This window comes from Notechis scutatus, chromosome Z (genome assembly GCF_049901735.1).
Source record: "Notechis scutatus isolate UNSWTSFEM ecotype Mainland chromosome Z, rNotScu1.2, whole genome shotgun sequence".
Classification (NCBI taxonomy): domain Eukaryota; kingdom Metazoa; phylum Chordata; class Lepidosauria; order Squamata; family Elapidae; genus Notechis; species Notechis scutatus.
In genome coordinates, this window is record NC_142025.1 from 53,725,254 (window position 1) to 53,797,342 (window position 72,089).

Genomic DNA, 72,089 nt, shown 5'->3' on the forward strand with positions numbered 1-72,089 from the left:
GTATATATATTGCCACATATAACAAACCAAACCATTACTGGACCTTTTGTGAGAAACTGAAATCAAAAGTTGATCTGGGCAGTGATGATTAGATATGAGATTATGGAAATAATGTAGAGAAATGTTAATCTTAGAGTAAGAGTTTGATATTTACCAAAGAAAGTTGGAAGTTGTTCTTTTTTGGTTTTCTTTCTTTTCCTCTTTCTTATACTTTCACTCTTTTTCTTTCCTGAGCCTTTTCTTTTTTCAAATCTGTTTTTTATTTGTTTATCCTTTAGCTTTGTTCTTTTTATGTATGAAGGCTCAAACACTCAGCCATTATAATTCTACATTTCTTATTTAAAGAAATCATATCAAAATTTAGAATGAAATCCACTGGGAGTCATCTCATATAACAGGGGTTGCCAACCTTTTAGACCTCAGGAACCACCAAACTCCTAATTTTAAATCCCAGGGACCATTAACATTAATTTGTGGGTGTGGCTTGGTGGTCATGAGATTGGCTGGGCATGGCTTGTATGTAAATATTATAAATATTTATTATAAATATTTATAAATATAAATTGGCTGGGCATGGCTTGTATGTAAATATTATAAATATTTATTATAAATATTTATAAATATATTTATAAATATTGTAAATATTGCATTTTTTATAAAAAAGAGCAACTTTTACCCAAAATCAGGCAAAGCAGGCAGGCAGATTGAGTTGCTCACAGAATCACAGATTCATTCAGATATCTATCTATCTGCCATCGGCTAGCTCAGTCTGTCACATAAAATTTGCTTGCAAGCAAACTCACAAAATTAACTCACAACACACCATGTATGTAAATATTGAGTTTTTATATAAAAAAGAGCAACTTTTACCCAAAATCAGGCAAAGCAAGGAGGCAGATTGAGTTGCTCACAAAATCATTCAGTGATCATCTATTTGCCATCAGCTAGCTCAGTCTGTCACATAAAATTTGCTTGCGTCAGTCTGCATTGCATAATAGAATCTTCAGTCCTAAGGGACGCTCGGCTGTGCTTAAAAGCAGAGCTGAAGATATAAAGACTAGCTAGAAAGCAAGAAATCTAACCATTTCCTGCTTCCGAGCTAATCTAAATCTCCTGGCACAGCAGAACAGATGATGGTCGGAAAAAGGAAAAATAGCAATTTAGCAGGCAAGTGGGTAAGGAGTGAATGGGCGGGGAGGGTTCCTGCGGGCCATATGGGCGGTGCAGCCTTGTGTTTTTGTGCAGCCTGGATTAATTGCTTTGGGGGAGTGCTCTGGGGGTGTGATTTCTCTGCGGCCCACCAAAGTTTTCTTGCAGCCCACCAGTGGGCCACTGCCCACCGGTTGGCGATCGCTGTCATATAAGGCAGGCTCTGAATCCCTCTAACCAAAAAGTGTTTATTGATAGAAGAGAATACTTGTAGCTCAGGGTTGAATTGTGAGTTCCTGGCACTCTCTGAACGATGGTTTTCTTGCAGATGTTTCATTACCAAACCAAATAACATCATCAGTACTAGAAGGGAGTGAAGTTTGCTCAGGGGTGGGGTCAGGGGTGGGATTCCAATTTTTTATCAACTGGTTCTGTGGGTGTGTCTTAGTTGGTGACGTGGCTTGGTGGTCATGTGACTGGGTGGACATGGCTTGGTGGTCATGTTATTGGCTGGGTGTGGCCAACTCAATATCACTCACATCGAGGCACGCAAATCCTCGCCTGGCCTCTCATGAATGTGGGGATGCTGCCACAGTCATAAGTGTGAAAAATGGTCATAAGTCACTTTTTTCAGTGCCATTGTAACTTTGAATGATCACTCCACACAAGCAAAGTACCAGCAACGGAGGGGAAAAAAACTCCAGAGAAGCTCCTGAGACAGGAAGTCTAGTCCTGCCAAGAATGTAATAAGGGTTAATGGAGAGGCAGTTTCTGTAAGCAACACCAGAATGTTTTCTTCCTGCCTTCCTTACAGGATTAGGCCAGTAATTTCTTCCAACAACTGGTTCTCCGAACTGCTTAGAATGTTAACAGCCGGTTCTAGAGAATAGGTGCGAACTGGTTGATCAAAAATCCCAGCAATCAGTTTGCTGCCCGATTGCTGGGTTGGCATAACCATGGTGGGTTGGCCTACTAGAAATTTCAAGAGAGCCCTTTTTCACTCTCCCAAGGGTCTGGAGGCCTCCCTTGGGCCTCTGGGAGGGCAAAAATGGCCTCCCCCAGGCTCTGGAGGCCTCTGGAAGCCAGAAACAGGCCTGTTTCCAGACTTCCAAATGGCCCATTTTCCCCCTCCCAGAGCTTCCATGCGGACTCTGCACTTACCTACATCACATGGAGACTCCTGGGAGGGGTGGGGTGGGGTGGGCAGGACCAACTGGTCAATTGAAATACTGGTTCGGCAAACCAGATGAAAACTTAACATCTGGTTTGCCCGAACTGGTCCGAACCGGTAGAATCCCACCTCTGAGTTTGTTCTTATTTTCATATATTAGTGGCTTACCCTATCAGTGTTGATCAGTTACTTCACAAACAATGTTTTGATTGGTGCCAGGTCTCTACAGCCTCAAGCAGAGAAGGGCTATTCTGCACCCCTCTCTCAAGTGTTCTTTAAAATACAGAGTTTCTCAGCATTCCTTTAGGAACCTCCAACATGCCAATTGTGGTTACTCATCCTAAAATGAATCCTCTTTACCTGGAGCTTCAAAATTTCCTGTTTGCTGGGGAGGTATGTAGCTAAAAGTCAGTCTACATTTAGTGTACATCTGACTTTGGGTTCCAACTTTAGGTGGCATTTATGGCTGCTTATTTTGTTGCTACTACTAGTAAAGAAATGAATGAGAAATCATTATTTTTATAATTATTCCTGAAGTGTTGTGTGTGTAAAAGGCAGCACTGATCACTGATCATAACAGCACAAGAACAGGCACTAAACACCAGATCCATAGAAGCAGGGATTTACCACACTAGATAGAACCCAAGGGGTAGATCGGTGTCTCTCAGCTGAAAGATGTTGGACTTTACCTCCCAGAATTCTCCAGCCAGCCATCAAGGAGTTTCCACAGAAGATTGTGGAGAATAATAGAGCTAAGAATCTGTGGACGTTCCAGATCCAGAAGGGCTGGCAGGATTAGATAATCAACGAGACACTGTAGTAGTTGTGCTGTCCCAGCCAGTCTATGGGAATTGGATAGTTACTTAGGAATTATGAGCTGTCCCCTTAAGGGAATGCATCATGGTAAATGTAGTTAAAGGTATCCTGGGAAATGTAGTTCATGTCATGTGACCACATCTGTAATCCTGATTGGTCACTAGTTTGACCCTCGAGGGATTGGGGGAAGTTTTCCTCATTCTTTGTCTGAACTCTCTTACTCATGGCACTTTCTTTCCATTGCTACGAGATGGGTTAGGAGATAACCATCTTTTACTTCAAGGCAGATATACAAAGGATTGGTCATAAAAGAAGAACTTCGTCACAAACATGAGTTATGAGAATACCTGATGAACCAATAAATGCTCTTTGTTATGGACATCTTGTTGAGTTATCTCTCTGCATCTGTACAGTTTATGAAATCCACCTCTCTACAAGATACAAAAAGTAAAAGATGAATTCTAACCCATCAGAATAAATTTGTTAATTTTGGATTTGTGATAAAGCAATGTAGTATTGAAGCCAGGAGTGAATACGCAATGTTAATCTAAACCTGCATTCCCATCATCTCTCTTTGTGAGCATCAGAACTCTTTACATGCTGTTTACATGGTGGGAGGGGTTGGAATTCCCCCACATGCTACAAACAAAGAGAACCAGTAACCCACCCACCCCCCTTCTCCATTTACGCAAGAGACTTTCAAACATCCTATTCTCTGACTTAATCTGTGTCTTCCCATTGTTGGCCAAAGTAATCTTACAGCCTGTTTGGAATTGAAGGAAGAGGCCAGGTATTCCCCATCTATGTCTATCTCCAGTTACAAACCCTTTTCAAACGCAAAGGAAAGTTTGAGAAATCTTGCATGTATTGCTAAAAGGAAAGACTTTGCATTCTTATGCTCTCGACTGCTTCAAGAGGTAATAAAGGAGGCCTCTCCAGCTATTTTACAACCACTCTGGCCAGTTTTATTGGGGCTATAAATAACAGCTCCAGCTAGTAAGCTATGTGAACAGAGAGCAATTTCCTTTCCCTCACAAAGCATAGAGTTTATCCATGTTATTTCTATGCCAAAAAAAATTTTTTTTAAGCATAACAAGGACTGCAAATAACCCTTTGAACTGTTGTACTTGTTTGATAAATTTCTCTTCCATCAAGTAGGATTAAATACCTTTGAGACCCAACCACCCCTCTCCTAACGGGCAACACCACATCTTGGTAAATCAGCCTACATCCCCATCTGGTGGTCAAGAAGAAATTTCCCAAACTTTGATTTTTTTTACACAGTTTCTCAAATATTGACCAGAATTTTTCTCCAATGATAACCCCCTTTGAAACTATTGTGGACAATTTATTCAATTTGAACAGAGTGATTATCCAATGACAATCCCCTTTTTGAAACTATTGTGCACCATTTAATCAACTTAATTCAAAAGGTCCCAAGAGTAACTGCAACCTAACATGGGCATAGCAACAGCGTCTTCCTGACCCTCTGCTGCCACCTTGTGAAGCAAGCGACTCTTATAGGCATATTTCTGCGTTCTGCCCTCAAGTCTTCAGACTACGCGACGCATATTTCTGCATCCAGCCCTCTAGTCTTCAGACTTCATGACGCAAGCTCTAGTGCCCCCTTCTGTCGCAAGCTCACAATGCACCCTAGAAGCAGCCATACTGTGTGCTGTGCTACCATCGCCCAGACTCTGCAGTGCCACCTGTGTGCTCAAGTATTAAATCCAGCAGCAATTCTACTTTCTGCTACCTGCTTGCAGCACCCCCAGTACAAAAAAAGGAATTGCACAAAAAAACCATTAAAATTTTCCAAAATTCTTCCTTTGCCAATTTGAAGCATGGCAACTTCCTCAGCCATGACAGATGTATCTGATGTACCAGATGACCCGAATCCTCCACCCACCTTTGTTGTAAACGTGGAGCCTGATTCCCAACAACTGCCTTTAGATGTCTAACCCTATGGAGAAACCGCGATATCTCCGAAAGCCTACGACCTCAGAAAGAGTAAGAAGCTTACCGAATCCATGGAAGAACACTTGAAGAACGATTGGCAGCAGCAATATCGCCACTACACAGACTCATGGGTGAAGCTTGAAAAGATCTGTGATGCCCCAATACATAAGCTGCCCCCTGAGAAACTCTGTACATTGCTAGATGATCTAGATGCTCTTTATGCACAGTGGAGATGTGTCAGCCTCAAGATCTCTTCTATACCTTTGATCCCTTCTACACCTTTTCTACTGCTATGCTCACTATTCTCTTTCGGCTGTCATTAGTAACGGGGGGAGGGGGGAACTGGAGGGGAAGAAAGCTGGAGGTGTTACATTCCTGTACTATGGGTGAAAAGGAGGAGGGGGAGTATAAATTCTTGTCTTTAACTTTCTGTTTCCTTGCTTAGCTTTCTTTCCTTTTGCGCAGCTGCGAAGTTTTATCAAAATATGTCAAGGTCAACGGACAGAGGCCTCATCACCACCTGAAGATGCCCACATGATCATATTCAGAACTTTTAATTGGAAGAGTCTTCTGGACTTTGCGGGGTGGGAACAATTCCATCCCTTTGTATATGTGATCTGCGCGCCAAATTCTTTAGATTCAGAATCTTCCCTGTAGCTTCCACTTTGAAATTTAGTAAAAGAAAAAACTTTGCTCTAACCACTGGAGTCTGAGTATTTCTTTCTTGGATTTCGAATGGAGCACAGACTGACATTATTCTGAATCTCCCCATCAACCCACCCAGAGAAAATATCAACTTTTCTTCCGAGGGGGTTTCACATGTGGGGGGGCAGTCGATGCTGCTACCGGAGGTGCCAGCTGCTGACCTGCTAGCCGACCTTACTCTGGAAGAAGTCCCAGCCGAGAGGCCCAGATGGTCGTTGGGTGTCGGATGGAGGGATCCCGAAACCACCCCCCCTCCTGGGATCACGGTAACCCGAAGACGTGCGAGGGAGCAGCTGTGGCAAGAAAAGGAAGAGATGGAAAGCACATTAGATCAAGTCAGACAGCTGCTCAAGGATGCCTTTGAGAAACCTCGCACAGCTCCAAGGTATGAGGGGGAAGGGGGAGCGAGTTCAGCCAGGGGAAGTCAGGCTGCCCCCACCCCCCTAGCCCAGCCTACGCCAGTGCAGCAGCCGGCTGCCACCCCGGGGCCCCCAGCGGGAGGTGTGATCCCTGGAAGACACGCAGCCCTCAACCTGCCTCCATTAGACGTGAAGTTTGGGGAAATCCCAAGGATTTGGGTTTCTTCCTGGCACAAGTCGGGAGCTATATGGAGGAATATGAGAGAGCATTCACTTCTGAAGCGGCCAAAGTGAGATGTGTTACCAGGGCCCTGGAGGGGATAGCGGCAGACTGAATGGTGACTTTGTATAATGACAACTCCCCCCAACTGCGGAATCTCAATGTCTTCATGACTGCATTGAGGAGAAGGTTTGAGGACCCTCTAGCGAAGAGAAAGGCTAGGATCAGAATGAAAACCATAAATCAAGGGGGGAGATCAGTTGCTGACTACACCCAAGAGTTCAGACAGCTGGCATGCCACATCTGAGGCTGGTCCCAGGGGGCCCTGATAGAGGCCTACAAAGATGGCCTGAATGAAGAGATATACCACATGTGCATCTCCAGAAGGGATCCATATGACCTGCAACTGTGGTACTTGCTAGCGGAATAGGTGGAAATAGATCTGACCCGAAGCAGATGCAGAGGAGGCCCTGTATGGAGCAAACCGCTCCCCCCGCGTCTCCGAGAGACCCCAAAGCCTCAGAAGGGAGGAGTGATTGCAAGACCCAAATCCACTGCCTGTTTTCGATGCGGGAAGGAGGGCCACTGGATTGCGGATTGCAGAGTCAAGCTGGATCCCAAGGGAGCGCAGAGGGCAGGGAGGAAGCCTGAAAACCCCCCAGCTAAGCCTCACGAAACCGGGTTAAAAACAGGGGAGATCGTAGTGGTCGGCCCTCTGGCAGGAGAGGAGCTGGGACCTCCGACCTTCCTTGAAGAGAGTGAAACTGACTCGGAAGATGACGTCCCGGTAAGTCCTAACAAGGGGCCCATGACCATCCCAATAAAATTAAGGGTGCTCACTTCAGGGACTGAAGGGGAGATGTTGGCCTTACTAGACTCTGGGTGCACGAGGTGCGTAATCAGCATGAAAGTAGTTAAGGAGATGGGCATCAGACTGAGAATTTTAAAAACGCCCATATCCTTTTGCCAACTGGATGGATCAGTATCGGGAGGTTGCCCTGCATGTTTTATAATGGAACCCCTAGAGATGACCATGGGAAACCACGGCGAGACCCTGTGCTTTATTGTGGCCCCTGGGATAGAACAGCCTTTAATATTGGGGCTGCCCTGGCTCCAGAAGTGGAATCCCCATGTGAATTGGAGGAAAGGGTGGATATGGATTCGCACCGATCGGCGGCCGGAAGGGGAGGAGCAATCCCATCCGACGTTTCAGAACCCGGTTGAGTCAGCTTCCGCAGGTGCCGAGAGCTTGGAGGGGGAGGAGAAAATCCTGAAGGAATATTGGGACCTAAGAGAGGTGTTTAGCGAAAAGGCTTCTGATGAGCTCCCCCCTCATCGGTCAACCGATTGTAGCATTGAATTTCTACCGGGGGTGACGCTCCCGAAACCAAAACTGTATTCGATGACGCCCCGGGAATTGGAGGAGTTGAGATCGTTTATCGATAAAAATTTGAAACATGGTTTCATCCAACCCGCTAGACCTCGAGTGGCGGCCCCAGTGTTGTTCCGTGAAAAGAAAGATGGCTCCAAACGCTTGGTGGTCGACTACCGAAATTTAAACGCAGTTTCCGTGGAGAACGTGTACCCCCTCCCCCTGATGAAGGACATGTTAGCCCACCTGGCCAAAGGAAGATTTTCATGAAGTTGGACCTGAGGGAGGCGATTACATCGAATCCGAATTAAAGAAGGAGACGAGTGGAAAACCGCGTTTAATTGCCCGATGGGTTGCTTCCAGTTCAATGTTCTCCCTTTTGGCCTACAGGGGGCTCCAGCCGTTTTCATGCAAATGATCAATCAAGTGCTCCACGAACATTTATACAAGGGGTTTTTGGTTTATCTTGATGATATCCTTATCTACACGGAGACTAGAAATGAACATGTGAAACTGGTACGCTTGGTGCTACACAAACTGCAAGCTGCCAAATTGTATGCCAAATTGTCTAAATGTGAATTCCATCAAGAGAAAATTGACTATCTGGGATATCGCATGAGGGCATCGAAATGGATCCAGAGAAGGTGCGAGCTGTGTTGGATTGGGCCCGCCGAGACCCGTAGCAGCTTCAAAGCTTCTTAGGGTTTGCCAATTTTTACCAGCAATTCATCCCGTCCTTTGCTGACATAGCAATGCCCATCACCAATCTCTTAAAGACAAAAGGGGGGACGAAACCAAAGCCCAGCAAACCATTGCAGTGGTCCATGGAATGCCAAGCAGCCTTTGAAAAACTAAAGCGACTGTTCGCTGCAGAGCTGGTACTGAAACACCCGGATATGGACGCCCCTTTCGTGATCCAAGCCGATGTGAGTGATGTGGCTGTTGGGGCGGTCTTACTTCAACTAAGTGAGAAAGGGACACTACAACCTTGCGCCTACACCTCCCGTAAGTTGACCGAAACTGAGAGGAGATGGGCTGTCTGGGAAAAGGAAGATTTTGCAGTTCGTTGGGCTCTACTAACTTGGAGGCACTTTTTGGAAGGAGCGAAACACCCATTTGAGGTATGGACTGACCACAAGAACTTAGAGGCCTTAGAAACCCCTCAAAAATTATCTCCCAAGCAGGTTAGGTGGGCCCAGTATTTCAAACGATTCAATTTCTCCTTGAAGTACATCCCAGGAGGAAAAATTTTTATGGCAGATGCTTTGTCTAGAATGCCCCAATATAACAGTGTCCGTCAAGAAGTAATAAGGCCGATCGTATTGACCACACAATTGGCTGCCCCGGTGGTCACCAGAGCGCAAAAGAAGAAGCAAGAAGCGGAGCTGCCCCATGAATTGACGGAGTGATTTACTCCGTTGAAGACAGATGAGTGGTTCCTGGCGAATGCGAATAACTGCACTGTTAGAGATGGCTTGGCCTGGATGGGAGCGAAATTGTATGTACCAGAGACATTGAGAAGCCAAGTGCTACAACAGACCCATGATTCCAAGGCGGCTGGTCACTTTGGTTTCGTGAAGACCTTACACCTGGTTAAGCGGCAGTTCTGGTGGCCCTCATTGAAAAAAGACATTGAGACTTATGTAGCTAGTTGTCCAGTTTGCGCCTCAGCCAAGAGGCCTCCTGGTAAGCCACCAGGTCTATTACAGAATGTAGCCAGGCTGACTGCTCCTTGGAAGGAAATCTCCATGGATTTTATAGTAGACTTACCCGAGAGTACTGGGCACACGGTCATCTGGATGGTAACCAATTTGTTCTCCAAACAGGCACATTTCATACCTTGCTCCAAGATTCCCTCAGCAAAATCATTGGCTAAACTTTTCATCATACATATCTATAGACTGCATGGCATCCCTGAGCGTATAGTTTCGGATCGAGGGGTCCAATTCACCTCAAACTTTTGGAGGGAATTTTTGAAATTAATAGGCTCCACCAAGGGCTTAAGCTCTGCCCACCATCCTCAAACTAATGGGTCCTGTGAGAGGACTAACGCAGTGTTAGAGCAATACCTCAGGTGTTACATAAACTATCAACAGGACAACTGGGCGGATCTGCTGCCTTTTGCGGAGGTGGCATACAACAATTCTGTCCACAGCAGTACTGGCTTTACCCCGTTCAAAGTGGCCACAAGGCAAGATTTTGTGCTCATACCTGAGCTTCCTCGTGAAAGACCCAATGTCCAGTCGTTGGACGAGTGGATATCTCAACTTCAACTCAATTGGCCAGTTGCTCGTAAAGCATTGGACGATGCACACCAGTCTCATAAGAAATTTGCCGACAGAAAGAGAGCTCCACAGAAGTCTTATCAAGTAGGCGATAAAGTTTTTCTCTCCACCAAATATTTACAGACCACCCAGAAATCAAAGAAATTGGGGCCTAAGTATGTGGGTCCTTTTCCAATTGAACGAATTGTGAATCCTGTGACAGTTCAATTGACATTGCCAAAAACTCTCTGTCGAATTCATCCGGTTTTTCATGTTAGTTTGTTGAAACCCAAGCATACCTCTACATTGAGGCCGACCCAGACTGATCCCCCTGTACCATTGCTGATTGAGGGTGAACAACATTTCGAGATTAAAGAGATTTTAGACTCTCAGAGATGGAGAGGTCGTCTCCAATATCTCGTAGCTTGGAAACATTTTCCTCCTTCTTATGCCGAGTGGGTAAATGAGAAAGATATTAGGGCTCCTGAACTGGTCAAAGACTTTTATACGAAGTATCCTGATAAACTATAGAAATGTATGAAATTGTTAACATGTATTTTATGTTGTTCTCTCTTACAGGGACACATGTCCTTTTTCTAGGGGGTCCGAATGTCAGCCTCAAGATCTCTTCTATACCTTTGATCCCTTCTACACCTTTTCTACTGCTATGCTCACTATTCTCTTTCGGCTGTCATTAGTAACGGGGGGAGGGGGAACTGGAGGGGAAGAAAGCTGGAGGTGTTACATTCCTGTACTATGGGTGAAAAGGAGGAGGGGGAGTATAAATTCTTGTCTTTAACTTTCTGTTTCCTTGCTTAGCTTTCTTTCCTTTTGCGCAGCTGCGAAGTTTTATCAAAATATGTCAAGGTCAACGGACAGAGGCCTCATCACCACCTGAAGATGCCCACATGATCATATTCAGAACTTTTAATTGGAAGAGTCTTCTGGACTTTGCGGGGTGGGAACAATTCCATCCCTTTGTATATGTGATCTGCGCGCCAAATTCTTTAGATTCAGAATCTTCCCTGTAGCTTCCACTTTGAAATTTAGTAAAAGAAAAAACTTTGCTCTAACCACTGGAGTCTGAGTATTTCTTTCTTGGATTTCGAATGGAGCACAGACTGACAAGATCATTTTTGTAAAAACAACCTCAGGTCCATCCAGTCAAGACTGGGTGACCCCAAACTCCTAACACACATCCAATATTTCGAGGAGTTTCACAAGGAACATGAAGACTGTGTCAAGGAAAGCAAGACAGCCCTCCAGGCAGCACTCCACAACACGCTTCGGCAGGAAGTAGTGTCAAGGGAGCAGGCCATATCCGACATAGCTCCTCGATCACATGTGTCTTCTTCCCACCATTCTAAGAAAGCCTCCTCCCTCCATCCCAAATCGGCTAGATCACAAGCAGGTTCTAGTGTCGCGCACCAATTCTCTGCTGCCAGCTCTCATCATCTTTCCAGAGCATCCTCCCATCATAGTGGAGCATCTCAGGCCTCCAAAGCAGCAAGTTATGCCGAACGGGCTGCAGAAGCAGAAGCAGAAGCTGCAGAAGCAGACACAGAGCTACGTGCCACAGAGGAGGTGACACAGCAGAAGGCAGATATAGCGGCTCAATAGGCAGAAATGACCAAAGCACAGGCCACTCAACAGGCAGAAATGGCCAAAGCCCAGGCTAGTTAACAGGCAGAAATAGCCAAAACTCAGGCCACAGCGCAGGCCAAATTGGAGTTGGCCGAATGGCCAATAGACTCAGCAACAAAGACGGCACGGACGGCAGCATGGTGGAAGATGGTCAACAACACTTCCCTCCAATTCAACCTTGAAGAGTTGGGAGAAGAGACCCCAGATGCACGGGTCAAGGCCTAAGTGGATAAGCAGCACTCGCTTCGAAACTAGCAGATGGAACCGCCTCAGTTGCCTAGCAGTCTCCCACAACCAGAGAAGCACAGGGAAGAATCTCAACTACAGACTCTACACGTCAGTTCCGCAACTGACGTTGCATGACCTAAAGTACAAGATTCACTTCCCTCCAACAGCAAACCTTACCCAACTGATGTATGTAATAAGGTCCGAGATTCTCTTCCCAGCACCAGCAACCTCACTCCATCGTCTCATGGCCTGCCAGGTGAGCAAATTAACCCACCAGTGCTCACAACAACTTCTCAACAAGTTGACCTGCAACCAATCACAAATGCCACACTCAATCCTCAGGCTAAAGAGTTCTCGCCACAATTGCTAAACAACTCTGATGCACAGCGTGGAACCTACACCCAACCTCAAAAGGTACTACCTACATATGTGGGGGTGGATACCGACCTCCTCATAAAGTACTCTCTGGCGAACCACATACTGTCCACAACACATGCCCTCGAGCCAGAACGCCACGCCTACGATGACGTCATACGAAGAGATGACTTGCCCTCACAGAGAAGTAACAGAGAACTGTCACTAAGGTGTGGCAGGTTAGACTTAGTAGCCAACAGTGTGTACAAATTCAACAACAAGCCAGGCAGAGAATACCTACTATGGAAGTCTATTTTCACGAGCACCGCCCAAAGCGAGCAGCTGCTTCCTGGTGAAGAACTTAAATTTCTGTTGGCATGGCTAGGACTACAGTCTAGCTACATGGTGAAAAACATTTACACAGGCTTACTTAATGACCCAGACACCGCTCTAAAACAAGCGTGGGATGCTTTCAACTGGAAATATGGTGAAGACACATTGATGGAATAGTCGCTCCTAGAATGACTTTACAGTTTCCTGTGTATCGCCATCCACAAAACCCGAAAACTAGAGGACATTTCCAACATCCTTATGGAGCTGCGAACAGCCAAAGAATGTTCTGACTTACCAGGACTGGCTTGCTTTGATCTCTTCATAACGCAAGAAGCAATCATCGCCAAACTCCCAAAAGAAATATTAGAACGATGGATTGTTTTGTCCGACGCCTTTCTGGCCGCAAACTGCAGACGAGACCCACCCTTTGCCTTTCTCCAAGAATTTGTCTTCCGGCAAACAGAGTCCTGCAACTGCTTCAGAAATCTTCACCTCAGTAGCAGAGTTTACCAACCTAAGAGATACCGCTATCGCAACTCTGGACCTCTCCAGCCTCTACTGCACATCTCTACAGATTATCACCAAACATCAACACATAATACTGAGATTGACTCCTCATCCACACACAGTTGGGGAGAGAACTCATCTGATACAACTCACTTTAGATCTCCGAACACAAGGAGAATAGAGTTTTGTCCTATGCACAACATTTGCTGAATAGCTGCACTGGGTTTGCAGTGAAATCACTGACCCAACGAAAAGAGTTACTAAGGGAGTACCAATACTGCTACAAGTGTTGCGAATCCAAATATTTGCCCAAATACTGCACAACCAAAATGCAATGTCACATCTGCAAAAGTGACCAGCACCCGACTGCGCTACATCCAGACACCGAGCCACCATGGCAGATATCTCGCAACCCTCCTTCGAACAAGGAGCCTTACCATATCACAGAAGCACACAGGGCTCCTCGGGAGGCTGCCAAACCCCTACCTAAACCAGTGATGACGGCACTGTGCGCCGACCCACCATGCCCTCGTTCGTATCTTCCCATCTGTTTAGCCAAAGTGTACCCTGAAGATGCCGTGAAAATGTACGTGCTGATAGACACCCAAAGCATGTGCACCCTGGCCAGATCCACATTCTTCGACCTCTTTGATGTGCAACAGGACGAACTTCACTTCACTGTATCAACGTGCCATGGACCAAGAAGCACAGTGGGGAGGAGAGCTACTGAGTGGATGGAAGTTCCCAGTTCCCACTACCGCCCATGTTTGAATGTGATGGGGTACCAAACAACCGCAGGCAGATCACAACACCTGAGGTCATAAGTAGCATGCCTCACCTACGGCACCTGGCGCATCACTTCCCCACTCTAGATCTGGAGGCTGAGATCCTACTCTTGCTGGGAAATAATGCCCCACACGCCTTTCTCTTCTCCGAGTCAGTCAGCGATGCTGTAGACGGCCTAGTGGCCATCAAATCTCCACTAGGTTGGGGATCATAGGAATTGTCAGTGATGCTCAGATGCAGGCTCCAACCCAGGCAATTGCCTTGGCACCATCAAAAACAAGAATGACATTCCAGACTAAAAGGCCGCCACTGATCAGTACACGTTCACTGGGACACCCTAAATGACTGCCAACAACCACCAGACATCCACTAAGATGCTCTACACGGGCATATACCTCCACAACACCCTTTCCAGCAGCTTCCCGATGCCCTTTGACACTGTGGAAGCAAGAGTACCATTCCAACCCTAAAAGGCCACCAGATGCAACCACCAGTCTTCCACCTTCGCCACCAAGAGTACCTGTACACCCTAAAAGGCCATCAGAGGTGACCAGCAGACTTTCACCTTTGCCACCAAGAGTACCTGTACACCCTAAAAGGCTGCCAGAGGTGACCAGCAGACTTGCACCAAGAGGCTGAACTTGAAGATTGAACCTCAAGCTTTGCATGCCTTGCTTTGTTTGATGCTTTATTAATGTTTACTGTTTTTCTCTTAGTTATATAGCTAACTGTTTTATCTTAGTTATATAGTTATATGCTATTCAGTTAGTATTACTGATTACTGCTTATCTTAGTTTATAGTTAATTTTTTTTTCTCTTAATAGTGAAATTTACAATTCCAGGTGGGGTGTTCCCAGCCAGTCTATGGGAATTGGATAATTACTTAGGAATTATGAGCTGTCCCCTTAAGGGAATGCATCATGGTAAATGTAGTCAAAGGTATCTTGGGAAATGTAGTTCATGTCATGTGACCACATCTGTAATCCTGATTGGTCACTAGTTTGACCCTCGAGGGGTTGGGGGAAGTTTTCCTCATTCTTTGTATAAACTCTCTTACTCATGGCACCTTCTTTCCATTGCTACGAGATGGGTTAGGAGATAACCATCTTTTACTCCAAGGCAGGTATACAAAGGATTGGTCATAAAAGAAGAACTTCATCACAAACATGAGTTATGAGGACACCTGATGAACCAATAAATTCTCTTTGTTATGGACGTCTTGTTATCTCTCTGCATCTGTACAGTTTATAAATCCACCTCTGTACAAGATACAGAAAAGTAGTAGACAAATTAATAGACAAAGACCAGAAGAGCTCAGGAGGCCAGGCAAGTGGATCAAGGCAAGGGCCTCTTGACGTGAGTGATGTGGAGTTGGCCACGCCCACAGAACCAGTAGTAAAAAAATTTGAATCCCACCACTGGTTACATACATATAGATATGAGAACGTGTGTTAGTTATTACTTATTTGGGTTTAGGGATTCTATTTCTTTCATTTATTAAGTTATTGAGGTGCATTTTGTGTTTGGTGGGGGCTGCACCAAGGGAGATTCATTCAATTTCATTGTACACATGTCGTGCATTGACAATAAAGGTTTGATTTGAAAATGAAATTCAGTGGTGAGAAAAGTAAGGTTTTACACTTTGTAATGCCTCGGTAAGACCAAAATTAGAATATTGCATCCAGTTTTGGTTGCCACAATATAAAAAAGATGTTGAGACCAGAAAGAAAGCCGAGAAAAGCAGCGAAGATGATTAGGGAGGACTGGAGGCTAAAACATATGAAGAATGGTGGCAGGAATTGAGTATGTCTAGTTTAATGGAAAGGACTAGGAGTGACATGATACCAATATTCCAATACCTAAGGGACTGCCACAAAGAAGAGGGGGACAACTTATTCTCCAAAGTACCTGAAGGCAGGACAAGAAGCAATGGATGGAAACTAATCAAAGAGAGAAGCAACCTAAAAGTAAGGAGAAATTTCCTGACAGAATCAGTGGAACAACTTGCCTCCAGAGGTTGTGAGTGCTCCAACACTGCAAGTTTTAAAGAAGAGATTGGAAACTATTATTATTACCTTTATTGTCAGAGTACAACATGTGTTCAATGAGATTGGCTGAGCCTCCCTATTTGTCTGAAACAAAGATCTCAGAGGTCCCTTCCAACTCTGTTATTCTGCTAAGATGTTTTGGGTCTCTCAAAATCCAATTCAGACTTTTCCCCTTAACTCCCCCCTTTCCTCTTTTGATGGCTGGACTCTCCATTTTGAATACAGATAGTGATGTTTGAGTCCAGCAAAAATCTACAGCATACGATTGAATCAGCCAAACTAGAAGCTGTGTCAATTCTCTCCAAAAATATTTGGCAATTCTGTAGTCCATTTTTACTTTGCCAAAAGTCATCAAGAGAAACTACTACCAGCACTTGCCTCACTGCTGCTCCTTCAGCTTCACATCCAGAGGTGGTATTCAGTAGGTTCTGCCCAGTTCTGGAGAACTGGTAGCAGAAATTTTGAGTAGTTCGGAGAACCGGCAAATCCCACCTCTGACTGGAAATATTACAGTAACCTTGCCCTGACACGCCCACCAAGCCACGCCCACAGAACCGGTAGTAAAAAAAATTGAATCCTACCACTGTCCACATCCCCTCTATCCTATGAAGATGAAACCTCTATCTTTCACTACTGCTCTGCCAGTTCCATTCTAGATGGGAATTCTTGGAATGGTAGTCACATCTGATCATTGTTTAATTCTTAGTGACCCAAATGGGAATTGCTGTGGTAGCCTTGTCTGAACAGTAGGAGGGAAATCAGCCATTAAAATGAAATAAAATAAAGTGCTTATTAGGAGGCTAGGAGCTTATGTGTATGTATCAAAACCAAACAAGCTGTGGGAGATGCAATACGCAGCTATTAAAAAGTAGTTTTCCCCAGATAAGCATCAAGTTATCAGGGCCAAACACTTCAGCGGTTAAAGGCTGACATTAATTTACTGGAAAGATACTTAACTATCTTATCACCATGGGAATATCTGAGTATGCATACAAACAGTAGCTAATATAAGGCAGCATCTGAAGACTCTGTTGGTTGCTCTTATTCATTTATTCAACAACAGGCCTGAATACTTTTTGATTTCCTGCTGAAAAATATTCCAAAAGAGCAACATTCAGAATTAGTCCAACCTCTTGTTATCTGTGGAGAAGGACAAAATGATCCTCCCACATTCCAGTAGATTGGCTGTTCCAACTTTGTTCAATTTCTGAGAAGGTACTAGAGCTGGTATTCAGCAGGTTCTGGCCAGTTCTGGAGAACTGGTAGTGGAAATTTTGAGTAGTTCAGAGAACTGGCAAATACCACCTCTGACTGGAAATTTTACAGTATCCTTTCCCTGCCACGCTCACCAAACCGTTAGTAAGAAAATTTGAATCCCACCACTAGAAGGTACAATATGTCTCATCACATTGGGAGGAGGCACTTAGTTTAGAAATATCTATGGGACAACTTAGGTGAAACGTTCACTTAAAGAGAGTTTTGAGAGTTTTTATTTTAACTTAAAAACACTGAGGAGAGAAAGATGAAATAGAAATAGCATAAGATATTTGGATTGATTACCCAGAGGCACTTCAGGGAACCCCCCTGGTTTTTAAGACTTTTATATCAATACCGTATGCCTGAGAGATTTATACAATGTTGCTGATAAGAATTGGCTCAGATTTTTAAAAACATCTTGTTGGCTAATTGTTCAATGTAATATCTGCCTACCAAAAGTAAGTTCAGTGGAATTTATATTTGGAATTTACTCCTATAGCTCTATAGTTTGAATTCTACATGAAGATTTCCGGCAAAATAAATAAGCTCCTCAGAGGGAGAAAGAGAGTACACGTATGTATATACACGTATGTATAACAATACACCATTGGTCAGAAAGAAAACTACAACCCCCAAGATGCAACGTGGCAGCCATGGCGGGACCGAGCATGAGCATAGGAGGGTCTTGCCTGGAAGCAGCGCCGGCCCAAGAGAAATGGTGATAAACAAGAGAGCGATTTAAACACTCGCTCTCGCGTAGGCAAAGGAGCAGCCGGAAGAATGACTCTCTTCCAGTGATTGCTGACTACCGCCGCTGCATCAAAGCTATGCGAGGCAAAGTTATGCGTCCCCAGTAGCGGGGCTGAGAGCCTATTGCTGCAACAGCAGGGCGAGAACTGCTGCAGTGTCCTAGAAAGCGTTGTAGGAGGTGAGGAGTGGCTGCTCTGTAGAGAGCCAGTTATTTTTGGGACGGGGACAGCAGCGGTGGTGAGAGAAAGAAGGGATTGAAGACAAACAGCACTTTTTCCCGACTGCAGAGTACGCTCTATGATTCATATTCAGATGTGCAAAGAAAGGCACCTTTTTAACTCCGCTCTTATTATTTTGATGGCATTCAAAATCAGAGGGTGAGTGAAAAGACTTGTCTTCTTTACGAGTCCTTTTAATTCTTCCTGGCCTTCTGTTCGTCCTAGGGGGACGTCCCCTCGGGATGAGCGAGTGCTTTCATGAAGTCTCCCAGTTATGTCCTTACATGGAGATTCGGGGTACTATAAGTTTAGGGATTGGAATTGATGTATGATAATGATATTTTGAATTTTCTTTATAAGCACAGCTTAGGGTAGGGTTGGGTTTAATTACAATCCCCTACCATATTTTTACATTTGGAAAATGCCAGCATTCAAAACAAAGCTTTTGAAAAGATAAATAAATCATGGGATAGTTCCTTGAGGTTTTCCTTGCTCCACTAAATCCAAAACACATCCACCAGCATATTCAAAAATTAGTAACCAACTCTTTCTTGAATGTATCACTCTACCCTTTCCCCAGGCGTTTCCAGATGTGTTGAACGGCAGCTTGTGTGCTTCCTAGATATGGGTGGGCAATGGGAGTTGCCCAACACCTTTGGAAAACATCAGATTGAAACTAGATTACCTGCAGTCAGTGTTGAGGTTCTGTAGTGCAGCGTTTTAAATATTAGACCTGATTTAAAATTTTACTATATTTGGATCCCATTGTATATTCACTTACACAGATTTCACGGTTGAGATTACCATATTAGATATCTTTAGAAACTATTTCTGATATTTACTAATTTCATATATCTGAAAAATTGGTTCCATAAATGAACCTTAAAACTGTTACACATTATGCCATATACTATGTTGTTGGATAAGATTTGTAAAAGATTTAACATAAGTAGTATGTTTATGTGCGAGATAACCAAATACGAAATGCAATGTACTAAAAAAAATGTATTAATAATTACCACATTAAAAACATGTGCTATGGCTGCACATTTTAAGCCATGCAGAAATAGTAGTTACTGATGCTGATAATATATTTGGCAGTATATCCTACTGAAAGTATATTTCAAAGTAAATATTGTCAACTGAGGCAAAACAAACTTAACTGCTATTCTCAGAGAGAAGATCTCTGAACTTCAGAATTTCCAGTTTAGAACTCAGTTCAATAGAAAATAGTGAATAAGCTGTAACCAAACTGTGATTTCTTAATTTTTGATTGACTTCAGTGCAGTAATAGAGGAGGTAGGGAAAGTCCAACATTCTTGTGTCTTTTTAAGAAAAAAAAAAAGCATGTACATTCCTTACATGTATATCTGTCAGAATGCATCCTCATTACTGTAACTGGTATTCAGTTGATTTTGTAACATATACACTATTAAATTCCACAGCCTACTTCAGGCCAGCGCAAACAACAGAAATTATAAGGTTTAAAACATGTTTTTTTTCCTCCCCATCATTGGATTTCTGGTTTGAAACTCTTAGGGATCTCTATTAAGGTAAAATTAAGTTTCCCCTGCCAGTCATGTTTGACTCTATAGGGCGGTGTTCATCTCCAATTTACAGCCAAAGAGCCAGCATCGTCTGAGGACACTTCGGTAGCCAGTATGATTATCACTGAAGGAACATGGAATGCTGTTACCTTCCCACTGAAATAGTATCTATTTATTAAGTTGCATTTTCATGCTTTCAAACTGCTAGGTTGGCAGGAACTGGGGCAAGAAACAGAAGCTCACTCTGTCACATGGTACTTAGGTCTCGAACTGCCATACTTCTGCTCGACAAGCCCAGTGTCCTTTGTTTGAATTAGCAATTTAAAAATACTAAATAAATTGTACAAGGTGGTGGGCTAAAGTGATCATTTATTCTATATGTGTGCATCTACTTCATTGCTTTGATTTAGCAGTAATATTTTAGCATAGTACAGTGTCTCAGAGGCTGAAAGTATTGCCCTTATGGGCCTCTTTGTGCATATGCATCCTTCTTTAGATATATAGCTCAATGCAAATGGGCTGCTTTAAAATAATATTAACATCACTTGTGCTTGCCTAAACAAAATATTTGATTTTATTGATCTCCTTTCCAGCAGCAAGTTAGGAAACCAGCAACAATAAAGGAAACAAACTGCCAAAATATATTTTTAAAAATTAATTATGTGGCCCTGAAGTATTGAACTGAAAGCAAAGCTGTATTTATTATTTTATGTTGCTTGTAGCCCTTTGGGAGGGGTGCACACCATGAAAGAGTGCCTGCTTTATATGCAAAAGTTGAGTCCCAGGATCTCTGGGTATTTATTTATTCATTAGGTTTTTATCATGTCTTTCTCCTCAGAGCTCTAATCTATATCTGCAACCCTTCTCCAATGTTAAATGTACAACAACTCTGCAAGGTGGGTTGGCCTGAGTGATACTGACCAAATATTCCATTGTATTAAAGCATGAAAAAATGTGTTTAAGGATGGCCTTTGTTAAAAATCCCTTGGGGGTTGGGGGAAGAAATATTGTCTTGTGCTTTGGTATATGCTGAATGTGTTCAGAAGAAACTGCAGTATTGCAGTTAGAATAATATGGAAAAACAAAATTCATTCTGGAACCTTTCAAACAAATGCCCATCATCTTCAATGCCTTTTATGCTTTAATAGGAAAGTCAGATATCTAAAAAAACACTGCTTATATAAGTCAACTCTATAATTGGACATTGTTAAATAGGAGAAAGATCTGATAAACAAAAATGCAGTCTTGTATTAAGATCTAGAATTGAATCTTTTCAGAGTTTGCCAAAACAAATTTTCACATCATATCTCATGCTTTCTATATATATAGTTTCTGATAAAAGTGGCTCCCGAAGAAGTTAACTTTTAGTTTAATATACTCTGTCTATGTATTTTCTAACAGTGTTGGAAGTTTCCATAAGCTGGGATCTTCCAGACATATAAGGTCCAACTTTTCCAAAATGTGTGTTCCAATGTAGAGTTGGCTACAGCTTCTAAAAACTGTGTTCCTACTGCCTCTAGAGGGCATGGTGGGGGAAAACAACTGATTATTATGGGTTTCTAGACATTATTAAAGGGATTTCAAACAGATTTCATATTTAGGAAGCTAATAAATATAAACAATGTCAAATTTGGCTCAGAGTAGATGAGATAGATTGAGCCACTAAAGCAGAGGTCCCCAACCAGTGGTCCTCAGATCACCAGTCCGTGGCACACCCGGGTGGAGGAGCTGCTCCAACCAATGGACATGTGACTAGAGCTCTGGATTATGGGACTGGCCAGGCAGCTCGTGGCGGGACTGGAAATCTCCGCCGTAGAGGGAGGAATGTGTAACTTGCAACTTTTCAGGAAGTACAATGTGTAAGGAGTAGTGCAGCCCTCGCTGCCCAGAACAAGGTAATAGTGCTGTTGCAGCAAAAGGGGGTGGGGGTAGCGGCACAGGCAGGCCAAAGCAATGCGTGTCAGCAATCTGAGACTCTTTCCTTCCCTTGCTATGGCTTCCTGTCAGCTGAATCCACACTTGCTGACCCCACCCCTCCCCTCCCAGTCACTCCTCGCCTGGCCTGAGAAGGGAGATTTGCTTCATATTCCAAAGCGGGAGCGAAGCTTCATCTTTTGCTGCATCTCACAGGCATTTCTTCTGACCGTGACATGCAACTTCCTCTCTTCCCCAAGATACTGGCTGGCCCGGTTGAGAGAGATGGGAGAGAGAGAGACAAAGAAAGAGATAAGAGAGAGAGAAAGAGATACAAAAAGAGAGTGAGAGATACTGAGAGAAAGAGAGAGATGAGAGATCCCGGTGTTTTGTTTTCTGTTGCAAATGACTCCATATGGCTCTTTGAGTGTTTAAGTTTGCAGAAACAGCTGACCAAGCTAAGTGCCTGAAGGACCCCATCCCGTCACTGGGAGTCCAGGCACAGCGAGCGGCACGCTGGATTCATATTAGTGATCTGCGGGATTTAAAATTATGAATTTGGTGGTCCCTGAGGTCCAAAAGGGGACCCCTGCACTAAAGCACTACCAATTTTCAAGTTGGTAATTGCTGTATTGTGTGTACTCCTTCACACAACACATCTTCATTAATTGCTATTGTAGCGGTGGGGGTGGGAAGAAAGGAAGAGGTTTTGGCAGGAAAGGAAGGTTTTGGTGGGAAAGGAAGAGAGAGAGGAAAGGGAGGCTTGGCTGGGGAAAGCTAGAAGGTAAGGAGGCCTAGGGAAAGGGAAATAAGAGGCCTAAGGAGGAAATAAAGAAAGAGGCATGAGGAATGTGAGAGGACAGAAGGCAATAGGGAGAATAGGAGAAGCTTCGGAGGGCAAGCCTGAGGGAAAAAGGAGTTTGAAAGAAAGGGAGGCAAGCAGATGAATCAAGGAAGGGGCAGAGGTTGTGGAAGGAGAGCCCAGCAGGCAGTGCAAGACAGAGAGAGAGGAGAGGGCGAGAGGAAGAATGGCCGACCAGCCACATGACATGCCTGCTGGGGAAAGATTGACCACCACTTCACCACATGACCAAGGCAAGTAGAGGGGCTTGAGCGAGGAACCAGTGTGGACCAGCTGCTAAAACGAGGGCCAGGAGAACCCGGATTCCAACGACCCTTGTGGGGATAGCACTACACTATATTTAGTGAAGAAACTGTTTCTAACTTTCCAGGCTTATACTCTTTCTCACTTTCTCACTTGCTCTTTCTCACATTTTATCAGGAGAAATAAGGCTGCTGCTCCTTATCTTGTAGTGAAAGGACATTGTTTATTCTGATAGCCAAGTCTTTCTATGTTGACCTCATTTTTGGAATGAATAATGCCTTTTACTACCCCCTAGTTTAAAGAAAAAAACATTTGGCATACTTCCTCTTGCTTGCAGATATCTCATTGTGCTGTATTTTGACTGGCCCTTTCAAAAGATTTTCACAAATGTGCACTACATTTTTTCTTTAATTTTTTCCTCTTATTTCTGTTGTCAGGGTAATGCTTCAGTACGAAATTAAATTATTGATAACAGGTGAATTTTCTTTAAACCAGGCAAATGGAAGCACATCTTTAATACCAAACAAAGTTCAAAGGAAGATGTTGAAGAGGTATTTACATAAGAAAAATATAGAGCTTTTTTCTTTCTGCATGCCAAATATCTTCATTTTCTAAATTATGGAATGTCTGAGTGATAAGGGTTATTTTTTTATTTTAACTTATCACTGCAGTTCTGATTATAAAATCATTATCATTTTAGAGCAATTTCAACTTCAAAGGAGGATCAAGCAGGTGATTACTTCAGTTAAAACCAACAAGCTATTTCCAGATTAAAACTAGTTAATTAAATCTCAGCAAGATCAAAAAGCCAAGTCAATGATAATTAATCCCATGGGTTTTTCTTGGATCCAAATTCAGCTAACTTAATCTGATCCAGTCCACTGAGTTTTAATTAAATATTTTTATATGCTATGCTTCACTTAGGATCATGTTTCCTATGTGAAGAGCATATTGACAATGCTCCTTCGAAGCGTTGGAATGTATGCCTTATTGAAAGATGCATTTGCACTTCTCCAGACTGCAGGCCCTGATGACATGAAACTATGTGGTAGCACTTGCCGATCTTTCTCACTCATATTAGAGAATGAGAATTGATGTGTGTCTTTGTTGCTTTTATCTTGAATTGCTACTTCTTTATTGTGTGAGAAATAAAAGAGCCAGAAGTAATCCTGCATATTCCAGTTTTCAATATGGTTCTGTAGCTATAGGACATCTTTGCTAACTTTTCAGACTCCTTGCTTCAAATGACTTGAAATGAATACTGAATGAATATAAGAGGTCTGACTATATCCCTTAATAGCTTCCATTATATTGTTTCTGTAGTCTATCTTTTGGAGATGATGGACAGATGTGGAATTTTAAGAATGATTTCAGGTATTCTGGCTAAATGGCTATGGGGGCTATGTGATTGTGCATTCACAAAATGGCTGCCAAATGGAACATGCATTATAAGAACTGGAGATGCCCATATGATAATGCCTGGGCAAAACATGGAGGAGCCACTATGTACAAATCTGCTGGACATCTGCCATTTAATGTCAAGCATGGCTTTGGAGAAAAGACGGCATTTAACTCAAAGGCAGAATGATTTTGAAGGAATGCCTTTGCAAAAAATTGAAATGTTCTATCCAGTTCAATAAATAGTTTGCCAAGTTTCTCTGAAGCATGATTAAAATCTCATTCTGTTGTGTCTTCCTATTATAGGTAGGAAATATGTAACAACAAGGATTAAAAAAGAGAATAGATAAAAGGAATGTCTAAATTGGAAAAAAATATCTGTTTTCAAAATTTTCTCTTTGCATGGGTTGATTATTTACTGAAAAATGTAAATATATTTTTAAGATTTATGTTTATTCAGGATGCTTGTAATATCACTTTTGATAGAACTCATGATGGTTCATGGTAAAATTTGGTAAAAAGCACAATTTAACTCACATAGTTATGAATGAGGCCATAAAAAAGTAAAGGTTTACAGTTGAATGAAATTTTTTGAATATTTATTTTTTGAATATTTATTAAATATTTTGAATATTTTTGTTCTTGCTACTTGATTTGATGTCCATTTATTATTTCTACTGGTATTTATTCCCTGAGTGGGAAGTGTTGCAGTAGCAAGGGGCAGGATTGTTTTATATATTGCTGAGTAACCATGCTCTGTCAGAATAACATGAAAGGTTTGGGGTATAGGGTATATTGTGCAATATGAATGAGGGAGACCAGTTCCCTCATTCAGAATCATCTCATTCTCTAATCAACATCTGCATCCGTTCTTCCATGGTAGGTATCAAAGTGTTTTTTCCATTTTTGTGCATACAATAGTCTTGCTACTGTCAACAAAGTTCCAATTTTTTTCTCCAGTTCTTTTTCCATTAGTCCCAAAAGGAAAAATTATGGTTTCATTTCTATCTCCATTTTCAGGATTTTCTATATTAAAGTGTGAATCATACTCCAAATTATTTTTTCTTTGTCACATGTCCACCATAAATGATAAAAAGTCCCTTCTTTATTCTTACATTTCCAACATTCATTTGACATACCTTTAGATAGCTTATCTGGTGTTAAATATCAGCGATACATCTTCTTACAAAAATTCTTTTTTAAATTATAATTTAATGTAAATTTTAAACCCTTCATCCACATATTTCCCCATTATTCAAACATCACATTATATCCAAAATTCCTTGCTCACTGAAGCATACAGTGTTTTACATGTTCATTTTCTAAGTTTAGTTTCAATAACATTTTATAAATTTTAGAAATAATACATTCATCATTGCCACATAATGAAAATTCCAGTTCATTTTTGAAAAATCAAATCTATAACACTTTTTATCTAATTTAAACCTTTCAGTTGCTAATAAGTAAACCAATGGTAAGCCTAACCTTCTGATTCAACTTCTTCCTTCGGGTTTAGTATTGGGTCATCAGAATTGAAAGATAACATTTTGGAGTTCCGGTTTGCAGGGCTTTGGAGGCAGGCAGGAATCCGCAATCGTGTGCGATTTCTGCCTGGGCTCGCCGCTGGAGCGTCCCGAGCCAACTGCCTTCGGGGCTAAGCCACCCCATAGAGGTGGTGAAGACGGGGGAGACCCAGCAGGGTTTGAGGGGAGCCACACCTCTCCTCCTCAGCTGGCTAAACTCCCTTTCCCAAAGGCGGTAAGAGCGGCGGTCAGAAATGGCCGCCTCAAAGAAGCACTCAGCCGGAAAAGAAAGTGCAGGAGGAAGTTAAGAAGTGAAAGTTTTTGGCTGACCGGGACAAAAAGTAACAACCAAGGTACCCTGGAATTTAAATTTTGCAAAAGATAAATCGCTCCCAAAGAAGAGTCGGAAGCAGCGAATGAAAGTGAAAAGGGAAAGTTTTTTTTTATTCACTCTCCTTCCTCATGCTGATAACGAGAAGATCTGAATAAAGAAATCAGAAAAATCCGCTTTGGCACCAACAGGTAATTAAACTGGAAATATAATTAAATGCCAAAGGGACAATAAAGATTTCTGAACACTAAAAAATCCTTTTTTTGCTATAAGTGGGAAGGGAGAGGAAAATAATAAGGGCAGGACTTGGAAGGAGGAGACTGCTTGGAATTCAAAAGAATTTAAAGTTAAATCTTAACAAGACTTCTAAAGGATACATTTTAACTGGAACTTTGTAACTAAATAGTAACCCCAAGAAGAGAAAGTGAAAAAAGAAGAAAGTTTTAAAAGAAATAGCTTGTGTGTATTTGGATTGCTTGGTGATTTTGGGACTTTTGGAAATCATATTTGAATGACTAAAAACAATTGGGTGGTTTTTAAAACAAAAACAAAAAACTCTACAATGGCATCACCTCTGGATGAACTGAATGAACTGGATGAATTGAAAATCTAATTTAAAAAATATAAAGAAGAGGAACAAGAAGGGAAGGGCTCCTTTGGCTCCATTTTTCAATTCTTAGAAATGGCGATTGGTGTCTATAAGAAACAAGAAAAAACTGCGCAACAAGATTGGGACAAAGAAGAAGCCATTTTTAATGAACAGTAATTCTATCTGGGGAAGAAAAGGGAAAGGGGGGAAAGAGAATGGAGAATTTAAGACCTAAAAAGACAGCCAAAAAAGGGAAAAATAATGTGAAAAAGGATATAATGCTGGAAAGCAACAGAAAAGGGGAATACAGAAGAGGAAATGGAGGTGGAGAGATGGGGTAAAAGGGGAGAGAGAAGAAAGGGAAAAAGGAAGGGAAGAGAAGTTACAGAGGTTTGGAGCAAGATGTAAAGAAACAGGATTTATTCAGAGATAATGGTTGAAAATTTAACTGAAAAAGGGATTCTGTAAAGGTACATAAGATTGTATTGTTATATTTGTAATAGAAATAATGTTAGAAAATTGGAAACATATGATTAAAAAGTGGAATAAAATAGTTAGTGTAATTTAGTGAAACTTTTGTGAACAAAATAAACGAAATGAAATAAATGAGAGATTTGAACTAGGAAGGAATGGGAACATTTTAACTACTCAACGTTTTATAAAATATAAGTGAAGTGAGAGGGAAGTAATTATGGAAAGTTTATAAGTGTTTCCATAGAAATATGATACTTATTTGAAAAGTAATGTGTAAAATGTTCAAGATTTAAATGAATATTAATATTAATGATAGAATCGAATTGGTATGGATTGTTGTTTTAATTATGTTATATATTTATAATTTTTTTCTTTTTAAAAATACATTGTGTAGTTTTAGAATGTACCAAGCAGAATCTGAATGGAAGTTATGTATTATATTAAGTGTTATAATTTTAGGGAAAGATATAAAGGCGTCATACTCCAATCAGTGATCACAGGAGAAATTTTGCTTAATGAGGAAAGATAATAGACAGCTGAAACAGGACAGACAAAGAATATAAAGTATGATGATTTGAATTGAGATGAAATAAATAAAATAAAATTAAGAAAGTTGAAAGAGGAGAAGTTATATAGAAAATGTAGAATGGTAATAAGATATGGAATGGAATATAAAAATGAGCATGAATTTGAATTTGTGTCTGCACGAAGAGATGTAACCCGGGATCAGGCTGCTTTCAAAAAAGATTTTTTATGTTCTATGTTTTGTTTGTTTATGTTTGTTTTTAAAAAATCAATAAAATTTTCAAAAAAAAAAAAAGAATTGAAAGATAACATTTTACCATACGTCAACCAATCTGGCTTTGCCATCATTTCTTTTCTTAAAAAAGCTTCCTGCGGTGACACCCAGAGAGGTAAAAATTGTGTATAGTTCAGATTGACAGCCAGTTGTTTGTAGGGGTCAGTGAAAAATATGTAAGCCAGCTCTTCTGTTCCCAGGAATGGGCTACCAACAGTCCTCTTGGTGTATATACCTTACCTCTACATCTCTCACCTCATCACTTATCCTAATATAAATAGGCACCAATTATTGTCAGAGCCTTCTGAAATATGCTTTCATCGGAAAGTTGATTCAACTAAACCAGCCTCGTCCAATCAAGCATTTTCCAGACATATGAAGATTCCTAACAGCATTGCTAAATTCTGGATTGCCAAAGATGGGGTAACAACTTTAAGGTGATTTCAGGACTTTAATTAAGTTATGTATGAGACCATTTCATTAGGCAAAATATGGTTCTACCATATCTTATTTAATGATAGTAGCACAGCAACCCAATCCTGTTCCCCAAGCAGTGGACTAGTAGCTTAATAGTACTGTGACTACATTTGAAAATCAAATTTGGAGCTGCACTGAGGGAGTGTTTCTGCTTTCCCAACCCACCTAAAGCAATGTTATTAATGTTCCATTATATTCTCTGAACTGCTTAACGTAATATGAAAGTTTCATCTCATGCTTTTTGTCCCTGAGGCTTTAGTGATGAATAAAGTTAAGTAAATAAGACAAGAAACCTTTCAAATACATTTGACTGCAGAGACCCAGTCCTGATGAGTATACAGACATTCCCTAACATAGCCTGCAATTTTCTGGCTGTCGGGTTGGAAAAGAGACCTTGTTAACACTTGGCTTTAAATTGCTGCATATGGATGCCTAATAGATTCAGAGATGCTCATTCCAAAGGGGTTTTGAGCTCTCTTTTCATCATGTATTGTGATCATGCTGATTCCAAGAAGTATATGGTGCTTTTTAGATTTTACCAACCAATAGCTGTCTCTGCATTCTGTGTCTCAAACCTAATCTTCATTCCAGCGATGGAAGATGGAAGGTGACATTTTGTGCATTTAGATATCAGCTGTTGCTTCACTTATTACTGGCTTCATTTTTATACAATCCTTTTTAAAGATCGGTTTAAAATCAGCACTGATTTCCACAACCTTTTTTCTCATGAAACACAAAGCTTTTGTTTGTAATTCCCTGACATATGCAATGGTTAACATAAATTTCCAGAGACACTTAAAATATGGACTTATTTTTTACATATAAATAGATTTGATGTGCATAATTTTATTCCATAATGTCAACTTTCTTTTTTTTTAAAAAAGTATAAATACTGTATTATATTATAAAATGTGCAAAAGCACATCCCTTTGCAGGTACTTCTTTCACAAGCCTTTATGGTGTGGGGGTGGGGTAGGGGGTATATGGGACAGTTTTTGCTCAGAAGAAAGTGAATTATATCCAATGAAGTTATGCATCCTAAAGTGAAGTTGCAAATTGATTCCAAGTTAATTTACAATCAATTTCTTTTACAACTGTAAAATGGGAACTCAGTTTTTAAAAAACAACAAAAAAGACTTTCCATATAACTCTTTTTAAACAAGCACACCTTAAAAACCAACTAAGCAGTGTATTTCTGGAAAGCCAATCCAGACCAAGACTAGGATGATATTTAAAATAATGCATGACGTCAAAATAGAGAAGCACTTTAGCACAGTTCTTTGTGTCACAGCTAAATTGAAAGGGATGTTAAAAATATTCCATATACAACCTGGATCTGTTCAAGTAGTAAGGGTATCATTGACCCAGCAGCTCCCTTGGTTTTCCTACAAACTTTAAAACTCCCTTTTGATTAATTTTGCTCAAATTAATTTCATCTTCCTTTAAATTTGGTAAATATTGCAAAATGTTGTTTTATTGCAGTTAGTATTCTTTTTAGTTCTGTTAGTATTCCTTTTTAGTTCTGTTCCTTACTGTTAACTCTTTTTATTAAACTTATTATTTTAGTATTCATTGTGAGTTACTCAGGATATGCTGCACGTGAAAGTCAGCTATTAAGATCTGACAAGAGATGATAGAGATAGATAGATAGACAGACAGACAGACAGATAAACACAGAGTGGGGGGGTGTACCGTGTTTCCCCAAAAATAAGACCTAGCCTGATTTTTAAGCATGCATCTACTTTTAATTTTTAATTTTAATTTTTAATCCCACCAGAGGCAAAAATACTTTAGACCACTGCTACACAACAGTAAAAGATGCTTATAAGTCTTTACCACGAGCAGGGGACATTCTGACACTGCATGATTCACCTTGTACCTGCCTACGGACAAAGACTTAAAACCATTAAACCAACAATTAAATAAGTGAAGACTTAGTCGGATGAGGCAAAGCTGAAACTCCAGGCCTGCCTTGATTGCACTGATTGGAATGTTTTTGAAGATGCCTCTGCAGACCTAGATGAGCTCACAAATACTGTAACATCATATGTCAGCTTCTGTGAAGACTTATGTATACCAACAAGGAACCTGCAAATATATAGTAACAATAAACCTTGGTTCACAGCTAAACTTAAGCAGCTACGTCGTTCCAAAGAGGAAGCCTACAGAAAAGGTGACAGAATGCTATACAATCAGGCCAGAAACGTATTAACAAGAGAGATCAGAGCAGCAAAAAGAAGCTACTCTGAAAAGTTAAAGAATCAATTATCAACAAATGAACCAGCAAACGTGGAAAACTCTTAAAAACATCACTGGCTTCAGCAAACCTCCTTCCCAGGCAGAAGGAAATCAACAACTAGCAGATGACCTGAATGTGTTTTACTGCAGGTTTGAAAAGAAACTACAGCCACCTATCTCTACAACCCACATCTCAAACACACCAACAACAGCCAAGCCTCCTACAACTGGCCCCAATCCATTGGGCTCGCAACCTCTGGTGATCACAGAAAAAGAAGTGCAAGATCTATTACACAGACAGAAGCCAGGAAAAGCACCAGGGCCAGACAAGATAACTCCTTGCTTAAAAATCTGTGCTGACCAATTGGCCCCCATCTTCACCCAAATCTTCAATAGATCACTAGAGATGTGCTATGTTCCTTCCTGCTTCAAACGTTCTACCATCATCTCAGTGCCAAATAAGCCCTCCATCAAGGAACTGAAGGACTACAGACCAGTTGCTCTAACATCTGTAGTTATGAAAATCTTTGAAAGGCTTGTGCTGTCCCATCTGAAAACCATCACGGATCCGCTGTTAGATCCCATGCAGTTTCATACCGAGCAAATAGATCGACAGATGATGCTGTTAACATGGCTCTGCATTGCATGCTACAACACCTTGAATCTCCAAATACCTACGCAAGGTTCCTCTTTGTAGACTTCAGTTAAGCATTCAATAGCATCATTCCAGACACTCTTCTAAGTAAATTAAACCAACTAGCGGTACCTGAACACACTTGTAAGTGGATCATAAGCTTCCTAACAGACAGGAAGCAGCAGGTGAAGCTAGGCGGAATCACTTCCTATACCTGTACAATCAGCACGGGCCCCCCAAGGCTGTGTGCTATCTCCACTTCTCTTCTCCCTATATACCAATGACTGCATCTCAAAACGATCCATCTGTTAAAATACTGAAGTTTGCTGATGACACAACAGTGATTGGTCTCATTCAAGACAATGATGAATCTGCATACAGACAGGAGGTTATACAACTTGCCTCGTGGTGTAACCGGAACAATCTGGAACTGAACACACTAACAACCGTGGAAATGGTGGTAGACTTTAGAAGAAACCCTCCCATATTACCACCTCTTACAATACTAGACAACACAGTATCAACAGTAGAGACCTTCAAATTTCTAGGTTCTACTATATCACATGATCTAAAATGACCTAACATCAAAAACGTCATCAAAAAAGCACAACAAAGACTTCCGGTTTGTCGGCTTTGCGAGCGGCAGGGATTTGCGATCCTGCGCGATCCCTGCTGCGCTAGCTGCTTTGATGCCTCCGATCTATTGATCTGAGGCTGGGGCTGCCATGAAGAGGCAGCCCAAGATAGGAGGGATCCGGACAGGGGGTTGGGGTCTTTGCAGACCCCTTCCCACCCGGCTTAACCCTCTTTCTCAAGGGCGGTGGAGCGGCGGTCTGTAATGGCCGCCACAAAGAAGCTGACAGCTGGACAAGATCGTGCTGGAGGAAGAGAAAGTGCTGAAGCGAAAGTTTCTTGGCTGAACTGGACTATAAGATACAAGTAATACAAGTATTATCCTGAAAATTCGGATTTTTTGAAAGATATTTTGTTTCCAGAAGAGATTTACAAGCGGCAAGTGAAAGTGTTTTAGAGAAAGTTTACTCTCCTTCCACATGGATTTAACAAATGGATATTGAAAATCCTGCTATTTTATAGAAGGTAAAAATTTAAAGCTTTCTGTTATAAGTGGGAAGGAGAGGACAAAAAGAAAATTTTCATTAAGATTTTGCTGGAGGAGATGCCTGGAAGATTTTGAGATTGGAAGTTAATTGTAATGAGACTTTAAAATACAGATTGGGTTTTTTTTTTCCTTTGCCAACTGATATTACCCCAGGAAGAAAAAGTGTGAAGAACTTTGTGTTTTGTTTGGACTGTTTGATGACTTTGGGATTTTGGGGGATTGTTTTAAGTCTTGAGTTATCTTGGTTGTTTTAAAAAGAAGAAGAAGAGAAAAAAGAAGAAGAAAAGGTTTATAATGGCTTTATCTGTTGATGAACTGAGAGAGGATAAAAAAGAAGGTAAAGACGGTGTGAGAGAAATTTTTTGCTTTTTAGAAATGGCGCTTGCTACTTATCAACAAACATAGCAATTAATGGAGGATACAGAAGAAGAAGAAGAAGAAGAAGAAGAAGAAGAAGAAGAAGAAGAAGAAGCCATCTTTAATGAGTCTAAAGGACATAAGACTTAAAAAGAAACATCCAAGAAAGAGAAAAATAAGATGCATAATCAATATACTGTTAGAAAGCAAAAGAAAAGAGAAATGTAACAGAGGGGGGGAGCGAAGGGGGTAAAAGACTAGATGGGATAAGATAGGAAGGAAGAAGGGGGAAAAAAGCCAAAAAGGTATGAAATAAGGTGTGGAGAAGAAATCTTTTTTTATGGATAATGGGTAATGCATAACTTTGTTTCAAAATGTTTCTGCAAGGTACATGATAGTATTGTAGTATTTGTATGAGAATTAGAAAATTAGAATTTTATAAGGCTTAAGTAAAGATTAAAATATTAAAGGTTTAATAATGATAGATTTTAAGATTTAATAAAATATTAAAAGGAATGTCTAAAACATTTAGTTTAAGTATAGAGTTTAATTGACTATTGTGTGGATGTTCGTACGAACTTATTATTATGGTATTTGTTTTTGAAATAGATAATTGGAATGCTATGAGATTTAATGTTTAATTATATATTTAATTACTTTATGGATTTACTATTTTAGTAAGTAGAATGTACTAAGCAGAATTAGATAGGGAATTAGATGTTAATGTAGGGGAGCCGATGGAAAGGCATCATACTTCGATTAGTGATTTCAGGAGAAATATTTTTTTTCTAATATGAATGAGATAAATGGATAATTGAAAAGAATGGACAAAAGATACAAATACAATGATTTAAATTAAGATGAAATAAATAAAATAGAATTAAGAAGAGTGGAAAGCGGGAGAAGTTATAATAAAGATATAGAAGGGTAATAAGATAGGTAATGGTATATAAGTTGAACATGAATTTAATTGAAGTCCATACAAAGAGAGGTAATCCGGGGCCAAGCTACTTTTTAAAAAGAAGTTTTCTGTTTTTGTGTTTTGTGTGTGTATGTCTGATTGAGATTTAATAAAACCTTGGGAGAAAGCGAGAGGAATATTTGTAAACAAGGCAGAGGGAAATATGAATATGATGAGTATAAAATGGATAAATATAGAAGAAATGTAATTGAATAAGAGTAAAGAGAAATAATGAGAAATTTGCTAAAAAATATTTAAGTGGAAATGGGATATATTAGAATTGTATTGTATAAAACAATGTTTTATTTGCCTTGTAAAATTTATAATGGAAAGAGGTTCAATGTCTTTAATGTTTAATGATGCTTTGTTTGTCTGTAAAATTAATAAAATTTGTTTTTTTTTTAAAAAAAAAAAAGCACAACAAAGAATGTTCTTTCTGCGCCAACTCAGAAAGCTCAAACTGCCCAAGGAGCTGCTGATACAGTTCTACAGAGGAATTATTGAGTCTATCATCTGCACCTCTATAACTGTCTGGTTTGGTTCTGCAACCCAACAGGACAGACACAGACTTGAGAGGATAATTAGGACTGCAGAAAAAACAAATTATTACCCACCTGCCTTCAATCGAGGACCTGTATACTGCACGAGTCAAAAAGAGGGCTGTGAAAATATTTACAGATCCCTCACATCCCAGACATAAACTGTTTCAACTCCTTCCCTCAAAATGACGCTATAGAGCACTGCACAACAGAACAACTAGACACAAAAACAGTTTTCCCCCGAAAGCCATCACTCTGCTAAACAAATAATTCCCTCAACACTGTTTAACTATTTACAAAGTGTACACTACTATTACTGTTAATCTTCTCATCATTCCTTATCACCCATCCCCTCCCACTTGTAATTGTAGGACTGTAACTTTGTTGATTGTACCCTATGACTATCATTAAGTATTGTGTGTTATGATTCTTAATTCTTAACGAATGTACCTTTTCTTTATGTATACTGAGAGTATTTACACCAAGACAAATTCCTTGTGTGTCCAATCACACTTGGCCAATAAAGTATTCTGTTCTGTTCTATTCTATTCTATTCTATTCTATTCTATTCTATTCTATTCTATTCTATTCTATTCTATTCTATTCTACTCTACTCTACTCTACTCTACTCTACTCTACTCTACTCTATTCTAAAAGCCCTACCCAAAAATAAGCCATGGCCAGCACAGGAGGCAGCCCAATCATGTATCCCCTCACAAACATGGGCAGCAATCCCTGAGGCGTGATGGCTCCTTCTCTTCCCCAGTCACCTCATGGAGGCTTGGCCCCTTAATTGCAGCCCTGTGGATCAGCTGAGCCAGCAAGGACTGGGAGCTGCCTCTCATTCTATCTTTGGGGGTGTTATCAGTGCACTTTTGCCAGCCCAGGCCCTGCCCATGGTGCCAGGCAACCTTGCAACCAAGGATCCCTCTCTTTTGCAACTCACCTTGTGTCTCTGAGCAGGCAGCGGCCACGGTTTGTGATCTGCATCTCAAGCAAAATCAAACCATGATGAATGAGGCATCTTCAACAAGCAGCTCCGTGGCGGCCCTGCAGTGGGATTGATGGGGGGAGGAGGGAAGGAAGATTGCCCCTTTCTCCTTTGCACCCCCAAATCCCATCTTCCCTGGCCACCAAAGCCACTGAGGGAACATTTTTTGGGATGTGTGTGTGTGTGCAGAGCTGATGGGGTAATGAGCAGGGGGCGGGATCTAATTTAGTGAGTATGGTGGAGCAGGCAGGCAGAAATGCAGGCACCCCTCGGATCTTGTTGACTGCCTTGTTCATTAGTTTCACTTTGCTTGAGATAGGGGAGAGGGAGAAATATTGGAAGTGCCTGCACAATGGGCAGACACGATGAGGAAAACTCTTTCATAACGTGATCTGCGGATGGGGGTGGGGATTTTCCTTTTCTTCCTCCTTTCCTTGGGGATGATTTATGCAAGAACAAAGCAAACCCATTCTGTCTAACTGTATATCTACAGGCTGGCGGAAAGTGGATTGGGTGAGCTACAGCTTTGGCAGCCCAAAAGAAAATAAGACCGGATCTTATTTTGGGGGAAACACAGTAGGTAGGTAGGTGGGTAGGTAGGCAGATGGTTGATAGGTAAATAGGTAGATGATAGACAGGCAGATGTGGGTGGGTGGGTGGCGTGGAGTAGAAGAAAGGTCCAGAATAGTGCAAGCAGTAGTATTTTGGACAGAGTGAGGTAGAACAACTCTACAGCAACAATCAGAGATTAAATCCAATCTTTCAAACACAGGCATTCACTTAATTAACTGATTCACAAAGAATAGCTTGTTTGAAATGCAGTGAAAACTGTGCACAGTGTTTTAAATGTGGTTACACTGTAGATTTAGGATGATTGAATCTCAGCATTATGTGGAACTCTAAAGGACTGACTCTCCAGGAGATGGACTTTTAAGCTATCCTGATAGGTGATTTTCACATTTTATTATCCAGTCTCTTTCCCAGGGATTACTGACATAGATTTCTTCTTTCACAGCAGTGGCATATGCTGTGCTCTCACAGAGCTATCCACATTAACTCCAATAATTCCATCTTATTTATGCGTCATCAGTGATACTGAATCAGTGATTACCAAAGTCAGGGGTTCATTTCCCAGCATGCATCTCTTTACACTAATCTAAACTGCATCATTTGCCATTGTATTTCCTAGCACATTGGATGTTGCAAAAGGTCAATGTGCAGCCTGTTGTTGATCTGTCCATCTACTACTGCACTTTCATTTCAGTTCAGTGAAGCCAGCATAGTCAGATAATGTAAGGAATATGGCCATAAGGGGGCATTCTGTTTCTAAAGATGAAAACAATCTGTTTGACTGTTCAGATGTTAGCAGGCATGTTCAATGTTTTTTGTAGTGAATGTACATAGTTGTGTGCTTATCTTCTTGTTAAGCGTTTTTAAAGAAAAAAAACCTAGCGAAATTAGATTTCCTAATGATGAGAATTATTACTGTGACATAAATTCATAGATTGAATCTTTCACACACCCCTTTTTTTTATCCGAACCTGGATAGTATAATCCTGGGAAGGTTAGATTATTTTCTCTTTCAAGCTATTTTATTAAGCTTTTAGAAAAATAGCAATGTCTTTCTCTCCTTCAATAGGACTATTCATTTATAATTCTTGTCTGTTTCCTGTTCTTTAAGGATTGATTGATCCCGATGATTGAAATCCTTTAGAAACCATTTATACTCACTTCCTTGCTGAAAGTATACCCAGGTCTTGCTAAATGTGGGCAAGAGATGTTTAAGAATGTGTGATTTTTGGCTATCTAACAGATTAAGTGCTTATGTGCATACAGCACATTATCTTCTCTGTTCTCTGTATATTCATTTGATATGTTACATAAAGGTCACTATTAAGCCAATTTTGACAACATCAAAATAAAGAGATATCCAATGGCTGATCAGTCTTCATTCTCCTGCCTAAAATTCAGTACCTCGATTCTAAAACACACCTGATAGATCCAAAGTCATTGAAAGAAAATAGATCAACCAGTTTCCTGCCCTCACTTGTCTTGCTGGACTGTTCTCTTTTCTTCATTTCAAACCTATTGTTTCTCCTGTTAATCTTCCCTTAGTTTCTTCTTATTTTTTCTGGCTACTGATTGGGATTGTAGGAGTTAATAGTCCAGTATTTCTACAGGCCACAGTAAGGGCTATTGCCCACTTCCCCTAATTTTTGAATTGTTGTATGCAGAAATTAAGTTTTTTAAAAAGACTTTCTATCCCATCTTTATTATTTCCATAACTAAGATAGTCACCATTATATTTATACCCTTATATTCTTTCCTCGGAATTCTCCACAACAATTGTGTAAGGGGGATTGACCTGAGAGAGTGACTGGCCCAATTCACCCAGTCTTTTTTATATCAACTAGAATTACCATATAGCCATCAATAGATTTAACCATCAAGACTAGCAGTTTTTCTTTACTGGTTTTTCTGTACACAGTCTTTACTGGTTCCAGGACTTATTTGGACTGTAAATTCCTTGTCAAAGAGAATTGGATTGTATTTTGACACATATATATTAATTCTTGTTTATCTGATATCACTAAATCCTCTGTTTTGACATAAATGGGCAGCTAGTTACAAAAATGAATCAATGATTGCTTAATTATTGCTTTTTCAGAGAAATACTATTTTAGATTTGCTCCTGCCTTCAAACAAAACAAGCCAGAACATTTTTTCATTATGGATAACAGTTTGGATCAAATTAGGATATTAAGTTATGGTTCTGAAGTTGGATCAAATGCTAGTTTTGGTGCTTAAAGGTCCCTTGAGGTCTCTTGGATTTCATCTTTCATCATCCTCAACCTATGTTCCCATGTTGATTGCAGGTTTTTCTACCCACCCGTCCATTTCTATGGGGTCACTTGCACTCTATTTCTGAAAGGTTGCAATCTAAGGTAATCTTTCTGAAAGGTTGCAATCTTAATCTTTGGCAGGAGTAGTATGCTTGTATATACTGATGTGTGTGATTTGTAGCAAAATAGCCTGATATCTTAACAATATAATTCTTGGAGAAAGAGTATAGTGTTGTTGTCTTGGACTGATTCTCCAATGGTTTGAGATAGCATAGCTTTTATAAAGAGCCAGGAGATCAAAATGGATAATTTCTTTTTTAATTTATTTTTTTTACTAATGTTCCATTTTTCTGCTAGCCTTTTATTTTGTCGGATCTGTATGCATACATGCCTGCTCGCCTGCCTCTCCTTTTAATTGCTCCAAAGCATAACAACTTTCTGTCCAGTTCCCAGCCAAAAAATGTTCCCTGGTAAACTGTTTCAATCTCCTTGCCCTCTGCAACTATTCAGGAACCCTACAGTGATTACCCAGTTGCCCTCAGGGAGAAGAGTCAGCTGGAGTAATAGGCCAGCCTGACAGATGGAGCTCACTCAGAGACCCACCCCGCCTCCAGAAGGTGTGAAGAGGATCCCTTTGGAGTTGTAGAATGAAACACAAGCTCCTGCTTTTACTGCTCTAATGCTGATGATTGGAGTGGATAAGGAGGGTTAGTGGAGAAAATTGCTGAGGATCCTCTTTAGGGGATTTCTCTTTCTCTGCTGATAACAAAAGCAGGAAAGGGTAACCAGTGTCAAATGCTCAGATATGCATTTTGTATATGGTTGTAACTTTAATCTGCATGTATTTTTATTTCCGCAGCTGTTTGAAATGATGAAAGTTTCCTTGGTGAAAGTTAATAAGAGTTAATACTATTTGAGATGTACTGATTTGCACATGCAGTTCTTCAGTTCTGCTCTCTGTTTGGGCTGTTTTTAATACTGTACTTTAATGTTTTGTTGATGTTTGTATATGTGTGTATGTTATGTTCTCATTATAGAGCTTTTCACTGAGTCACTTGTACTTCTTCTGCAAATTGAAAGAAGAATAGTTCAAAAGTCTGGGTCGGGATTTTTGGTTTTCTATGGTCAAATTTTATTCAATAGGTAGAGATTATTGTTGATTCACAACTATAGTGCTCCAAAGATGTTGATCAATCCTGTTACCCCCAGTTAATACAGCTTCATGGAAAGTAATAGGAGTTGTAGTCTAATTCATCTGGAAGGTATCCAATGGCTTTTAAGCTGATGTGACATCCAATCCTGTGAGGCCTTGGGGCAAATTTAGTGAATAGGAAACAGACTTAAATGTTGCCATATTTTGATCCAATCTCAAAATTCCATAGAGCTCAAATTTTGTGCCTTGATTAAAGTGATGAAGCGAATCACACAGCTATCATGGAGATAGTTAATGCTTATTGTTAGAAATCGGTTCATGAAATTTTAAATGTATACAATTTACTTTTTTAGATTTCTCTGTTATCATTGTTATGTATACTTTTGACAGAGTTTCATTATGGATATTCAATTATTCTTAAAGCTAATGGACTTGCAGGCCAAACCCAATGATGATAATTAGAAATAAAGCTACAGCGTCCAGTACAAAGAGTCTTGTAATTTCTGACTCACAATTGGGCCCAAAATTTCCATTACTAAGCAAGGCAATTGTTAAGTGAGTCTCACCTAAACCTTTTCATCACATTTGTTAAACAAATCTCTCCAATTATTAAGTGGATCTTGTGGTTGTTAAGCAGTTTTCCCTATTGACTTTGTTTATCAGAAGCCAGTTGCAAGGTTGCAAATGACAAATGACTCAGGGACTCAGCAATTGTATACATGCTGGTTGTCTAGTGCCGGAATTTTGAGCATGTGACTATAAGGGTGCTGCCACTGTCATAAGTGCAAGAACAATTTTTCCATTTTTTTCAATGCCATTGTAACAGTCCTAAATTAATGATTATTTTTGAGGGCTATCTTGTAATGTAATTCATGATAATAAATCAGCTTCAGACCATACTGTCAGTGTTCCAGCTGACAAACCCAACCAAGTTGAGACGATCCAATCTCTGAATGCAAAATTTGTTGAGTACATCAATTTGGCACTGATGAGGATAAAACCAGATCTGGCTAATTCCTGCACAAACCCACATAAAGTACAGAATTCTCTCTCCCCCTATTAGTGCAGGTCACATTGTCCAATTGAGTGTCATTGTATTGTTATGAGAAAAAGGTTTTGGGAAATATTTGCCAACTGTCCTTGGCTCTCATGGATTAACTTCTTGATATCTAGAAGCCTACATTCCATCTCATCCTTCCCTCCTACCTGGTTCATTGGCAAGCTGAGAAATGATAATAGCTACAACAGCATAAGCATGCTTCAAACTTGATAGGTGGACAGCCCTAAATTATTGGAGATATCTGGAAAATAGTAAACATACATTGTTACTATTTATATTTAATACCTCCCTGGTGGGCCCCTGGCTTGCGAGGGTATTTTGCATGGAACTGTAAGAGATCTGATCTAATATCAATGTTCCAACTGATGAACCCAACCAGAGCAAGCATGGTTGAGACAATCCAATCTCTGAATACAAAACTTTATTGAAAACATCATTTCAGCATTGATGAGAGCAAAACCAGATGTAGCTAATTCCTGTGCAAACCTATATAATTAAAAGTATAGAATTCTCCATTTCCCTATTAGTACAGTTAGTAAAGTTTTTAATTTTGGCAAAGTGTCCTTGGCTCTCATGGATATTCTGAAGTGTCCTTGGCTCTCATGGATATTCTTCTTGATGTCTGGAGCCTACATTCCATCTCACCGTTCCAGGGGTGGGCTTCAAAAAATTTAGCAACCGGTTCTCTGCCTGGTTGCTGGGTGGGCATGGCTGTGGTGGGCATGGCCTAGTCGGCCTCTTGAACTATCCTGGCTTGGGAGAGAAAACAGGCTGCAGGGGTGAGGCATTTTTGCCCTTCCCTGGCTCTGGAGGCTTACCTTAAGCCTCTGGGAGGGTGAAAATGGCCTCCCTGGGCTCCAGAGGCTTTCTGGAAGCCAGAAATGTTCCTGGCATTTTGGAGCCTCTGGAAGGCCCATTTTTTGCCCTCCCCAAGCTTTTGCGCAGACTCTGCACTTACCTGGAATCCAAAATGTGCCGCGTGGGGACTCCTGGGAGGGTGAGGGTGGGGTGGACGGAGTAAGCCAGGGCTGGGATTTGCCAGTTCACCAAACCAGCCATAAAATTAACAACCAGTTCGCCTGAACCAGGGAGAACCGGTAGCAGACCATCCTGGCACCCTCCCCTCTCCCCGGCTCATTTGCATGCTGAGAAGCAATAATTGTTGCAACAGCATAAGATATCTGGAGATTTAACACACAAATTTTATTTAAAACAAAAGGGAAATGTTGCCTTAGGAAAATAAGAAAATAAATGTTTTGGCGCTACATATATGGGAGACAGTTATTACCTAAAACAGTGTTTGGAAACATATGGAAAGCTTTGAGAATTGTGGACTTCAATTCCCTTGAGGAGTTCTGAGTGTTGAAACACCTTAAAGTTGCCACAGTTAAGAAACATTGCCCTAATATGTAGAAAAACCCTTTGAACTCCTTTCTAGAGAAGTGGAGTGTGTTTGTTTAAATATGAGCTAAGATCAGGTTTAGCATAAAATCCAAATGGATTCTTATTGGCTGGAACCAATGCAGTCTGGTTAATTAATTAACAGTTAAATTTATTTGGGCAAAGTTAGGAAAACACAGTTTTATCAATTTACTGTATTTTTTGCACTATAAGAATGCACTATATAAAAATGGGTGGAAATGTCTGTGCATGTTAGAGAGCTAATATTGCAGCAGGGGAGGGGGTTGGTGTGGCCATTCGCTGCCGCTGCCTGTCACCACTGCCACCATTCACTGCCGCCAGGGAACGCTGGAGCCTTTGCTGCTGAGCAGCTGATCTGTGGTTGGATCGGCCTCCCGGAATACTGCCGATCAGCTGATCTAGGCAGTGGGAATTGCTTCCGCCGCACCAATCACTGCCGCTGTTTGCCACTACCAAATGGCGGCAGCAGCGATAGGCGGTTTTGGTGGTAGGTGGCAATCCCCGCTGCCTAGAACAGCTGATTAGTGGTATTCCGGGAGGCCAATCCAACTGCCAATCGGCAGCGAGACTACAATGTTCCCCAGTGGCAGCAGCTCAGCTCAGTTGACCGGTGGTGGGTGCAATAGAGCAGAGCCCTGACGAGCCATGTGCTGGGGCTGTGATAACATGCTGAAGCTGACCAGGCTGTTTGCTGTTTGCTGCAAGGATGCTAGCCAGATAAATACCAGTTTGATGCTGGGAGGCAGAGGCAGATTTTTTCCCCTTGTTTTCCTCCTCTAAAGCTAATGTGCGTCTTATAGTCCGAAGAGCTTTATAGTGCGAAAAATACGGTACTTATGGAAATGAGATTATAGCTTATTTTAGTAGTTTTACAGTATACCTGTCAGATAGTTTAATCAACTTTACTTTGATTTTATAGTTGATATTTTTCATTGAGATAATTGTGTAAACTGCCACTTTCTCTTCACTTTTTAAAAATAATCAGCACATTGACACTTACAGCTTGTCACCAGAAGTTATCTAGACAGGACTTAAGAGAGAAGCAAAAACATGTTGCAATTGTCTTATCTGTGAACAAATATTGATACTTTGGAAAATAAAGAAACACTGTGGCACTTGATACTTCCTTTTTGTTAATTACATTATCAAAAAACAACCCCCTAATGTAAATTACATACTGACTTGCCAGCTTTTACAAACTTTCATGGTCTAGGCCAGCCATTTTCTTAATTCATTCATTGTAGTTCTAAGTCATGGTGTATAATTTAGGTTTATATGTCATGTGCTCCTTTCTACATGTTCAATAAATCATGATTGCAACAAACCATGAGTTAGTACATTATGTCCAGCCAGCCAGTTAGTTGCCACACTTCCCACTGAACTCAGTGGATTCTCTTCCTTATTAAGATGGTCCATTGATATCAATCAGATGAAGGAACCAGAATTCCCTAGCCAGCCTGCTTGCTGGGGAATTATGGGAACTGAATCCATTTTTTCCTATCCAGCTTATCTAGCTGACTATTTTAAAAGACTCTCATAATTTGAAAACAAAGGAGGCTTAATTTCCTACCTGGATCCATCAGGTTCTTCTGCAGTAGATTATTTGCAGTTTTTTGGCACTGATGTGATGGATGCAGGGTTAGAGTTGTAAAATGTTTCTATTGGGCTAGCATATCCATTACGCAATAATTCTATACATACAAAAACTCAAAGATTCTCATTTCTTTGCTTGTTTTTTTGCTGCAAGAAATAAGATACAAAAATAAAAACAAATTACATATCCAGTTTTGAGCATAATAAAATAAAGTTGATGTGGCTATAAGTATGCTTTCTTTCATAAAAGTTTCCATGAGTGAAGTTTTATATGAGCACTTTAAGAGCAGAAATTGTTTGCTCGTATGTAGCCTCTATTTATCAATCTGTAACATAACATGTATTTTTGTTTAGAGAGCAAGTCTAAAATTAGAGTGAATCTGTTTGCAGCAGCTGTTTCAAAGAATATTTTTAAACATTATCTGCAATCCTTCTTGCACAAAAACTGAAAAATGTATTAAGAGTGGAGAGGGCAAGATGGAGATTAGCCATTATTCCTATACAACAACATAATGAATTATAGAGGACTGTTATAACTATAACTGTTTTTGCTCTTACTTTATTTTTGTAGGTCTCTGCTCCATTATGATAAAGAAGACTGAGAATGCATCCCTCTTCCTTAGTGTTTACCACCTCCCCACTTGCTAGGACCTGGGTCCAGAATGAACATAGCAGCAGTGTTTAACGCCTTGCTAGTGTGTGTCGTTGCTGCTGTGCTATGGAAGTATATAAAACTGCATGATTATGTCTTTGTGCTGGAAGAGGAGCTAGTCCTCATGCGCCAGTCTCAGGAAAACTCTCAGGTCAGCATTGATTATCATGCTGCACTTCAAGCTCTAGTAGAAGATGGCACCAAAATGGTGTGCACTGGCAGGATGCATACTGACCGTATATGCCGTTTTGAGTCTCTTTGTTATTCCACCGAAGCTGAGGAATTTGTTTTCTTCCATGGCAGTTCTTCTGTCATGCTTCCAAACTTGGGCTCCAGAAGATTTCAACCTGCCCTGCTTGATCTCTCCTCAGTGGAGGACCATAATACCCAATACTTCAATTTTGTAGAACTACCTGCTGAGGCTTTGAAGTTTATGCCAAAGCCTGTTTTTGTTCCTGATGTAGCACTGATTATGAATAGGTTCAATCCAGATAATTTGATGCACATTTTCCATGATGATCTCCTTCCAATTTTTTATACAATGCAGCAGTTCCCAGATTTGGACTTGGAGACGAGATTGTTCTTCATGGAAGGCTGGGGTGAAGGACTACATTTTGAGCTATACAAATTGCTTAGCAGCAAGCAACCACTCCTAAGAGAGCAGCTTAAAACACTTGGGCGGCTCCTGTGCTTCACGAAGTCTTATGTGGGTCTATCTAAAATCACAACCTGGTATCAATATGGTTTTGTTCAGCCCCAGGGGCCAAAAGCCAACATCCTGGTCTCTGGCAATGAGATCCGACAGTTCAAAACATTCATGATGAAGAAGCTAAATGTGAGCTTGGAAGCAATACCTAGTGAGGAATATATAATAGTATTCAGTCGAACCATCAATAGACTAATCCTAAATGAGGCAGAGGTAATTTTGGCACTTGCCCAAGAATTTCAGATGAAAACCATTACCATTTCCATAGAAGACCATACATTTTCAGAAATAATACGCTTGATTAGCAATGCATCCATGCTTGTCAGTATGCATGGAGCTCAACTTGTGATGTCTCTCTTCCTGCCAAGAGGAGCCACTGTTGTGGAACTCTTCCCTTTTGCTATAAATCCTGAACATTATACACCTTACAAGACATTATCTACCCTTCCTGGCATGGATCTTCAGTACATTTCATGGCAAAACACTGAAAAGGAGAATACTGTGACTTATCCAGACAGACCCTGGGATCAAGGAGGAATTGCCCATTTAAACAAAGCAGAACAGGATCGCATTATAAAGAGCAATGAGGTTTCCCGGCACCTGTGTTGCCACAACCCAGAATGGCTTTTCCGTATATATCAGGACACCAAAATTAATGTTGCTTCCCTTATCCAGATGATCAGGCAAACAGTAAAAACCAAACCAGGACCTAAGAAGAAAAAATGGACTAATGGCCTCTATCCAGGCAAAGTTAGAGATACTAAATGCCAAGCCTCTATCCAAGGTACTAGTGAAGCTAAGCTTTCTGTATCTTGGCAGATCCCTTGGAACCTGAAATACTTGAAGGTCAGAGAAGTAAAGTACGAAGTTTGGATTCAGGAGCAAGGAGAAAATACGTACATTCCTTACATTTTGTCCCACCAAAACCATACATTTTCAGACAACATTAAGCCATTCACAAACTATCTGGTGTGGATCCGATGCATTTTCAACAAAAATCTCCTTGGGCCCTTTGCAGATATGTTAGTTTGCAGCACATAATTGTTCTCTAGCTACTAGCTTCAAACAAGGCAAACCCAATCTTAGTATCCTATCATTTAAGAAGATGGATAAGAACTTGCAGACCATGATAGTGCCTATGTGCTTACTTTATTGCATTTTGAATGTCTTCTCTGTTCTGTGTAACATTACATCCAGTTGGTAGATAAACTCTCTTAGTTATTTAAAGAGGCAAAAGGAATGAAGCTACAAATCAGAGTGGAATAATGGTTTTATCTTGACTGTTCTAGGAACTTTTCTGTTTCTTGTGTGATAAATCTTTTAAACCTAGCTTTATACTGGAATTTGGTTATGTCATTGGATGTACAATTTTTAACTTATTTCTTGTTTGTTTCCTCAAAGGTCTGTATTTCAGAGCAGAAATTTGGTGCCAGAATATTTATTAAATTGTTGAAAACCTATTTGTCATTGCCTCCATTGACAATCCAAAAAGAAATCCTTAGACTCCATTAAAATAGAGAAAAGTACTTTTACTGGATTTGAAGTGATAGCAACAAAAGGAAAGCAAGATCTGAGGCAAATAGGCATGAAAATTACATATTGAAAGTTATCCCAAGTTCCCTCCCCCAGGAGTCCAGACTGGTCATCCAATCTCAGGTGTGTATAATGTCATGTGGGGTACATCTTCAGGTGGTTTCTCACACATCTGGTATGCCAAGACGGTTGACCTTGGCTTAGAGATAAGTGTATGCAGTTGCACAGTAAGCAGGAAAGCGTTCCCTTCTTTTTAATTCACACTGAAACATCTTACTCCAGCATCCTTCCCTCCCTCAATACCAATACCTTCCCCTCGTTTTTATGGCAGCAGACAAGAGTCAAGCAGCAAAAGATGTCAGGAAAACTTTTTGGAGGCTGACACTATTCAAGCATCTCCTTATTTGTCTTTGATATTTATGCATTACTCTGTTCAATATGAATAGGACATCAAATGCTGATATGGTTGAAAAAGCCAACAAAAGATGAAGTTTCAAAATGACCTGTTATTTATAACAAAAAGTGCAAGGTTCTCACAAAATCTTTTTCAACCAAATGTATTGAAAGGGGAAAATCTCTGGAATTTTGGTAATTAGTCATATTTACTTTAGCATAAAAGTGGAGATTTCTTGGTCATCTTTCTAACCACCTATTGATACAGTGGGAGGTGGCTACCAGTTTCCCTGATGGATAATATAGGCGAAGCTTTGCCAAAAATCTTCCTGATTTTTATGCACTCCAAATCTCCTTAGCTTTAGCTAACAAAATAAATACTCAGGGATTTTGAGAGTTCAAAAATACCTTGTGGCTGCAATTCCGCCTTTTCTTCACACAAGTACTGACTGGAAAAAGGTAATCCGAATGATTTGTAGATGAGAGTGAATGGGAGCAGTGTCTTCCCTTTCCATTTGCACTTTCCCAGCACTAGATGATGAATAAATGGAAGGTAATTGATTCAGTATATAAAATTTGAAGTACATTTAATATTGAGTGTGTAATATGACTGCTGTCCTTTTTTAACAGTGGTTCATTTTCATTTCATAATTACTTTCAGCAAGTAATTTATTCCACATCCCCTATAATATCGTCCTCAATCTTGTCTTATAATTATGAGATTCATCCAGAATTATGAAATCTATTCAAATGGTTATTTTCCCATAGTATTATTTGCAAAACTGCCATCAAAGCATGTAGTATTTGAGAAATCAAGGATTATCTCAGCATTGTTGCTGTACCCATGAACTTCTATAGAGCTTCTTAAAATAACAACCAGTTATAAATATTTCAATATTGTTTAGGGTTGTCCTCAAGAAATGGTCAAAAATGCTAGCATGGTGATTGCAATAATATGATTGAATCTCTGCTTTTTTATGTTCTGGACATACAGTGAAATTTCTATTGTACCATCATTGCTATCATCTTAACTTGTTTGAATCTTTCAGGCTGATATTATGGGTTATATTGAATGGGCTTATTCTGTCTTATGATTCACCTCTGGTGTTGCAGTGCAGCTGCGGTCATCTGGTATCCCGTTCCATTCCAGCACAGGCAGCAATAGGAACTGGGAACTTCCACCTATGACTCTATACAGAGTCCAGTAGCTTCCCTCCCCGCCATGCGTCTTGGTGCGGTGCACGTTGATATCATGAAGTGCACTTCTTCCTTCTGAACATCAAAAAATGTGGACCTGGCTAGTGAGCAGTCGCTTTGAGGATCCAATATTACATACATCTTCACTGCTTCTTCTGGGCATCCATCTGCATAGACTTTGGCTAAGCAGATCTGACGACACGAGTGAGGGGCTGGTGTGCCATTGCACACCACTATGCAATTGACACTCACCACTGGCTCTGAGTGTGCTTCTGTAGCATGTTGAGGCTCCTTGTTCAAAGGAGGGCTATGAGATGTCTGCAGTGGTGGATCGGTGTCTGGATACAGCACAGACGGATGCGTGTCACTTGCAGATATGACATTGCACTTTGGCTGTGCAGTATTTGGGCAAGTGTTTGGATTTGCACCACTTGTTCCAGAATTGGAGCTCTTTTATCAACTCTTTCATTTTGGACAGGGATTTTGCTGCAAACCCCTGGCACCTGTTCAGCGAATGTCGAGTGTGGTGCAAAGGACAAAACTGGCTTCTCTTTGGAGTAGGAGATCTAAATTGGGTTGTATCTGATGAGTTCTCTCCCAAACTGTATGGATGAGGAGTCGATCTTGGTTTTATGGACAACCATGAAGGGTTTTTCCCTTGCAGTGGGCGTAGGGCCTGTGGATGGTATATAGTTGCTGTTGTATCTTTTTTCATTGGGAGAACTAACAGCTCTGAGTCCGCGGGGCCTGGGGGTGTTGCACACTGTTGCCTGGTGGGCCACAAATTCTTTGAGAAGAGTAAAGGGTATATAGTTGTGGCGACCCTTGGCCATGAAGGCATCAGACAACTGGAGCCATTGTTCAATTAGCACCTGTGGGAGTTTTCGAATGATTTTGTTTTGCATGTCGACGTGGTCAAGACAAGCGAGTCCCGGTAACCAGGGATCCCGTTGTGCTGCTTTCAATTGTATAAGTATATTAGAGAGTTCTGCGACCAGGTGAGGCCTGTTGATAGGAATTTTAGGAAATCTGTGGAGGCTGTTCAAGAGTGTTGATTCTACAGCTGTGGGAGCGCCATACAGCTCGTCAAGTCTTTTCCATGCCAACCGTAGGGCAGCCTTTGGGTCGTCTAAGTGGGAGGCATAAAGTGCCTTCGTTGCTTTGGCAGACTGTGGCCCTAGCCACGTTATCAAGTGTACAAGTACTTCATCGGGTTTCAGGTGTGCATCCTGAATGATTCGGAGGAAAATTTTCTTCCAGAGGAGATATTCGCTGCCTGGCTCGTCAGAGAATTTGTATACCCCGTTGGAGGCCAAATCTAGCTTTCCTCTCCTTATGACCAACTCTCTCCAGTAGTCTGCATCATCTGTAGAGGTGGATAGGGTAAGGGGCATTGATGTAGAGGGTGGGTTCGGGTTGTATATCAACAACGGGTTGTAGTGTTCCTCCCAGTGCTTACGGAGGATGTTGTCCTGCCATTTCAGAGCCTATGACGGAGCTTCGTGCTGCTGTGTAGGCTGGCCATGATTATCTTGTTGTGCCTGAGAGCTCAGGTAGTGTGGAGGTTGTGGCTGGAATGGTACTGCCTGTGGATTGAGTGTGGCAGATGTCGTTGGTTGCATGTCTACTTATTGAGAAGTCGTGATCACTGGTGGGCTAATCTGCTCGCTCGGCAGACCATGAGATGTTGGAGTAGGGTTGCTGATTCTGGGAAGAGAGTCTCGGACCTTAGTACGTACAACATCAGTTGGGGAAGGTTTGCTGTTGATGGGAAGTGAATCTCGTATTTTAAGTCATACAATGTCAGTTGCGTAACTGACGTTTAGAGTCTGTAGTTGAGATTCATCCATGTGCTTCCCTGGTTGTGGGAAACTTCTAAGTAACTGAGGTGGTTCCACCTGCTCATTTCGTAGCGAGTGCTGCTCATCCATGTAGGCCTTGACCCGTGTATCTGGGCTCTCGTCTCCCAAGTCTTCGAGGTTGAAGGAGGTGTTGCCGGCCATCTTCTGCCATGTTGCAGCCCATGCCATCTTTGTTGCGGAGTCTCTTTGCCATTCGGCCAACTCCAATTTGGCCTGAACTTTGGCCAATTCTGCCTGTTGTTTGGCCTGGGCCTTGGCCATTTCTGCTTGTTGTTCAGCCTGGGCCTTGGCCATTTCTGCTTGTTGTTCGGCCTGGGCCTTGGCCATTTCTGCTTGTTGAGCCGCTACTGCCGCCTTCTGTTGTGCTACCTCCTCTGTGGCACGTAGATTTGCATCTGCTACAGCAGCTTCTACTTCAGCTTCTGCAGCCCAGTCAGCATAACTTGCTGCTTTGGAGGCCTTAGATGCGCCACTGCGATGGGAGAATGCTCTGGAGGGATGGTGAGACCCAGCAACAGAGAATTGTCGCAAGACACTGGAACCTGCTTGCAATCTAGCCAGTTTGGGATGGAGGGAGGAGGCTTTCCTCAAATGGTGGGAAGAAGGTGCTTGTGATTGAAGACCTAGTTCGGATGTGGCCCTCTCCCTTGCTCCTTGTTCCTTTTGAAGCGCATCGAGTGCTACCTGAGGGCTTTTTTGCTTTTCTCAATGAAGTCTTCGCATTCTTTGTGAAGGTCCTCAAAGCATTGGATGTGTGCTTGGAGTTTTGGGTCACCCAGTCTTGACTGGATGGACTTGAGTTTATCGTCGCTGTTTCTCCACTGTGTGAGAAGGGCATCTAGGTCAACTAGCAATGTGCGGATTCTCTTGGGAGGCAGCTTGTGTTTTGGGGTATCACAGATCTCCTCTAGCTCAAACCATGAGTCTGCGTGGCGGCGCTATTACCTTTCCCAATTGTCCCTCAAGTGTTCTTCCATGGGTTCAGTAAGCTGCTTATTCTTTCTGAGGTCGTAGGCTTTCTGAGGTATCGCCATGTCTTTGAAGGTTTGGATGTCTGGATGAGGGTTTTGGGAACCAGGCTCCATGTTTACATCTAGGGTGGGTGTAGGGTTCGAGTCCTCTGGTACTTCAAGGACATCTGTCGTGGCTGAAGAAGTTGCCATGCTTCAAATTGGTAAAAGGTGAATTTTGAAAATTTAGTGGTTTTCCGTGCAATTCTCTTTTTCCACTAGGGTGCGCTGCAAGCAGGTAACAAACGTAACAACTTCTGCGAAATTCAGTTCTTGACCATGTAGATGGCGCTGCAGGAGTGTGGCTGAATTGAGCAAGTTCTGCAAAATTCAGTGGTTGACCACTAGAGATGTGCGTTGCAAGAGTGGGAGACGCTGACAAAGTACACAACTTGGCCGCTTAGGGTGCGTTGCGAAGTCTCGGAGATGTTTGGTGCAGAGCACAAATTTGCCTGTTTGTGGTACTTGCTAGGCCTGGAAGACACTGATGCTATACACAAATAGGTCTCTTAGTGATGCTTGACCCATGGGTTAAAGTGGGAAGAAGTTGCTAAAATTAGGAAACTTCCTGAAAATTCATTACTTTTTTTGAATTTTCTACTTGACCACCAGATGGTGCTAGAGGCTAACAGTTGAATGGCAATTGAGGAGGCTGGAAGGAAAGGTTATTACATAGACACAATGCTTTAGTTGCATGGCCACCGTGGTTAAATAATTTCTCTTTGCTTTTAGATTGCTATTAATTTTGTTAAAGGAAAAAATCCTTATTGATTTCAGCAGTATAGCAAAAAGCAAGATGCTGGCTTTGTTTAAATCATTGCTAGATTTAGTGTATCTCTTCAGGGGGGAGGAATGTGCCTCTTGCTCTGGAGACGGCTCTGGCAGGAGGAATTTTTACGACCTTGTTACTTGGATACCAGATTGTAAACTGGCTGGAGAGGGCCTCTTTTTATGGCTTTGCCTCCCTTCCAGATGAGCAGAGGAGGATCAGCTTTCGTTTTACTTATAAGGACACAGGCATGATTCCTCAGACTCTCTCACTGCATTTGTAGAAGGTTTTAAGACAGAAGTTTGATTTTCCTTTGAGAGCTGGGAAATTTCTGACTCTCCTTGTTATGCAAATTGAGTCTTTGAGATAGCAGGAAGACAAATTGAGGAGAGGAGAGGGTGGGTGTGTTCCTGTAATTCAAACTGGTTTTGCAACTCTGTGGCTCAGAAAAAGATATACAGAGAAAGCATTGCTTCAGGAGCTCTCTTTTGTATCTAGTATATGGGGGAATTCCAGCCCCTCCCACCATCCAAACAGCATGTAAAAAGTTCCGTTGCACAGAGAGAGAAAGATGATGAGAATTCAGGCTTAGATTAGCATTGCATATTCACTCCTGGGTTCAATATTACTTTGCTTTATCACAAAATCCAAATTAACTGTCTTTATACTATTGGGCTTCAGGACTTCAAGTTTTTAATATCATTTACTATTCTGTCTTATGATTCACTTGCTGAATATAAAGACAGATAGAATAACTACAAATTCTTCCATACAAAGTTCTTTTTATTGGATTATATTAGGTATCCTCAAGGTGACTCACAGTTATGTCGAGATGCATCTAATGTCCAATTCTTTGTATAGTTGAAATCGTAGTGTTAATGATATTAATCTTTCTATCCCATAATCGCAGAGGCAGGGGGTAGAGCTGCCACCATGAGGCTGTGTTCAGGCAAGAGTGAGGGAGCCTCCCCCAACCCAACAAGGGTCAATTTAATGACCAATCAGGATTACAGATGTGACCACATGACATGGACTACATTTCCCAGGATATCTTAACTACATTTACCATGATGTATTCCCTTAAGGGGACAGCTCACAATTCCTAACTAACTATCCCAAATCCCATTAACTCTAAACTGTCTGGACAGCACAGGGCTGTTGTGTAAAAAGCCCCCCTGATATGTTTGACCTTGAGATGGCCAAAAGCAGTATGTTTAAATAGAATGTTTAAAAACAGAAACATTAATAGAATAGAATGTTACTGTTGCCCTCCTCTGGGAGGAGATTTTGAAGTATTTCTAGCAGGACTATCGGATTCCATAACAGTATTATGCCATCCATCTGGTAAACTCTCAAGATGTACATGTATACTTCTGAATTAGGCTATATTGTTTCTCTGTGTCATATACTGTATATAATATATGTGGGTATTTATTTTGTCATGTTTATGTAGTGTATATTGGAGGCAATGACCCTTTGAAAGCTGTATGCAACAAAAATTCATTTTAATGTATGCCAATTAGTATTACATCCAAAGTGACAATAAAATCATTCTCCATTGTGTCAATGAGAGAATCCAGGCTTGGGTATACTCTTGTTGCTCTTCAGACTGAGTTGAAATTCTGAGGACACGCCTCCCTGCTAACGGTCCCCAGTTTTCAACTCAGTCTTGAGCTGATCAGACTTGTTTATTCAACGGTTAGAGATTTACCTTATCCCTGGATTCTTCTCTTCAAAAAACTCTTTTTTGTAAAAAGTTTTTTATTTTTTCACATTTCAAAAACATTTTTTAGTGACCAGCATGATTCCAGGTTTTCACATTTCCATACAAACATGATCTTGATTACATATCATTTCTTTCCATATTTTCTATTAATTTTCTCAAGTACTTTCTCAAACTATTTTATATTTTTTCTATTCATTTCTTAACCTATTTCTTTTAACTTTAAATAATTCTCATATCTTCATATTTATTGTGCTTTAATCTTTTATCTTTCAGGTTTGCAATTTCATTGCATTTTCTTATTTCATTATTTCAAAAACTCCTCAGTTCAAACATTTCAAAAAAGTTTCCCCCACATTTACCAGAGTGTACCACCCCTATACCTTATATATAATTTTGTCAACTCTTTAATTCTTTAATTCCCAATAATCATTTAACTTTTTAATTATCACCTTAAAGATTAATAACAATAATCTCCTAGCAACTATGTAATACATATACATTTTAAGTCAGATTCCACATGGCCCTTTCCCCTTCAATTACGTCAGATCATTTATAATTTTAAAAAAAATTCAATTAATCATAAAACTGATCTCAATACAGCAACCCTCATAATTCGTTTCAACTATATTCTTGAAGTCATTAAACATAGTTAATAAACTTACCATAGTTTCTCTTTTTCACATTTATTCCATTTATCTCTATAACAAAGAGAATGTTAACAAAGAACAAGTATTCTAATAACAAGAAAGTATCAGTTCCAATCTTCATTTTAAAAATCTATATTTTCCTACTTTCTAAGTAATTTATTACTTCAAATACATTAATACTACTCCACATCTCCTTGCAGAATCCCCTTCTTAATCCTTATTTAACCATTATCTATGTCTTTTAAATAGATAATTTTTCATTTTTGTTCGATTTCCATATTCCTTTATTTCCTGGATTTTTTTTTTTATTACTTCTTTTTTCCTTCATTTTTTCCTCCTTTTCTTACTACAGTTTTTATCCCCCTCAGTTTATAACAATGTTAAGTCACATGATGAATGTATACATTTACTGCATAGATGTCTAGGGCACATTAATTTCAAAATGCTCAAACAAACTGTTGAATTGTCGGAGTAAAATTGAAACCTTGTAGCAAGTATTTAAACTATAATGCTTGTAGCCAAGAGAAAAGTAAGGTTACTCCAGCAAACAGACTAAATGGGTTTAAGACCAAAGAACCTTTAGAGGTTGTTTTTGTTGACATAATTGGTCCTAAAAAACGAAGTTTAGGAGGTGCCTGTTATATTTTGAGTATTATGGACCATTACTCACGATACGGTTTCTGCTATCTTATGAAAAACAAAACAGAAACATTCCAACATTTCTTTAACTGGCTAAGGTTTGCAGAGAGAAAAATGAAAAGTAAAGTAATTACTTTAGTTACTGATAATGGGACTGAGTTTGTTAACAAAAGATTCCAAACTATGTTGAAATTGGCTGGTGTTGAGCATAAACGTTCTGCACCTTACAGACCACAACATAACTCGTTTATAGAACGGAGAGGGCAAACATTACAAGCCATGGCTCGTACTATGTTATCTGACTCAGGTTTGCCTGAAACACTGTGGGGTGAGACCATAATGTGTTAGTAACCATGTTTTAAACAATGTAGTTAATACAACAACTGGAGAATTGCCATTCACTCATTGGCATGGCAGAAAACCAAATTTAAGTTATTTACACACATTTGGAGCTCCAGCATGGGTGCATATTTCCTCACAAGTAAGAGTGAAAGGACAACATAGAGCTAAGAAGTTATTTTTTGTGGGTTATGAGGCCAACCATAGATCATTTAGATTCTGGGATCGAGGCACAGCTCATGTTTATTGCAGTGCTTGTGCAAAATTTCTTGAGCACATTGGGTAGTATAAACTGGAACAGGAATCCAGTAATGATATTATTATTGACACCCAAATAGTCCCTAAAGATAAAATAAGTAAATAGCCATTAAAGAGGAAGCACAGGAGGAAGTAGGAGAACAGGCACAGGAGGAGGTAGGAGAACAGGAGCAGGTGGCACAGGTGAGTCCACCAGTAAGCCTTGTATTACCAAGACGTTCAACCTGAGTAACAAGACCACCTGATAGATATCAGGCTAGTGTTGTATGCCAAGTGAATACAGTTCCAAGTAACTATAGTGAACTAAAACTGTATCCTGCTAAGGATCAGGCTGCTTGGCAGAAAGCAATGGATAAGGAACTAGAATCATTAAAAAAAATTGGAGGTATATGAAAATATTAAGTTACCACCAGGTAAACATGCCATAGTATGTAAATGGATATATAAACTGAAGACAGGTGGAGATGGGACTGTTACCCATAAAGCCAGGTTAGTAGCACAAGGGTTTAATCAGACAGCAAATGACTATGATGAGGTGTTTGCTCCTAGTCTGAAGGCTACTACATTAAGAGCAGTATTACTGTGGGCAGCTAAGGAGAAATACATTGTAAATCATTTGGATGTAGAGACGACATATCTGCATGCACCGTTGCAACACACTATATATTTAAAGAAACCTTTAGGTTCAAAAATAATAATACAACTGATTGCTGGAGATTAAAAAAGAGTCTATGGCTTAAAGCAATCAGGATATGAGTGGAGCCAATGTACAGTTAAATAATTAACTAAGATATGTTTTGTAGCTGGCATGGCTGATCCATGTTTGTTTAAAAAAGAAAATAATGGTGTAATTTCAATATTGCTATTGTTTACTGATGACATAGCATTAATCACCAAAACTGAACAAGAAGCTACTAAAATAATTTCACTATTGGAAAAGAAATTTAAGATAAAACAGTTAGGAAAAATCAAACAATATCTTGGTTTAAAGATAGATAGAACTAGGGGAGGATACAAGATCTCACAGGCAGATAAAATTAACCAATTACTAAAAAGTTTTAAAATGGAACTTTGTAAGCCGGCTAAAACACCAATGAGCCAGGAGTTTAGCCATTGTGATGTTCAAAGTCCTATTTTTGATAAGAACATTTATCAGTCCTTGGTTGGTAGTTTATCTTATCTCAGTAATTGGTCAAGGCCAGATATTGCATTCAGTGTTAATCAATTAGCGAGATTTAATGCTGAGCCAGCTGAAAGGCACTGGCAAGCTGCTAAATGTGTGTTAAGATATCTGAAACAAACAATGCATTATACATTGTATTTGGAGCCTAAAGATGAACTGAATTTAACTTCATATGCTGATGCAAGTTTTGCTACAGACATAAATACACAAAAATCTACATTGGGTACTGCTGTATTATTGGGAAAAGCATTGATTGGATGGAGATCTATTAGACCAGGGGTGTCAAACTCAAGGCCCGGGGGCCAGATCCGGCCCGCAGGGTGATTAGATCTGGCCCACAGGGCCACCCTGGAAACGGCGAAAGACTGGCCTGCGGTGCCTCTGCCAGCAAAAACAGAACTCAGGTGGGCTGCACACAGCCCTCTTGAGCTCTGTTTTAATTGGCAGAGGGTTACTTACAGGAGGCCGTTGCAGCCGAAAACAGAACTCAGGAGCCTGTTTTCTCTGTCAGAGGGCTTGGGCCACCACAGGCACCCCTGACACGAGTGATGTCGAGCTGACCACAACTACTCTGGGCACGCCCACTCTGGCCCTCCAAGGTAAAATACAATCCTGATGCGGCCTTCAATGAAATCGAGTTAGACAGAAACATCTAACTTTGTCAACAATGGAGGCTGAATTCTCATGTTTGTCTTTATTATGTACAGATTTAGTTTTGTATAAACAATTATTAATTGATATGGGAATTAATGTAACAGATTCTATTGTAGTTTATGAAGATAATCAGCAATACAAATGGCTTCAAATATTGCTGTTAAGACAAGAACGAAACACACAGATTTAAGATATTTAAATGTGAGACAATGTATGCAAAGTAAAATGATTAAGCTGGAATGCTGTATGTCAGAAAACAATATAACAGATCAATTTACAAAGGCCCAAGGCTCTATAAAGCATAATGCTTGCTGTGAGGTTTATGGACTTAGAATGTAAGGTTGTACACTGCTCAAAAAAATAAAGGGAACACTTAAACAACACAATGTAACTCCAAGTCAATCACACTTCTGTGAAATCAAACTGTCCACTTAGGTAGCAACACTGATTGACAATCAATTTCACATGCTGTTGTGCAAATGGAATAGACAACAGGTGGAAAGCATAGGCAGTTAGCAAGACATCCCCAATAAAGGAGTGGTTCTGCAGGTGGTGACCACAGACCACTTCTCAGTTCCTATGTTTTCTGGCTGATGGTTTGGTCACTTTTGAATGCTGGCAGTGCTTTCACTCTAGTGGTAGCATGAGATGGAGTCTACAACCCACACAAGTGGCTCAGGTAGTGCAGCTCATCCAGGATGGCACATCAATGCGACCTGTGGCAAGAAGGTTTGCTGTTTCTGTCAGCATAGTTTCCAGAGCATGGAGGCACTACCAGGAGACAGGCCAGTACATCAGGAGACGTGGAGGAGGCCGTAGGAGGGCAACAACCCAGCATCAGGACTGCTACCTCCACCTTTGTGCAAGGAGGGACAGGAGGAGCACTGCCAGAGCCCTGCAAAATGACCTCCAGCGGGCCACAAATGTGCATGTGGCTGCTCAAACGGTCAAAAACAGACTCCATGAGGGTGGTATGAGGGCTCAACATCCACAGGTGGGGGTTGTGCTTACAGCTCAACACCGTGCAGGACATTTGGCATTTGCCAGAGAACACCAAGATTGGCAAATTCACCACTGGTGCCCTGTGCTCTTCACAGATGAAAGCAGGTTCACACTGAGCACATGTGACAGATGTGACAGGGTCTGGAGACGCCATGGAGAATGTTCTGCTGCCTGCAACATCCTCCAGCATGACCAGTTTGGCAGTGGGTCAGTAATGGTGTGGGGTGGCATTTCTTTAGGGGGCCGCACAGCCCTCCATGTGCTCGCCAGAGGTAGCCTGACTGCCATTAGGTACCGAAATGAGATCTTCAGACCCCTTGTGAGATCATATGCTGGTGCGGTTGGCCCTGGGTTCCTCCTAATGCAAGACGATGCTAGACCTCATGTGGCTGGAGTGTGTCAGCAGTTCCTGCGAGATGAAGGCATTGATGCTATGGACTGGCCCTCCCGTTCCCCAGACCTGAATCCAATTGTGCACATCTGGGACATATCTCGCTCCATCCACCAATGTCACATTGCACCACAGACTGCCTAGGAGTTGTGGAATGCTTTAGTCCAGGTGTGGGAGGAGATCCTTCAGGAGACCATCCGCCACCTCATCAGGAGCATGCCCAGGCATTGTAGGGAGATCATACAGGCACCTGGAGGCCACACACACTACTGAGCCTCATTTTGACTTGTTTTAAGCACATTACATCAAAGTTGGATCAGCCTGTAGTGTTTTTTTCCACTTTAATTTTGAGTGCAACTCCAAATCCAGTCCTCCATGGGTTGCTAAATTTGATTTCCATTGATAATTTTTGTGTGATTTTGTTGTCAGCACATTCAACTATGTAATGAACAAAGTACTTAATAAGAATATTTCATTCATTCAGATCTAGGATGTCTTGTTTTTGTGTTCCCTTTATTTTTTGAGCAGTGTATATATTGTCTTACCCAAAAGGGGAGAATGTTAGGATTATAAGTCACCTAACAGCTATTTGGGTTGGACAATATATAAACCAGGATAGACATTTTAATACTGTATCTTTAAGAAAATGCAAAACTGTAATTAGGTGTGGTTTCTCAAACGGCCATAAGATGGAGCCAGAAACCTGGGTTGTTTAGTCTTAGTCTCAGAAGAGAGTGTATCTCAGTGAGTCTCTTTCTTCCTTCTGTTGGAGAGGATTGCCGTTCCTTCTAATTGACTGCTATTCCTGGATTTGATGTAAGTCTGATACTGAACTGTTTTTGACACTGCACTTTGTTATTGGATTATCCCTGGGTTGAAAACTGACTGATCTTACCTGTGAATGACTTTGGACTGCTTGTTTGAACTTTGCTTAAACCTTTATGGAAAGTAAAAACCTACATTGTGTGCTGTGTGTGTATTATTCAAACACTACTCTCAAATACTCTCCCTGTATGCGCTCATTCTCCTAATGGGGAATTATCTGAACACCTACCCGGGAGAAAGGGAGGCTAGAGTCCATGCTCAGGCCGGTCTGAGTATACTCTATCGGCAAAAGCCAAAGGGAAAGACTATGGCCGAATTTTCTGAAACAGAGGCAAGCCTGGAGGAACAGGAATCCCCTGCCCCCAGTTTGAACAGAGAGCAAAGCACAAAGGAACCCAGGGAGGCTGGGAGAGCTTCAGAAAGGCCTCTTAGCAGGGTGTTCAAGGCAGATAAGAGGGAGGCATTAAGGAGACAAAGGACCATTGAGAAATGTTTACCAAGGGCAGAAAAGGAGGAAATTAATGAACCAGAAACTCCAATGTTCACAGGTCTATTTCGTCACCAGCTGTTTAAGATGCTGCTGGGGAAGGCTAAGATAGCAACAGGCCGGAGGAGAATCACGGACAGAAGGGTCTGAGTTAGAACCATCTAATCCCAAAGATAGATTTTTTGCTAGAACCAAGGTTGAAAGTGAATCCATACCTTCACCTGAATTGTTCAGGGAAGTGGTGGAAGGTCAGTTGGACAGACCAGTTATTTTCCCAATGCCAGAGGGGAATGAGAGGAAATTTTATAATGCGGAACTAGTGGACCTATTCCCAGTTCCCACAATAGTCCTGTGGCAGCCTCCATGTCTGCTACAGTGTTGGCTAACGAAGCTGAGAAGGTCTAAAAGGGGAGGATAAGATAACAGAACAGACCCTACAAAAAGTTCACCAGGCCGCGGCATGGGCGGAAAAGGCAATGTCCATGGCATCATTTTTCAGCAGAGCAGTCCTGATATGGATTGAACAGATGCAGGAAAGGATGCCACCTGGTGATCTTTAATTGCAACAGGATTTGAACAAAATAACTGCTGCAACAGAGTTCATAGCAGTTAATGGGGTCAAGTATGCAACTAAGGCCATCGCAGCTTCAGTGGCTGCACGGCGATTTGTTTGGCTCTGCCACTGGCAGGCAGGTCTGAAACATAAATGGAAACTGGCATCAGCTCCTGTTAAAGGGGACAAACTTTTTGGGGCGGCCATTGAGCCATTATTGATTGAAACCAAGGACAAGAGGAAGGTCTTACCCAGGAAACTTGGTCAGGCTGAAAGGCAACCTTCTCCATATACACAGCAACAGCCCTTTCCTATCTCGGAGGGTGGCTTTAGCCACTCTCCATACACACAGACACTACACACAGACCCTTACTAGACATCCAGATAGGTTAGGATTTAGAGATGGGGTGGACAACAGTCCCAGGGAAGGCCCGCTTCCAGAGTTTGACCAGCAGGGCCTCCCGGCATACAAAGTGACAGCCGGAACAATGAGCCCATTGGCGGGAGGCTGGGCCTATTCACCGACCGATGGGCATCGACTACAATGGACAAGTGGGTCCCAGACACATTAAGAAAAGGCCTAGTTCTGGAATTCATCTCCATACCCCTGAGCTCATTCAGAGGATGCCCGACGCCAAGGGACAGAACCAAAAGGGTAATTATAGAAACAGCAGTTCAACATCTGCTGGACATTTGGGCGGTACAAGTGGTACCAGTGAACGAACAGGGGCAAGGGTTCTATTCAAACCTGTTTGTTGTGCAAAAGGCGTCGGGGAGTGGAGACCAATTTTGGATCTCAAATTACTAAACAGGCACATAGTATACAGGAGATTCAAGATGCAGTCCCTGCAAGCTATACTAGGGCACATATGGGAGGGGGATGTCCTGACATCAGTAGACCTCACAGATGCTTACCTACACATATCTATTACCAGGAGGCATCAGAAGTTCCTGCGGTTTTGTTCCGCAGGGAGATACTACAAGTACAGGCCTCTACCATTCAGCCTGTCCTCAGCGTCGAGGACTTTCACCAAGGTCCTGGCAGCAGTAGCAACCTTCCTCAGGACAAAGCCCATATGGGTCCAATGCTACTTAGATGACATATTAATACAGTCAACGTCAACTCTAAGAGCACAGAGCGATCTAGAAACCACGATACAGACATTACAGGAGAATGGCTTTTCAGTGAATTTTGAAAAGAGCCACTTAGAAACAACCAGGCGATTACAACACTTAGGAGCTGTAAGAGACACCAACTCCTGCGAGGTTTACCTGTCACAGGAAAGGCAGGACAGCATAAGGTCATCAATAAATCAAGTGAACACAGCTCTGGGGGTGTTCCTGGACTTGCTGTCACAAATACTAGGAGAGATGATATCATGCATCTTGATAGTACCTTGGACTGCACGCAAGGACATTGCAGTGGTTCCTATTACCTTACCAGAGAGCAGGCAGGGGGAATACAGAAACCAAGGTAAGAGTCCCCCCACCAGAGTGAAGCAGTCACTCCATTGGTGGAGATCACCCACAGTGACGAGGGGATGCGGGTTCAAGGAACCCACCCGACTGACTATCACAACAGATGCAAGTTTAGTAGGCTGGGGAGCCCACTGTCAGAGCCAGATTACACAAGGACAGTGGTCTCAGTCAGACCTCAAGAACAACATCAACTGGTTGGAGCTCAGGGCATCTCACCTGGCTCTAAGGGCCTTCAGGTCAGTGATAGTGGAACAGAATGTGTTGATCCTGACAGACAACGTGACCACCAAGGCTCATATCAACAGGCAGGGGGGTACTCCCTAGCGCTCATGCAAGAAGCAGAGCGATTGGGCCACTGGGTGGAGATGCACCTTCTATTGATCAGGGCAGAACACATATCGGGAGTGGAAAACGTTCAGGCAGATTGGCTCAGCAGAACAATCGTCAACCACTCAGAGTGGCGTCTACACTGGGACCTGTTCAAGGAACTGTCGCACAGATTCAGGAGAACAGTCCTGGACCTGTTTGCGATGCCAGCAAATGCACAACTCCCGAGATTCTACTCGAGATTCCCAACACAGGGAGCAAAAGGAACCAATGTGCTCTGAGAAGCATGGCCAAGGGGTTTGCTCTACGCATTCCCCCCACTCCCCTCGATACCAAGGGTAATCAAGAAAGTGGTAGAAGAGGGGGTGGAGGTCTAATGGTAGCACCTCACTGGCCCAGGAGGTCTTGATACGCGGATCTGGTAGATCCAGACCATGGAGAATTTCCCCAGACAAGGTAGAACTGAGTCAGGGAGCCATACGACACCCAGAGCCACAATGGCTGCAATTAACCGTATGGCACTTGAGAGGACCACACTAAAGCATTTAGAGTGCTGAGACAAGGTAATGCAGACACTCCAGGCATCCAGGAGACCATCAACCAACAGAATTTATGATGCTACTTAGAGAGCAATTAGAACCTGGTGTTCCAAGAAACAAATAGATCCAACCACAGTGTTAGTTACTCAAGTGCTGGATTTTCTCCAGGAAGGCCTGGAGAAGGGTTTAACTCTTAACACCTTAAGGAGGCAGGTAGCAGCGATAGCTTCAGTGTTGGGTTGCGGGACCTCGGAGTCCCTCTCATTACACCCCCTAATCTGCACATTCATCAGGGGATCAACCAATCTAAAGCCACCAGTGATACACAGGTATCCTACTTGGGACTTGACAAGGGTACTAAGGGAGCTCATGACTGAGCCCTTTGAACTGCTGAGGTCAGTAGACTACCTTCACTCACCCTTAAGGGGGCCTTCCTAATAGCCATTACATCAGCCAGAAGAATTTCAGAGTGGGCAGCATTATCCGTGAGGGAGGACCTCTGTTTAGTTCACCCGAATAGGGTAATATTAAGATTACACCCGACCTTTATCCCAAAGATCAATTCTACATTCCATAGAGCACAAGAGTTAGTACTACCAGACTTCTGCCAGGAATCGGTCCATAGCCTAGAAAGGGAGTGGCGCTCCTTGGATGTTAGGAGAGCTATACGCATTTATATTAAGAGAACAAGGCCCATTAGAAAAACAGAAGCATTTTCGGACTTCCGGTTTGCAAGGCTTCGGTGGCAGGAATCCGCGATTGTGTGCGGTTTCTGCTGCGCTCGCTGCTGGAGTGCCCCCGATCCAGCCGGATTTGGGGGCTATTAGTTACCCCATAGAGGTAACTGAAAATAGGGGAGATCCAGCAGGGGTCCGGGAGAATCGCAACCCCCCTCCTCAGCTGGCTTAACTCCCTTTTCCGAAAGCAGTGGAGCGGCGGTCAGCAATGTCCGCCACAAAGAAGCTTTCATCCGGACAAGAATGTGCAGGAGGAAGCTGAGGTGAAAGGTTTTGGCTGACCGGGACAACAAGTAACATTTAAATACCCTGGAATTTAAACTTCATTAAGATACATTGTTCCCAAAGAAGATCGGAAAAAGCGGCAAATGAAAGTAGAAAGGGAAAGTTTGTTTTTTCTCATTCTCCTTTCTTACGGTGATAGCAGATGGAAATCGGAAAATCCCGTTTTGGCATCAGCAGGTAATTAAATTGGAAAATTAAAGCCAAGGGGACATTAAAGATTTTTTTGCTATAAGTGGGAAGGGAGAGGAAAAGAATTAATATTAAGATTTTGCTGGAGGAAGCTGCTTGGAATTTATAAGACTAGAGTTAAATTGTAACAAGACTTCTAAAAGATATATTTTGGAACTTTGCAACTGAACTGTAACCCCAGGAAAAGAAAGTATAAAAAGAAGAAAGTGCTAAATGAAACAGTCTGTGTGTATTTGGATTGTTTGGTGACTTTGAGACCTTTGGAAATTATTATTTGAAAGACTAAAAACATTTGGGTTGTTTAAAAATTTTTTCATAATGGCATTATTTGTTGATGAACTGAAAATGGAATTTAAAAAGCTTAAAGAAGAGGAACAAGAAGGGAAGGGCTCTTCTGGATCTGTTTTTCATTTCTTAGAAATGGCAATTTCTACCTATCAGAAACTACTAGAACAAGAAGATTGGGATGAAGAAGAAGCCATCTTTAATGAACAAGCAACTCTAGCTGGGGAAGAAAAGGGAAAGAGGGGAAAGAGAATGGAGAATTTAAGACTTAAAACAACCAAAAAAGGGAAAAATAAGGTGAAAAATTGATACAATGTCAGAAAGCAACAGAAAAGAGGAATACAGAAGAGGGTGGAGATTAAGAGGGTGGAGATCAAGAGACAAGGGGGTAAAAGACTAGATTGGAGAAGAAAGGAAGGGGGAAAGGGAAGAGAAGTTACAAAGGTTTGAAACAGGATTTAAAGAAACAGGATTTATTCAGAGATAATGGGTAAAAATATAATTTAAAAAGAGATTCTGCAAAAGTACATAAGATTGTATTGTTGTATTTGTATTTGAAATAATGTTAGAAAACTGAAACATTATATGATTATAAAATGGGATAAAATATTAAAAGGAATGTGTAAAATGCTTAAGATTTAACGATAGAGTTTAATTTGCTATGGATTATTGTTTTAATTATAAACATTATTTTTTCTTATTTTAAAATATAGTACGTAGCTTTAGAATGTACTAAGCAGAATCAGAATGAAAATTATATATTATTTTAAGTGTTAAATTTAGGGGAAAGATATAAAGGCGTCATACTTCAATCAGTGATTACAGGAGAAATTTTGTGTTAATGAGAAAAGATAATAGATAATTGAAATAGAACAGACAAAAGATATAAGCATAATGATTTAAATTGAGATGAAATAAATAAAACAGAATTAAGAGAGTGAAAAGAGGGGAGAAGCTATATAGAAAATGTAGAATGGTAAATAAGATATGAAATGGTATATAAAGTGAGCATGAATTCGATTTATGTCTGTACAAAAAGATGTAACCCGGGACTAAGCCGCTTTCCAAAAATAAGTTTTATGTTTTCATGTTTTGTGTTTTGTTTGTGTATGTTTGTTTATTGAAAATTAATAAAAAATTTATTTAAAAAAAAAAAGAAAAACAAGCATTTTTCATTTCATTTAGACCGAGTTCGTTGGGACAAAGGGTTTCACCATGTACCATAGGCAGATGGATCAAGACATGTATCACAAAAGCTTATGAAAGCCAATCATTGCAATTGCCGGGTAACATAACGGCACTTCAACCAGGAGTGCAGCCACATCAGCGGCATGGAACACACAGGCCTCGATTGAAGAGATCTGTAGGGCAGCAACATGGTCATTGCCATCTCCATTCATCAGAAATTATAAACTGGATACATTTACATCAGCGGAAGCATCCTTTGGAAGAAGAGTGCTACAAAGAGTTCACATGGAGATGTGGGCTCGGGACAAGGAGTTGGCCCACCCTCAGGACAATTAGCTTGGGTACATCCCATACTTTGGATTCTCTGAACCGTACAACTGAGAAAGAGCATTGGGCTTACCTGAAACGCATCTTCTAGTTAAACAGGAGGAGAATCCAAATCCCACCCTTAGATAGTTAGTCCCGAGCTCAGAACGGTCAAGAACGAGCACCAAGTCAATCATCAGCCTTCATCAAAAACTGGGCATGCGCAGTGGAAAGGGGGCTGGACTAAACTTTGATTGACTCCGTCTTTAAGCAAGGAAGGAGACAGCCCACGCTTTGGATTCTCCTCCCGTACAACTAGAAGATGCGTTTCAGGTAAGCCCAACACTCTTTCTACCAAATAGAAATGCAAATCTTATTAGTTGGGGAGGAGGGGGAGAATCTAGCTCTGAAGTTTTAAGTAGTTCATGTTTCTGACTTCCTGCAAGATTAGATTCAGATGTAGACTATGTATATTTAAAAGAGGAGGCTATTTCCTGTTTCCTGTTGGAATATTCTCTAACCTAGAGGAGATAATTAAATGAAAGGGTTGTGTCTTGGTGGGAGATGTAAAACCTGCCAATGTCTTCTCATTTTTATTTTAATTAGAGCATTTGCTCTTATTTCAAGGAAGGCCATGAAATATGGGGTGTCAAACCTGGACAACCGCTAGATGGTAGCAAGGAGTATTGTTTTCTGCACTTCTTTGTCACTAGCTGAAGGATCTCTCAATTTCTGTAGCCCAAAATATCCCCTTTTCTTGTGACCAAAACATCCCAAACTGTTTTCGTGTTTCATTTCTGTTGAAATGTGGCCAACCAGGAATGGGTAACAGGGCTTCTGGAATGTAATGTTCCTTTTTGTAATAAAAGCAACACACTTTCTGTTTTACACACATATTCTTGAAAACATGGTATAATCTGAAGTCTGAATAATGCTGAAGAACAGGAGGAAGAGGACAATCAAAGCAACAATTAGATAAGAGAAATCTGAGCCTTGGCAAAAATGTAATTTGAAGAAGATATGACCCTAATTCTCAGGAAGCTAAACTGAGGGGACTTCATTCCTGCAAACTTTTTTACTGTAGCCTTATAATAAAAGTATAGTATTAGAATGTATAATTCCAGCTTCTAATCTGGTCTACATTAAAGGGCTGATACATGTCTGATTGCACGTTATTTTGTGGAAGAACAATGATGACGTTGCTAAAATTTGATTTTTAATTCAGATTAACAAGAGTTGGAAGGGACCTTGTAGATCATCTAGTCGAACCCCCCACTTAAGCAGGAGACCCTACACCATTTCTAACAAATGACAGTCCAATCTCTTCTTGAAAATCTCAAGTGATGAAGCTCCTACAACTTTTGAAGGCAAGCTGTTCCATTGGTTGATTGTTCTCACTGTCAGAAAATTTCTCCATATTTCCAGTGTAAGGTCCTGCCTCTACTCCCCAAATCAAGAAAGTACAGACTCTTGAAACAGCAGCATTTCAAAAGGAACCTTTTATTGAAAGGAAGTGATTAGAAGACAAAAGCAAAGCGGGCTCTAAAGTCCCCTTAGGCAATTCTGTTAGGATAAAGGAGTTAGAAACCCCTCTCCTCAGACTGTTGTTGAATGAGCCAATCCACAGGTGTGAAGAAGTTATGAAGACATTCATCCTGGGAAGGAGATAAGGGATTGTTCCCAGGCACTTCTCTCTGGAGGCTTCAAAACAGAGATAAACCAGATGGCCCTCCCCCCTTACACATTCCCCAAAGGTAAATCAAAGCACAGGGCAAATAGGTGTCAGAGTTACAGTTATAAACTAAGGAATTATAGGATACATAAGAACCAGGGTGAGACAGGATGAGGGCAATAAATGAGTAACTGAATCCAAGGTTCCCCCCCCCAAAAGGAATGACAGCATCATGATAGGGATCTGACATCCTGCCCCCCCAAAAAATGTGATGATCACCTGCAAAAGAACAGAAAGAGGCACATAATAAATAGTTCGGTTTGTTGGGATACTTTGAGTGAAACTTTTTCAGTAATCCAGGGACCCTAACATGTTTCTTAGCTACCCACTCATTCTGGGATGGAGGTAAATGTTTTCAGGATACTAGTTATTGTGTTGACCCCTGGTAGGTACAAGAATCCAGGATGTCCTTAAGTTTCAAAGTGTTGTTCCTCTTCAATCATAATAGGAGTTGGAGGGGTGTCTGGTGGAGGCCTTAATGGGGATGTAATTTCAGTTTTCAATAGGCTGCAGTGAAACACTGGCTCGACCTGCCTAAATGTCTTGCGGAGTAGTGATCCGACTGTCATTGGGTTGATGATTCTAGTGATTGGGAAAGATCCTATGAATTTGGATCCTAATTTCTTTGAGAGTTGCAAGGATTGTAGGAATTTTGTAGATAAGTAAACCTTATCTCCTATTTAAATGGTTTTGGTTCTGTCCTTTTTATCAGCTTGTGCTTTAAAAGTGGCTCTAGCCTCACTCAAGGACAATTTCACTACTAGCCAGGTGCTTTGTAGTTATTGGATCCACTCTTTAAGGGAGGGTATGGTTGGTTCCTCTACTGGTAATTCTGACATTGGGGTGAAATCCTGGCCTGTTGCAACCCTAAATGGAATGAACCCAGTACTAGAGTGCATAGAGTTATTGTAGGCAACTCTGCAAAAGGCAGGAGGTCGGTCCAGTTATCTTGTTGATAATTAATAAAACATCTTAAATATTGTTCCAGAACTGAATTTGTTTTTTCTGTTGATCTGTTACTTTGCAGATGATGACTAGAACTTAGGCCCTGGCTGGTTCTGTGAAGGTCCAAGAAGGCTTTCCAGAACTTTGAGGTGAATTGGACCCCCGATCAGATATTACCCTTTGTGGGGCCCCATGTAGTTGGTAAATGTTCTGCAGGAACAGTTTGGCCAGTGTCTTAGTAGTGGGGATTTTTTGGCAGGGAATGAAATGGACCTGCTTGGAGAACAGGTCTGTTACAACTCAGATAACAATATTCCCCCTCACTTTCAGGCAGCTCTACAATAAAATCCATAAAGATCTCTCTCTAGGGGGCTGAAGGCTCAGCTACCATCTGTAAAAGTCCAGGGGTTTTCCCTTGCCTCCTTTTTACTGCTGCACAGACAGGGCAACTGGCCACATAGCTTTCAATATCTGTCTTAAGAGACGGCCACCAGAGTTGCCTTTTGATAAGGTGCAGGATTTTCACGAAACCGAAGTGACCAGTCAGTTTGGAGTAGTAACATGCTTGAATGAGAGGAGTTCTTTGGCTGGCTGGAACATATAATTTCCCTCCCACCCAAGCCAGGTCATCATTTAGCGAACAGGTGTTTTTATGGGCTAGGAACCAGTCATCAGTTAGTAGGGCTTTTTTGAATGCCTGAGAGGTGGCATTGTCCATTAAGGGATCCTGTTTAGCTTGCCCCTGGTTATTACTTTGGCTGCCAGCTGGGAGGCTGGAAGTAGGGGTTTGATCACTTCCGGTTTTCCACTTTTATACTGTGGCTTTTTGGATAGTGTGTCTGCTAAAAAGTTCATTCCTCCAGGGAAATATTTGAGGTTGAAGTTAAAATGCTTAAAAGTATTGAGCCCAGCGGACTTGTTTTGAGGAGAGTTTCCATGGGGTTTTCAGAGCCTCCATTTTTTGGTTTTTATGATCAGTCCAGACTTTGAAGAGGACTTTATTTGCCTCTATGAAGTGCCTCCAGGTTAGAAGAGCCCACCGTACTGTGTATGCCTCCTTCTCCCAAATGCCCATTTCTGTTCAGTTTAGTTTAGTTTTTTAGATGTATATACACAGGGCTGCAGTTTGCCCTGTTGTTTTCTTGGAGTAGGACGGCTCCAACCGCTATGTCACTGGTGTCTGCCTGTATGATGAAAGACTGCTCTGGGTCTGGGTGTTTTAGGACTGGTTTGGCTGAGAACAATTATTTCAGTTTATCAAATGGCATTCCATGGTGCAGTTTAGGGGCTGCTTTGGTTTTAGTTTATCCCCCCCCCTTTTTTGTTTTCAACAGATTAGTAATTGGGAATGCAATTTGTGCAAATGCTGGGATAAATTGCCGGTAGAAATTTGCAAACCCCAGGAAGCTTTGCAGTTGTTTGTGGGTGTGGGGTGGGGAAGTCCAGTGAATCACTGCTTGCACTTTCCCTGGGTCCATCTCCATGCCCTCGTGGGAAATTTTGTATTCCAGGTAGTCAATTTTATCTTTGTGGAATTCACATTTAGAAAGCTTTATGTAAAGTTTTGCAGTATGGAGTTTGTTTAGCACTGCCCGGACAAGTTTCACGTGCTCAACTTTTGTTTTAGTGTATATTAAAATGTCATCTATGTAGACCAGAACCCCTTCTATGAAGAGGAACTAAACCCCCTTTTTAGTACCTCTTCATTTTCTGCCATTAGAGTGGTATCATTTGCATATCTGAGGTTGTTGATATTTCTCTCAGCAATCTTAATTCCAACTTTTGATTCATCTAGCCTTGCCTTTCTCATGATGTGCTCTTCATATAAGTTAAATAGGCAGGGCAACAGTATACCTCCCTGCCGGACTCCTTTCTCAATTTTGAATCAATCAGTAGTTCTGTGTCCAGTTCTTACTGTTGTTTCTCAACCCGCATATAGGTTTCTCAAGAGACAAATAAGATGGTCTGGTACTCCCATCACTTTAAAAACTTGCCACAATTTGTTGTGATCCACACAAAGGCTTTAGCATAGTCAATGAAGCAAAAGTAGATGTTTTTCTGGAACTCCCTAGCTTTCTCCATGATCCAGCATATGTTGACAATTTGATCTCTAGTTCCTCTGCCTCTTTGAAATCCTGCCTGTTCTTCTGGTAGTTCTTAATCCACATATTGCTGGAGCCTAGCTTGTAGGATTTTAAACATAACTTTACTAGCATGTGAAATGAGTGCAATGGTGTGATAGTTTGAACATTCTTTAGCATTGCCCTTCTTTGGAATTGGAATGTAAACTGTTGAGGTAATTCCCCGTTAGGAGAATGAGCGCATACAGGGAGACGTATAGAGAGTAGTGTTGGAATAATACACACAGAGCACACAGATACACTGTACAGTAAATGTAGGTTTTTACTTCCAGAAAGGTTTAAGCAAAGTTCAAAATAAGCAGTCCAAAAGTCATTCACAAGTTAAATCAGTCAGTTTTCAATCCAGGGATAATTCAAATATCAAATTCCAGTGTCAAAAACAGTTCAGTATCAAACTTACATTAAATCCAGTAATATCAGTCAATTAGGAAAAATGGAGCAACGGCAATACTTTCCAACAAAAGGAAACAGACATACACTCACGCTCTCTTCTGAGACTCAGACTAAGACTAAACAACCCAGGTTTCTGGCTCCATCTTATGGCTGTTTGAGAAACCACACCCAATTGCATGCTCTTGCATTCCCTTAAAGATACAGTACTAAAATGTTTATCCTGGTTTATATATTTCTAACCCAAATACCTGTTAGGTGACTTATATTCCTAACATAAACTGACCTTTTCCAATCCTGTGGCCACTGTTGAGTTTTCCAAATTTTCTGGCAAATTGAGTGTAGCACTTTTACTGTATCATCTTTTAAGACTTTGAATAGCTCAACTGGAATACTGTCATCTCCATTAGCTTTGTTGTTGCTCAGTTTTCCTAAGACCCATTTCACTTCACATTCTAGGATAGATACAAACTCAAGGTTAATCGCACCAAACTTGATTGCAGGAAATACGACTTCAGCCACAGAGTGGTCAATGTCTGGAATACTCTACCTGACTCCGTGGTTTTTTCCCCCAAACCCCAAAAACTTTAACCTTAGACTGTCTGCTATTGACCTCACCCCTTTCCTAAGAGGTCTGTAGGGGGCATGCATAAGCGCACTACCATGCCTATGGTCCCTGTCCTATTGTTTCTTTTATATGGTTTTTATTTTTCTTATACGTATCCATGTATTCATAACTATGTTTTTACTTATACCTATTATTTTGTAAGCAATTGACAAATAAAAATAAAATAAATAAATAAATGTCTGGCTCGAGGTCAGTGACCATCCCATCGTGGTTATCAGGGACATTAAGCTCATTGTATAGTTCTTCTGTGTAATTTTGCCACCTCTTCTTAATCACTTCTGCCTTTGTTAGGTCCCTGCCATTTTGGTCCTTTATCATGCCCATCTTTGCATGAAATGTTCCCTTCATATCTCTAATTTTCTTGAAGAGATCTCTGGTCCTCCCTATTCTATTGTTTTCTTCTATTTCTTTGCACTGTTCATTTAAGAATGTATTCTTATCTCTTCTAGTTATTCTCTGGAATTCTGCATTCATTAGCACCCCGTTAGTCCTCTCGCAAGCCCCATTAGTTTGAGGATGGTGGGCGGAGCTTAAACTCTGGGTGGAGCCTATTAACTTCAAAAATTCCCTCCAGAAGTTCGAGGTAAATTGGACTCCTCGGTCAGAAACTACACGCTCAGGTACACCATGCAACCTGTAGACATGAATAATGAACAGTCTGGCCAATGTCTTCGCCGAAGGGATTTTGGAGCAAGGGATGAAGTGGGCTTGTTTGGAGAACAAGTCAGTCACTACCCAAATGACTGTGTGTCCACTGCTCTCGGGTAGGTCTACTATAAAGTCCATGGAAATTTCCTTCCAAGGAGCAATTGGCCGAGCCACATTTTGCAGCAAACCTGGTGGTTTACCAGGAGGTCTTTTTGCTGAAGCGCAAACTGGACAAC

The 72,089-nt window shown here is 41.1% G+C and overlaps 1 protein-coding gene across 16 annotated transcripts; it reads left to right on the forward strand.

The window, feature by feature from the left end:
• The first annotated feature begins 17,826 nt into the window (after nt 1-17,826).
• Nucleotides 17,827-46,026, forward strand: POMGNT2 (protein O-linked mannose N-acetylglucosaminyltransferase 2 (beta 1,4-)). Of its 16 annotated transcripts, none has more exons than XR_015745756.1 (4): nt 17,827-18,299; nt 20,526-20,583; nt 23,144-23,257; nt 23,631-24,018. XR_015745756.1 is itself a non-coding variant. In XM_087946122.1 (4 exons), the coding sequence occupies exon 4, from the start codon at nt 43,871-43,873 to the stop codon at nt 45,605-45,607; it is 1,737 nt and encodes a 578-aa protein (XP_087802248.1). In that variant the 5' UTR covers nt 17,831-18,299; nt 20,526-20,583; nt 23,144-23,257; nt 43,780-43,870; the 3' UTR covers nt 45,608-46,026. The 16 variants fall into 16 exon arrangements, 11 of the variants coding, with proteins under 11 accessions (XP_087802248.1, XP_087802249.1, XP_087802253.1 ...); XR_015745757.1 differs by having other exon boundaries at nt 23,202-23,257; XM_087946122.1 differs by lacking the exon at nt 23,631-24,018 and adding an exon at nt 43,780-46,026 and having other exon boundaries at nt 17,831-18,299.
• Nucleotides 46,027-72,089: the final 26,063 nt, after the last annotated feature.

What these genes read in the sequence shown, in the direction of transcription:
- POMGNT2 (XM_087946122.1), top strand. Translation starts at nt 43,871, where the DNA reads ATGAACATAGCAGCAGTGTTTAACGCCTTGCTAGTGTGTGTCGTTGCT.